Source organism: Anopheles moucheti, chromosome 3 (assembly GCF_943734755.1).
Source record: "Anopheles moucheti chromosome 3, idAnoMoucSN_F20_07, whole genome shotgun sequence".
Taxonomy (NCBI): Eukaryota; Metazoa; Arthropoda; class Insecta; order Diptera; family Culicidae; genus Anopheles; species Anopheles moucheti.
This window is the reverse complement of record NC_069141.1, coordinates 36,507,951-36,579,405: the sequence shown is the minus strand read 5'-3', so window position 1 is coordinate 36,579,405 and position 71,455 is coordinate 36,507,951. Positions and strand designations below refer to the sequence as shown.

The 71,455-nt window shown below is 48.2% G+C and overlaps 3 protein-coding genes across 3 annotated transcripts; 2 read left to right on the top strand and 1 right to left on the bottom strand.

The window, feature by feature from the left end:
- Positions 1–19,859: 19,859 nt before the first annotated feature.
- Positions 19,860–39,058, bottom strand: LOC128302669 (protein nubbin-like). Its single transcript, XM_053039535.1, has 5 exons — positions 38,860–39,058; positions 22,697–22,794; positions 22,280–22,618; positions 21,313–21,866; positions 19,860–20,508 (listed from the first exon to the last, which is right to left on the bottom strand). Exons 1-5 carry the CDS (start codon positions 39,056–39,058, stop codon positions 20,094–20,096), a joined length of 1,605 nt encoding a protein of 534 aa, XP_052895495.1. The 3' UTR covers positions 19,860–20,093.
- Positions 39,059–47,796: 8,738 nt separating this feature from the next.
- Positions 47,797–58,516, top strand: LOC128300963 (A-kinase anchor protein 12-like; the record flags this gene model as incomplete). The annotated part of the gene is made up of 4 exons (XM_053037230.1): positions 47,797–47,847; positions 47,984–48,346; positions 48,425–56,155; positions 56,405–58,516. Coding segments are annotated over exons 1-4 (10,257 nt in total), but the record flags the coding sequence as incomplete, so codon positions are not given.
- A 54-nt stretch (positions 58,517–58,570) lies between these two features.
- LOC128300964 (uncharacterized) lies at positions 58,571–69,893 on the top strand (the record flags this gene model as incomplete). Its single annotated transcript, XM_053037231.1, has 5 exons — positions 58,571–59,641; positions 59,786–60,344; positions 60,375–62,368; positions 62,504–69,502; positions 69,576–69,893. Coding segments are annotated over 5 exons (10,851 nt in total), but the record flags the coding sequence as incomplete, so codon positions are not given.
- Positions 69,894–71,455: the final 1,562 nt, after the last annotated feature.

Here is a 71,455-nt window from a genome sequence, read left to right as displayed (position 1 = left end):
CAACGCAGGAGGATGCTTTTTCCGTGTCAATCGAGACAGAAAACTCGCCAAAATTACCAGTTTTTCAAGCTCTGATACCAGGAGAGCATCCAACGCAGGAGGATGCTTTTTCCGTGTCAATCGAGACAGAAAACTCGCCAAAATTACCAGTTTTTCAAGCTCCTGATACCAGGAGAGCATCCAACGAAAGAGGATGCTTTTTCCATGTCAATCGAGACAGAAAACTCGCCAAAATTACCAATTTTTCAAGCTCTGATACCAGGAGAGCATCCAACGCAGGAGGATGCTTTTTCCATGTCGATCGAAACGGAAAACTCGCCAAAAATTACCAGTTTTTCAAGCTCTGATACCAGGAGAGCATCCAACGCAGGAGGATGCTTTTTCCGTGTCAATCGAGACAGAAAACTCGCAAAAATTACCAGTTTTTCAAGCTCCTGATACCAGGAGAGCATCCAACGAAAGAGAATGCTTTTTCCGTGTCAATCGAGACAAAATACTCGCCAAAACTACCAGTTTTTCAAGCTCCTGATACCAGGAGAGCATCCAACGAAAGAGAATGCTTTTTCCATGTCGATCGAGACAGAAAACTCGCCAAAAATTCCCAGTTTTTCAAGCTCGGATACCAGGAGAGCATCCAACGCAGGAAGATGCTTTTTCCGTGTCAATCGAGACAGAAAACTCGCCAAAATTACCACTTTTTCAAGCTCCTGATACCAGGAGAGCATCCAACGCAGGAGGATGCTTTTTCCGTGTCAATCGAGACAGAAAACTCGCCAAAATTACCAGTTTTTCAAGCTCCTGATACCAGGAGAGCATCCAACGCAGGAGGATGCTTTTTCCGTGTCAATCGAGACAGAAAACTCGCCAAAATTACCAGTTTTTCAAGCTCCTGATACCAGGAGAGCATCCAACGCAGGAGGATGCTTTTTCCGTGTCAATCGAGACAGAAAACTCGCCAAAATTCCCAGTTTTTCAAGCTCTGATACCAGGAGAGCATCCAACGCAGGAGGATGCTTTTTCCGTGTCAATCGAGACAGAAAACTCGCCAAAATTACCAGCTTTTCAAGCTCGGATACCAGGAGAGCATCCAACGCAGGAGGATGCTTTTTCCGTGTCAATCGAGACAGAAAACTCGCAAAAATTCCCAGTTTTTCAAGCTCTGATACCAGGAGAGCATCCAACGCAGGAGGATGCTTTTTCCGTGTCAATCGAGACAGAAAACTTTCCAAAATTACCAGCTTTTCAAGCTCGGATACCAGGAGAGCATCCAACGCAGGAAGATGCTTTTTCCGTGTCAATCGAGACAGAACACTCGCCAAAAATTACCAGTTTTTCAAGCTCCTGATACCAGGAGAGCATCCAACGCAGGAGGATGCTTTTTCCGTGTCAATCGAGACAGAAAACTCGCCAAAATTACCAGTTTTTCAAGCTCGGATACCAGGAGAGCATCCAACGCAGGAGGATGCTTTTTCCGTGTCAATCGAGACAGAAAACTCGCCAAAATTACCAGCTTTTCAAGCTCTGATACCAGGAGAGCATCCAACGCAGGAGGATGCTTTTTCCGTGTCAATCGAGACAGAAAACTCGCCAAAATTACCAGTTTTTCAAGCTCCTGATACCAGGAGAGCATCCAACGCAGGAGGATGCTTTTTCCGTGTCAATCGAGACAGAAAACTCGCCAAAAATTCCCAGTTTTTCAAGCTCTGATACCAGGAGAGCATCCAACGCAGGAGGACCAAATTACCAGTTTTTCAAGCTCCTGATACCAGGAGAGCATCCAACGCAGGAGGATGCTTTTTCCGTGTCAATCGAGACAGAAAACTTTCCAAAATTACCAGTTTTTCAAGCTCTGATACCAGGAGAGCATCCAACGCAGGAGGATGCTTTTTCCGTGTCAATCGAGACAGAAAACTCGCAAAAATTCCCAGTTTTGCAAGCTCTGATACCAGGAGAGCATCCAACGCAGGAGGATGCTTTTTCCGTGTCAATCGAGACAGAAAACTTTCCAAAATTACCAGCTTTTCAAGCTCGGATACCAGGAGAGCATCCAACGCAGGAAGATGCTTTTTCCGTGTCAATCGAGACAGAAAACTCGCCAAAAATTACCAGTTTTTCAAGCTCCTGATACCAGGAGAGCATCCAACGCAGGAGGATGCTTTTTCCGTGTCAATCGAGACAGAAAACTCGCCAAAATTACCAGTTTTTCAAGCTCGGATACCAGGAGAGCATCCAACGCAGGAGGATGCTTTTTCCGTGTCAATCGAGACAGAAAACTCGCCAAAATTACCAGCTTTTCAAGCTCGGATACCAGGAAGGCATCCAACGCAGGAGGATGCTTTTTCCGTGTCAATCGAGACAGAAAACTCGCCAAAATTACCAGCTTTTCAAGCTCCTGATACCAGGAGAGCATCCAACGCAGGAGGATGCTTTTTCCGTGTCAATCGAGACAGAAAACTCGCAAAAATTACAAGTTTTTCAAGCTCTGATACCAGGAAACATCCAACGAAAGAGGATGCTTTTTCCGTATCAATCGAGACAGAACACTCGCCAAAAATTACCAGTTTTTCAAGCTCCTGATACCAGGAGAGCATCCAACGCAGGAGGATGCTTTTTCCGTGTCAATCGAGACAGAAAACTCGCAAAAATTACAAGTTTTTCAAGCTCTGATACCAGGAAACATCCAACGAAAGAGGATGCTTTTTCCGTATCAATCGAGACAGAAAACTCGCCAAAAATCACCAGTTTTTCAAGCTCCTGATACCAGGAGAGCATCCAACGCAGGAGGATGCTTTTTCCATGTCAATCGAGACAGAAAACTCGCCAAAATTCCCAGTTTTTCAAGCTCCTGATACCAGGAGAGCATCCAACGCAGGAGGATGCTTTTTCCGTATCAATCGAGACAGAAAACTTTCCAAAATTACCAGTTTTTCAAGCTCTGATACCAGGAGAGCATCCAACGCAGGAGGATGCTTTTTCCGTGTCAATCGAGACAGAAAACTCGCAAAAATTCCCAGTTTTTCAAGCTCTGATACCAGGAGAGCATCCAACGCAGGAGGATGCTTTTTCCGTGTCAATCGAGACAGAAAACTCATCAAAATTTACCAGTTTTTCAAGCTCCTGATACCAGGAGAGCATCCAACGCAGGAGGATGCTTTTTCCGTGTCAATCGAGACAGAAAACTCATCAAAATTTACCAGTTTTTCAAGCTCCTGATACCAGGAGAGCATCCAACCCAGGAGGATGCTTTTTCCGTGTCAATCGAGACAGAAAACTCGCCAAAAATTACCAGTTTTTCAAGCTCTGATACCAGGAGAGCATCCAATGCAGGAGGATGCTTTTTCCGTGTCAATCGAGACAGAAAACTCGCCAAAAATTACAAGTTTTTCAAGCTCTGATACCAGGAGAGCATCCAACGCAGGAGGATGCTTTTTCCGTGTCAATCGAGACAGAAAACTCGCCAAAAATCACCAGTTTTTCAAGCTCTGATACCAGGAGAGCATCCAACGCAGGAGGATGCTTTTTCCGTGTCAATCGAGACAGAAAACTCGCCAAAAATCCCAGTTTTTCAAGCTCCTGATACCAGGAGAGCATCCAACGCAGGAGGATGCTTTTTCCGTGTCAATCGAGACAGAACACTCGCCAAAAATTACCAGTTTTTCAAGCTGTGATACCAGGAGAGCATCCAACGCAGGAGGATGCTTTTTCCGTGTCAATCGAGACAGAAAACTCGCCAAAATTACCAGCTTTTCAAGCTCTGATACCAGGAGAGCATCCAATGCAGGAGGATGCTTTTTCCGTGTCAATCGAGACAGAAAACTCGCCAAAAATTACAAGTTTTTCAAGCTCTGATACCAGGAGAGCATCCAACGCAGGAGGATGCTTTTTCCGTGTCAATCGAGACAGAAAACTCGCCAAAAATCACCAGTTTTTCAAGCTCCTGATACCAGGAGAGCATCCAACGCAGGAGGATGCTTTTTCCGTGTCAATCGAGACAGAAAACTCGCCAAAATCACCAGTTTTTCAAGCTCCTGATACCAGGAGAGCATCCAACGCAGGAGGATGCTTTTTCCGTGTCAATCGAGACAGAAAACTTTCCAAAATTACCAGCTTTTCAAGCTCCTGATACCAGGAGAGCATCCAACGCAGGAGGATGCTTTTTCCGTGTCAATCGAGACAGAAAACTCGCCAAAAATTACCAGTTTTTCAAGCTCTGATACCAGGAGAGCATCCAACGCAGGAGGATGCTTTTTCCGTGTCAATCGAGACAGAAAACTCGCCAAAATTACCAGCTTTTCAAGCTCTGATACCAGGAGAGCATCCAACGCAGGAGGATGCTTTTTCCGTGTCAATCGAGACAGAAAACTCGCCAAAATTCCCAGTTTTTCAAGCTCCTGATACCAGGAGAGCATCCAACGCAGGAGGATGCTTTTTCCGTGTCAATCGAGACAGAAAACTTTCCAAAATTACCAGCTTTTCAAGCTCCTGATACCAGGAGAGCATCCAACGCAGGAGGATGCTTTTTCCGTGTCAATCGAGACAGAAAACTCGCCAAAAATTCCCAGTTCTTCAAGCTCCTGATACCAGGAGAGCATCCAACGCAGGAGGATGCTTTTTTCGTGTCAATCGAGACAGAAAACTCGCCAAAATTACCAGCTTTTCAAGCTCTGATACCAGGAGAGCATCCAACGCAGGAGGATGCTTTTTCCGTGTCAATCGAGACAGAAAACTCGCCAAAAATCACCAGTTTTTCAAGCTCCTGATACCAGGAGAGCATCCAACGCAGGAGGATGCTTTTTCCATGTCAATCGAGACAGAAAACTCGCCAAAATTCCCAGTTTTTCAAGCTCCTGATACCAGGAGAGCATCCAACGCAGGAGGATGCTTTTTTCCGTATCAATCGAGACAGAAAACTTTCCAAAATTACCAGTTTTTCAAGCTCTGATACCAGGAGAGCATCCAACGCAGGAGGATGCTTTTTCCGTGTCAATCGAGACAGAAAACTCGCAAAAATTCCCAGTTTTTCAAGCTCTGATACCAGGAGAGCATCCAACGCAGGAGGATGCTTTTTCCGTGTCAATCGAGACAGAAAACTCGCAAAAATTACAAGTTTTTCAAGCTCTGATACCAGGAGAGCATCCAACGAAAGAGGATGCTTTTTCCGTATCAATCGAGACAGAACACTCGCCAAAAATTACCAGTTTTTCAAGCTCCTGATACCAGGAGAGCATCCAACGCAGGAGGATGCTTTTTCCGTGTCAATCGAGACAGAAAACTCGCCAAAATTCCCAGTTTTTCAAGCTCCTGATACCAGGAGAGCATCCAACGCAGGAGGATGCTTTTTCCGTGTCAATCGAGACAGAAAACTCGCCAAAATTACCAGTTTTTCAAGCTGTGATACCAGGAGAGCATCCAACGCAGGAGGATGCTTTTTCCGTGTCAATCGAGACAGAAAACTCGCCAAAATTACCAGTTTTTCAAGCTCGGATACCAGGAAGGCATCCAACGCAGGAGGATGCTTTTTCCGTGTCAATCGAGACAGAAAACTCGCCAAAATTACCAGCTTTTCAAGCTCCTGATACCAGGAGAGCATCCAACGCAGGAGGATCGAGACAGAAAACTCGCCAAAATTCCCAGTTTTTCAAGCTCCTGATACCAGGAGAGCATCCAACGCAGGAGGATGCTTTTTCCGTGTCAATCGAGACAGAAAACTCGCAAAAATTCCCAGTTTTTCAAGCTGTGATACCAGGAGAGCATCCAACGCAGGAGGATGCTTTTTCCGTGTCAATCGAGACAGAAAACTCGCAAAAATTACAAGTTTTTCAAGCTCTGATACCAGGAAACATCCAACGAAAGAGGATGCTTTTTCCGTATCAATCGAGACAGAACACTCGCCAAAAATTACCAGTTTTTCAAGCTCCTGATACCAGGAGAGCATCCAACGCAGGAGGATGCTTTTTCCGTGTCAATCGAGACAGAAAACTCGCCAAAAATCACCAGTTTTTCAAGCTCCTGATACCAGGAGAGCATCCAACGCAGGAGGATGCTTTTTCCGTGTCAATCGAGACAGAAAACTCATCAAAATTTACCAGTTTTTCCAGCTCTGATACCAGGAGAGCATCCAACGCAGGAGGATGCTTTTTCCGTGTCAATCGAGACAGAAAACTCGCCAAAATTCCCAGTTTTTCAAGCTCCTGATACCAGGAGAGCATCCAACGCAGGAGGATGCTTTTTCCGTGTCAATCGAGACAGAAAACTCGCCAAAAATCACCAGTTTTTCAAGCTCCTGATACCAGGAGAGCATCCAACGCAGGAGGATGCTTTTTCCGTGTCAATCGAGACAGAAAACTCATCAAAATTTACCAGTTTTTCCAGCTCTGATACCAGGAGAGCATCCAATGCAGGAGGATGCTTTTTCCGTGTCAATCGAGACAGAAAACTCGCCAAATTTCCCAGTTTTTCAAGCTCCTGATACCAGGAGAGCATCCAACGCAAGAGGATGCTTTTTCCGTGTCAATCGAGACAGAAAACTCATCAAAATTTACCAGTTTTTCCAGCTCTGATACCAGGAGAGCATCCAATGCAGGAGGATGCTTTTTCCGTGTCAATCGAGACAGAAAACTCGCCAAAAATCACCAGTTTTTCAAGCTCTGATACCAGGAGAGCATCCAACGCAGGAGGATGCTTTTTCCGTGTCAATCGAGACAGAAAACTCGCCAAAAATCACCAGTTTTTCAAGCTCCTGATACCAGGAGAGCATCCAACGCAGGAGGATGCTTTTTCCGTGTCAATCGAGACAGAACACTCGCCAAAAATTACCAGTTTTTCAAGCTGTGATACCAGGAGAGCATCCAACGCAGGAGGATGCTTTTTCCGTGTCAATCGAGACAGAAAACTCGCCAAAATTACCAGTTTTTCAAGCTCCTGATACCAGGAGAGCATCCAACGCAGGAGGATGCTTTTTCCGTGTCAATCGAGACAGAAAACTCGCCAAAATTCCCAGTTTTTCAAGCTCCTGATACCAGGAGAGCATTCAACGCAGGAAGATGCTTTTTCCGTGTCAATCGAGACAGAAAACTCGCCAAAATTACCAGCTTTTCAAGCTCGGATACCAGGAGAGCATCCAACGCAGGAGGATGCTTTTTCCGTGTCAATCGAGACAGAAAACTCGCAAAAATTCCCAGTTTTTCAAGCTGTGATACCAGGAGAGCATCCAACGCAGGAGGATGCTTTTTCCGTGTCAATCGAGACAGAAAACTCGCAAAAATTACAAGTTTTTCAAGCTCTGATACCAGGAAACATCCAACGAAAGAGGATGCTTTTTCCGTATCAATCGAGACAGAACACTCGCCAAAAATTACCAGTTTTTCAAGCTCCTGATACCAGGAGAGCATCCAACGCAGGAGGATGCTTTTTCCGTGTCAATCGAGACAGAAAACTTGCCAAAAATCACCAGTTTTTCAAGCTCCTGATACCAGGAGAGCATCCAACGCAGGAGGATGTTTTTTCCGTGTCAATCGAGACAGAAAACTCGCCAAAATTCCCAGTTTTTCAAGCTCCTGATACCAGGAGAGCATCCAACGCAGGAGGATGCTTTTTCCGTGTCAATCGAGACAGAAAACTCGCCAAAATTACCAGCTTTTCAAGCTCTGATACCAGGAGAGCATCCAATGCAGGAGGATGCTTTTTCCGTGTCAATCGAGACAGAAAACTCGCCAAAAATCACCAGTTTTTCAAGCTCCTGATACCAGGAGAGCATCCAACGCAGGAGGATGCTTTTTCCGTGTCAATCGAGACAGAAAACTCATCGAAATTTACCAGTTTTTCCAGCTCTGATACCAGGAGAGCATCCAACGCAGGAGGATGCTTTTTCCGTGTCAATCGAGACAGAAAACTCGCCAAAATTCCCAGTTTTTCAAGCTCCTGATACCAGGAGAGCATCCAACGCAGGAGGATGCTTTTTCCGTGTCAATCGAGACAGAAAACTCATCAAAATTTACCAGTTTTTCCAGCTCTGATACCAGGAGAGCATCCAATGCAGGAGGATGCTTTTTCCGTGTCAATCGAGACAGAAAACTCGCCAAAAATTACAAGTTTTTCAAGCTCTGATACCAGGAGAGCATCCAACGCAGGAGGATGCTTTTTCCGTGTCAATCGAGACAGAAAACTCGCCAAAAATCACCAGTTTTTCAAGCTCCTGATACCAGGAGAGCATCCAACGCAGGAGGATGTTTTTTCCGTGTCAATCGAGACAGAAAACTCGCCAAAATTCCCAGTTTTTCAAGCTCCTGATACCAGGAGAGCATCCAACGCAGGAGGATGCTTTTTCCGTGTCAATCGAGACAGAAAACTCGCCAAAATTACCAGCTTTTCAAGCTCTGATACCAGGAGAGCATCCAACGCAGGAGGATGCTTTTTCCGTGTCAATCGAGACAGAAAACTCGCCAAAAATCACCAGTTTTTCAAGCTCCTGATACCAGGAGAGCATCCAACGCAGGAGGATGCTTTTTCCGTGTCAATCGAGACAGAAAACTCGCCAAAAATCACCAGTTTTTCAAGCTCCTGATACCAGGAGAGCATCCAACGCAGGAGGATGCTTTTTCCGTGTCAATCGAGACAGAACACTCGCCAAAAATTACCAGTTTTTCAAGCTGTGATACCAGGAGAGCATCCAACGCAGGAGGATGCTTTTTCCGTGTCAATCGAGACAGAAAACTCGCCAAAATTACCAGCTTTTCAAGCTCTGATACCAGGAGAGCATCCAATGCAGGAGGATGCTTTTTCCGTGTCAATCGAGACAGAAAACTCGCCAAAAATTACAAGTTTTTCAAGCTCTGATACCAGGAGAGCATCCAACGCAGGAGTATGCTTTTTCCGTGTCAATCGAGACAGAAAACTCGCCAAAAATTCCCAGTTTTCAAGCTCCTGATACCAGGAGAGCTTCCAACGCAGGAGGATGCTTTTTCCGTGCCAATCGAGACAGAAAACTCGCAAAAATTACAAGTTTTTCAAGCTCTGATACCAGGAAACATCCAACGAAAGAGGATGCTTTTTCCGTATCAATCGAGACAGAACACTCGCCAAAAATTACCAGTTTTTCAAGCTCCTGATACCAGGAGAGCATCCAACGCAGGAGGATGCTTTTTCCGTGTCAATCGAGACAGAAAACTCGCCAAAATTACCAGCTTTTCAAGCTCGGATACCAGGAGAGCATCCAACGCAGGAGGATGCTTTTTCCGTGTCAATCGAGACAGAAAACTCATCAAAATTTACCAGTTTTTCCAGCTCTGATACCAGGAGAGCATCCAACGCAGGAGGATGCTTTTTCCGTGTCAATCGAGACAGAAAACTCGCCAAAATTCCCAGTTTTTCAAGCTCCTGATACCAGGAGAGCATCCAACGCAGGAGGATGCTTTTTCCGTGTCAATCGAGACAGAAAACTCATCAAAATTTACCAGTTTTTCCAGCTCTGATACCAGAAGAGCATCCAATGCAGGAGGATGCTTTTTCCGTGTCAATCGAGACAGAAAACTCGCCAAAATTACCAGCTTTTCAAGCTCGGATACCAGGAGAGCATCCAACGCAGGAGGATGCTTTTTCCGTGTCAATCGAGACAGAAAACTCGCAAAAATTCCCAGTTTTTCAAGCTGTGATACCAGGAGAGCATCCAACGCAGGAGGATGCTTTTTCCGTGTCAATCGAGACAGAAAACTCGCAAAAATTACAAGTTTTTCAAGCTCTGATACCAGGAAACATCCAACGAAAGAGGATGCTTTTTCCGTATCAATCGAGACAGAACACTCGCCAAAAATTACCAGTTTTTCAAGCTCCTGATACCAGGAGAGCATCCAACGCAGGAGGATGCTTTTTCCGTGTCAATCGAGACAGAAAACTTGCCAAAAATCACCAGTTTTTCAAGCTCCTGATACCAGGAGAGCATCCAACGCAGGAGGATGTTTTTTCCGTGTCAATCGAGACAGAAAACTCGCCAAAATTCCCAGTTTTTCAAGCTCCTGATACCAGGAGAGCATCCAACGCAGGAGGATGCTTTTTCCGTGTCAATCGAGACAGAAAACTCGCCAAAATTACAAGTTTTTCAAGCTCTGATACCAGGAGAGCATCCAACGCAGGAGGATGCTTTTTCCGTGTCAATCGAGACAGAAAACTCGCCAAAAATCACCAGTTTTTCAAGCTCCTGATACCAGGAGAGCATCCAACGCAGGAGGATGCTTTTTCCGTGTCAATCGAGACAGAACACTCGCCAAAAATTACCAGTTTTTCAAGCTGTGATACCAGGAGAGCATCCAACGCAGGAGGATGCTTTTTCCGTGTCAATCGAGACAGAAAACTCGCCAAAATTACCAGCTTTTCAAGCTCTGATACCAGGAGAGCATCCAACGCAGGAGGATGCTCTTTCCGTGTCAATCGAGACAGAAAACTCGCCAAAAATCACCAGTTTTTCAAGCTCTGATACCAGGAGAGCATCCAACGCAGGAGGATGCTTTTTCCGTGTCAATCGAGACAGAAAACTCGCCAAAAATCACCAGTTTTTCAAGCTCCTGATACCAGGAGAGCATCCAACGCAGGAGGATGCTTTTTCCGTGTCAATCGAGACAGAACACTCGCCAAAAATTACCAGTTTTTCAAGCTGTGATACCAGGAGAGCATCCAACGCAGGAGGATGCTTTTTCCGTGTCAATCGAGACAGAAAACTCGCCAAAATTACCAGCTTTTCAAGCTCTGATACCAGGAGAGCATCCAATGCAGGAGGATGCTTTTTCCGTGTCAATCGAGACAGAAAACTCGCCAAAAATTACAAGTTTTTCAAGCTCTGATACCAGGAGAGCATCCAACGCAGGAGGATGCTTTTTTTGTGTCAATCGAGACAGAAAACTCGCCAAAAATTCCCAGTTTTTCAAGCTCCTGATACCAGGAGAGCTTCCAACGCAGGAGGATGCTTTTTCCGTGCCAATCGAGACAGAAAACTCGTCAAAAATTACCAGTTTTTCAAGCTCTGATACCAGGAGAGCATCCAACGCAGGAGGATGCTTTTTCCGTGTCAATCGAGACAAAAAACTCGCCAAAAATTCCCAGTTTTTCAAGCTCCTGATACCAGGAGAGCATCCAACGCAGGAGGATGCTCTTTCCGTGTCAATCGAGACAGAAAACTCGCAAAAATTCCCAGTTTTTCCAGCTCGGATACCAGGAGAGCTTCCGACGAAAGAGAATGCTTTTTCCGTGTCAATCGAGACAGAAAACTCGCCAAAAATTCCCAGTTTTTCTAGCTCCTGATACCAGGAGAGCATCCAACGCAGGAGGATGGTTTTTTCGTGTCAATCGAGATAGAAAACTCGCCAAAAATTCCCAGTTTTTCAAGCTCGGATACCAGGAGAGCATCCAACGCAGGAGGATGCTTTTTCCGTGTCAATCGAGACACAAAACTCGCCAAAATTCCCAGTTTTTCAAGCTCGGATACCAGGAGAGCATCCAACGCAGGAGGATGCTTTTTCCGTGTCAATCGAGACAGAAAACTCGCCAAAAATTACCAGTTTTTCAAACTCTGATACCAGGAGAGCATCCAACGCAGGAGGATGCTTTTCCGTGTCAATCGAGACAGAAAACTCGCTAAAAATTCCAGGTTTTCAAGCTCGGATACCAGGAGAGCATCCAACGCAGGAGGATGCTTTTTTCGTGTCAATCGAGACAGAAAACTCGCCAAAAATCACCAGTTTTTAAAGCTCTGATACCAGGAGAGCATCCAACGCAGGAGGATGCTTTTTCCGTGTCAATCGAGACAGAAAACTCGCCAAAATTACCAGTATTTCAAGCTCGGATACCAGGAGAGCATCCAACGCCGGAGGATGCTTTTTCCGCGTCAATCGAGACAGAAAACTCGTCAAAAATTACCAGTTTTTCAAGCTCCTGATACCAGGAGAGCATCCAACGCAGGAGGATGCTTTTTCCGTGTCAATCGAGACAGAAAACTCGCCAAAATTACCAGTATTTCAAGCTCGGATACCAGGAGAGCATCCAACGCAGGAGGATGCTTTTTCCGTGTCAATCGAGACAGAAAACTCGTCAAAAATCACCAGTTTTTCAAGCTCTGATACCAGGAGAGCATCCAACGCAGGAGGATGCTTTTTCCGTGTCAATCGAGACAGCAAAATCGCCAAAAATTCCCAGTTTTTCAAGCTCCTGATACCAGGAGAGCATCCAACGCAGGAGGATGCTTTTTCCGTGTGAATCGAGACAGAAACCTCGTCAAAATTACCAGTTTTTCAAGCTCCTGATACCAGGAGAGCATCCAACGCAGGAGGATGCTTTTTCCGTGTCAATCGAGACAGAAAACTCGCCAAAATTACCAGCTTTTCAAGCTCTGATACCAGGAGAGCATCCAATGCAGGAGGATGCTTTTTCCGTGTCAATCGAGACAGAAAACTCGCCAAAAATCACCAGTTTTTCAAGCTCCTGATACCAGGAGAGCATCCAACGCAGGAGGATGCTTTTTCCGTGTCAATCGAGACAGAAAACTCATCAAAATTTACCAGTTTTTCCAGCTCTGATACCAGGAGAGCATCCAACGCAGGAGGATGCTTTTTCCGTGTCAATCGAGACAGAAAACTCGCCAAAATTCCCAGTTTTTCAAGCTCCTGATACCAGGAGAGCATCCAACGCAGGAGGATGCTTTTTCCGTGTCAATCGAGACAGAAAACTCATCAAAATTTACCAGTTTTTCCAGCTCTGATACCAGAAGAGCATCCAATGCAGGAGGATGCTTTTTCCGTGTCAATCGAGACAGAAAACTCGCCAAAAATTACAAGTTTTTCAAGCTCTGATACCAGGAGAGCATCCAACGCAGGAGGATGCTTTTTCCGTGTGAATCGAGACAGAAAACTCGCCAAAAATCACCAGTTTTTCAAGCTCCTGATACCAGGAGAGCATCCAACGCAGGAGGATGCTTTTTCCGTGTCAATCGAGACAGAACACTCGCCAAAAATTACCAGTTTTTCAAGCTGTGATACCAGGAGAGCATCCAACGCAGGAGGATGCTTTTTCCGTGTCAATCGAGACAGAAAACTCGCCAAAATTACAAGTTTTTCAAGCTCTGATACCAGGAGAGCATCCAACGCAGGAGGATGCTTTTTCCGTGTCAATCGAGACAGAAAACTCGCCAAAATTACCAGCTTTTCAAGTTCTGATACCAGGAGAGCATCCAACGCAGGAGGATGCTTTTTCCGTGTGAATCGAGACAGAAACCTCGTCAAAAATTACCAGTTTTTCAAGCTCCTGATACCAGGAGAGCATCCAACGCAGGAGGATGCTTTTTCCGTGTCGACCGAGACAGAAAACTCGCTAAAAATTCCAGGTTTTCAAGCTCGGATACCAGGAGAGCATCCAATGCAGGAGGATGCTTTTTCCGTATCAATCGAGACAGAAACCGCGTCAAAAATTCCCAGTTTTTCAAGCTCCTGATACCAGGAGAGCATCCAACGCAGGAGGATGCTTTTTTTGTGTCAATCGAGACAGAAAACTCGCCAAAATTACCAGTATTTCAAGCTCGGATACCAGGAGAGCATCCAACGCAGGAGGATGCTTTTTCCGTGTCAATCGAGACAGAAAACTCGCCAAAACTACCAGTATTTCAAGCTCGGATACCAGGAGAGCATCCAACGCAGGAGGATGCTTTTTCCGCGTCAATCGAGACAGAAAACTCGTCAAAAATTACCAGTTTTTCAAGCTCCTGATACCAGGAGAGCATCCAACGCAGGAGGATGCTTTTTCCGTGTCAATCGAGACAGAAAACTCGCCACAATTACCAGTTTTTTAAGCTCTGATACCAGGAGAGCATCCAACGCAGGAGGATGCTTTTTCCGTGTGAATCGAGACAGAAACCTCGTCAAAAATTACCAGTTTTTCAAGCTCCTGATACCAGGAGAGCATCCAACGCAGGAGGATGCTTTTTCCGTGTCAATCGAGACAGAAAACTCGCCAAATTTCCCAGTTTTTCAAGCTCCTGATACCAGGAGAGCATCCAACGCAGGAGGATGCTTTTTCCGTGTGAATCGAGACAAAAAACTCGCCAAAATTACCAGTTTTTCAAGCTCCTGATACCAGGAGAGCATCCAACGCAGGAGGATGCTTTTTCCGTGTGAATCGAGACAGAAACCTCGTCAAAAATTCCCAGTTTTTCAAGCTCCTGATACCAGGAGAGCATCCAACGCAGGAGGATGCTTTTTCCGTGTGAATCGAGACAGAAACCTCGTCAAAAATTCCCAGTTTTTCAAGCTCCTGATACCAGGAGAGCATCCAACGCAGGAGGATGCTTTTTCCGTGTGAATCGAGACAGAAACCTCGTCAAAAATTCCCAGGTTTTCAAGCTTTTGATACCAGGAGAGTATCCAACGCAGGAGGATGCTTTTTCCGTGTGAATCGAGACAGAAACCTCGTCAAAAATTCCCAGTTTTTCAAGCTCGGATACCAGGAGAGCATCCAACGCAGGAGGATGCTTTTTCCGTGTGAATCGAGACAGAAACCTCGTCAAAAATTACCAGTTTTTCAAGCTCCTGATACCAGGAGAGCATCCAACGCAGGAGGATGCTTTTTCCGTGTCAATTGAGAAAGAAAATTCGCCAAAAACTCCCAGTTTTCCAAGCTCCTGATACCAGGAGAGCATCCAACGCAGGAGGATGCTTTTTCCGTGTCAATCGAGACAGAAACCTCGTCAAAAACTCCCAGTTTTTCAAGCTCCTGATACCAGGAGAGCATCCAACGCAGGAGGATGCTTTTTCCGTGTGAATCGAGACAGAAACCTCGTCAAAAATTCCCAGTTTTTCAAGCTCCTGATACCAGGAGAGCATCCAACGCAGGAGGATGCTTTTTCCGTGTGAATCGAGACAGAAACCTCGTCAAAAATTACCAGTTTTTCAAGCTCCTGATACCAGGAGAGCATCCAACGCAGGAGGATGCTTTTTCCGTGTCAATTGAGAAAGAAAATTCGCCAAAAACTCCCAGTTTTTCAAGCTCCTGATACCAGGAGAGCATCCAACGCAGGAGGATGCTTTTTCCGTGTGAATCGAGACAGAAACCTCGTCAAAAATTCCCAGTTTTTCAAGCTCCTGATACCAGGAGAGCATCCAACGCAGGAGGATGCTTTTTCCGTGTGAATCGAGACAGAAACCTCGTCAAAAATTACCAGTTTTTCAAGCTCCTGATACCAGGAGAGCATCCAACGCAGGAGGATGCTTTTTCCGTGTGAATCGAGACAGAAACCTCGTCAAAAATTCCCAGGTTTTCAAGCTTTTGATACCAGGAGAGTATCCAACGCAGGAGGATGCTTTTTCCGTGTCGACCGAGACAGAAAACTCGCCAAAATTACCAGTTTTTCAAGCTCCTGATACCAGGAGAGCATCCAACGCAGGAGGATGCTTTTTCCGTGTCAATCGAGACAGAAAACTCGCCAAAATTCCCAGTTTTTCAAGCTCTGATACCAGGAGAGCATCCAACGCAGGAGGATGCTTTTTCCGTGTGAATCGAGACAGAAACCTCGTCAAAAATTACCAGTTTTTCAAGCTTCTGATACCAGGAGAGCATCCAACGCAGGAGGATGCTTTTTCCGTGTCAATCGAGACAGAAAACTCATCAAAATTTACCAGTTTTTCCAGCTCTGATACCAGGAGAGCATCCAATGCAGGAGGATGCTTTTTCCGTGTCAATCGAGACAGAAAACTCGCCAAATTTCCCAGTTTTTCAAGCTCCTGATACCAGGAGAGCATCCAACGCAGGAGGATGCTTTTTCCGTGTGAATCGAGACAAAAAACTCGCCAAAATTACCAGTTTTTCAAGCTCCTGATACCAGGAGAGCATCCAACGCAGGAGGACGCTTTTTCCGTGTGAATCGAGACAAAAAACTCGCCAAAATTACCAGTTTTTCAAGCTCCTGATACCAGGAGAGCATCCAACGCAGGAGGATGCTTTTTCCGTGTCAATCGAGACAGAAAACTCGCCACAATTACCAGTTTTTTAAGCTCTGATACCAGGAGAGCATCCAACGCAGGAGAATGCTTTTTCCGGGTCAATCGAGACAGAAAACTCGCCAAAAATTACCAGTTTTTCAAGCTCCTGATACCAGGAGAGCATCCAACGCAGGAGGATGCTTTTTCCGTGTGAATCGAGACAGAAACCTCGTCAAAAATTCCCAGTTTTTCAAGCTCGGATACCAGGAGAGCATCCAACGCAGGAGGATGCTTTTTCCGTGTGAATCGAGACAGAAACCTCGTCAAAAATTACCAGTTTTTCAAGCTCCTGATACCAGGAGAGCATCCAACGCAGGAGGATGCTTTTTCCGTGTCAATTGAGAAAGAAAATTCGCCAAAATTACCAGTTTTTCAAGCTCCTGATACCAGCAGAGAGAGGAGATACCAACGCAGGAGGATGCTTTTTCCGTGTCAATCGAGACAGAAACCTCGTCAAAAATTCCCAGTTTTTCAAGCTCCTGATACCAGGAGAGCATCCAACGCAGGAGGATGCTTTTTCCGTGTGAATCGAGACAGAAACCTCGTCAAAAATTCCCAGGTTTTCAAGCTTTTGATACCAGGAGAGTATCCAACGCAGGAGGATGCTTTTTCCGTGTCGACCGAGACAGAAAACTCGCCAAAAATTACCAGTTTTTCAAGCTCCTGATACCAGGAGAGCATCCAACGCAGGAGGATGCTTTTTCCGTGTCAATTGAGAAAGAAAATTCGCCAAAAACTCCCAGTTTTTCAAGCTCCTGATACCAGGAGAGCATCCAACGCAGGAGGATGCTTTTTCCGTGTGAATCGAGACAGAAACCTCGTCAAAAATTCCCAGTTTTTCAAGCTCCTGATACCAGGAGAGCATCCAACGCAGGAGGATGCTTTTTCCGTGTGAATCGAGACAGAAACCTCGTCAAAAATTACCAGTTTTTCAAGCTCCTGATACCAGGAGAGCATCCAACGCAGGAGGATGCTTTTTCCGTGTGAATCGAGACAGAAACCTCGTCAAAAATTCCCAGGTTTTCAAGCTTTTGATACCAGGAGAGTATCCAACGCAGGAGGATGCTTTTTCCGTGTCGACCGAGACAGAAAACTCGCCAAAAATTACCCGTTTTTCAAGCTCCTGATACCAGGAGAGCATCCAACGCAGGAGGATGCTTTTTCCGTGTCAATCGAGACAGAAAACTCGCCAAAAATTACCAGTTTTTCAAGCTCCTGATACCAGGAGAGCATCCAACGCAGGAGGATGCTTTTTCCGTGTCAATCGAGACAGAAAACTCGCCAAAAATCACCAGTTTTTCAAGTTCCTGATACCAGGAGAGCATCCAACGAAAGAGAATGCTTTTTCCATGTCGATCGAGACAGAAAACTCGCCAAAAATTCCCAGTTTTTCAAGCTCCTGATACCAGGAGAGCATCCAACGAAAGAGGATGCTTTTTCCATGTCGATCGAGACAGACAACTCGTCAAAAATTCCCAGTTTTTCAAGCTCCTGATACCAGGAGAGCATCCAACGCAGGAGGTCGTAAGTAATACCGCAACTAGGAAAAATAAAGTTCTTTATGGTATCTTTGCAAGTTGAAATTTTTTTTTCTTTCGCATTCCCAACGTTTCGTAATGGAGAACGGCTTGGCCAGTCACGTTTTTACAATTTTACTTTTATTATGGGAGTTCTTTTTATTTTTCACTTCACGTCTTTTCTAATGTGTAGTTTTTGTGTGTGTTTCTCTTTTCTTCCTTTCTGTGTTCTATATCTTTCTTTCTTTCTTAACTAGTTTTTCCCTTCTTTGCTTTACATCACGCTTTACACTCTTTGTTTTATACTTGTTTTTCTGTTTGTTGTTGTGTTTGTATTTTTCCGTTGTTGTTTTGGTTAACTATTTACAGAGTTGTTGTGTTGTTGCACAGCTTCCACTTACTTCAATTTTACATTTAATCAGCTCAAATTCGCTAAGAAATTATTCACCCTGGCGATGAATCATACGGTTACGGGCGTATGTGTGCGTTGCATAGCTTTTATAATACAAAAAGAAAAGGAAAATAAAAAAAAACCCACAGCAAGTGGGAAAGTGCAAAATGTAACGCACAAAACCAAAGAAAAAAAAACACACACACACGCGCACGCGAAAATTGGAGAAACGCAAAAGTAAACAGAAGATTTGAACAGGAAACAAAAGTAGATGAAACTATATTAAAAAAAAGGAAACCATTTAGTTCGTGTGTAACAAGATCCATTTTATCCATTATTGGGGAAAAAATGAAGAAATTTCTCTGCACCATTCCACTCTAACTAAGTAACAAAATTAAATAATCTCCTTGTGCGAATTGCGCACACACGGGGGAGCGGACATTTCGTTGCTCATGTAAAAGTACGGCTTCCTCGACCGGTCAATTACTAGGACACGGTGGAAAATGATTAACCGTATCGCGCACCCCGACACAGCAGGCGTGCGTTACGCGATACGCTTAATGGTTTTCCACCGGCAGGACGACGACGACGACGACGACGACGATGTATCTTAAATATTTTGTGGATTTTTGCTTAAACTTTTCCCTAGCTTATTTATCGCTTTCTCTCTCATTCTTTCTCTCACGCTCTCTAGCACTTGGCTGCTTAGATGAGCCCCAAAACCTTTATTGGGGACCTTCCCAATATAACTATATATCCGTGCCGCTTTCTATCTCTCTCTTAGGAACATTAATCCGTTCGTGGAGGGGTTTATCGCTTTTGCAAAGGAAGGGATGGAAGGATTTCGATTGAGGAAATTTAATTTAAAAAAGCAAGAAAAGAGTGTGGGAGTGTAAGTGTGTCCCTTTGTGTCGCCACACTCGTCTATTTGCCAGCTTCAATGGAAGACAACACGCACGCAGAGCTTTTTTTTATATATATTGCTGGAACTTGCTGGGGGGGGAATGTTTGCATCAGTGGCCCCAAGTCAGGGGGTTCACCCCGTCCACCAAACACCCTTATCTTTGTATTCAGAGCCTCTTTCTAGCGAAGACGACGACGACAAAACAGAGACAAACACACACACGCACAAACAGTGTACATCAATCCTGTCCAGGGAGGGTCAATTCAGTGGGGGGAATCGTTTACGATTCGTATTTTTCTATTATTTCATACGTAGCGCACAACAAACACATTCCCATTCTTACATTCGCGTCACCGTCAGTTCTCGTAATAATCTAAGCTTCTTTGGGATATTCTATCGCTCCTTTTTTCCTTCTGCTTTGTAATCTCCATTTTGTGTTTCGTAATGTGTGGAATGTGCATTTTTGTTGTTGTGGGGTGGTTGTGTTTTTCAATAATTTTAAGGAACAAACTAAAGCAAAGGAAGCCTAGAAAGAAGGGGGGAATGTGTGTATTCAGGAATGTTAAAGAAAATAGGACCAATCATCATCGAACAACACACACACACACACTCTCAAAACCCTGCCTATTGGAATGTTACGTTACTGCTTTTATGTACATTATCCCCATCATCGGGATCCCCATGATTTGGAACTGCAATGGTTAATACCCGGATGGGCACGAGTCACAACTTCGATCGTGCCGTTCGAACCATCCGTCGCAAGCATTGCGTTTGGCCGCATCCTTGAACCTGTCCACCCTACCCCATCCATTACTTGTTGGTATACACACTGACTTCTCCACACGTTCTAGAGTTAGAGTCTTCCCCCTTTCTGCTCTCTTATCAAACTAATCAAACTACGTATGGAGCAGTATATTACGCATGTATGTATCTCATTGTGACTATATTAGCGCCTCTTTTCTCATTATTACTACGCGTGTCCGCATGTATCCGTATGCAAAAAAAAAACACCTCGATACTTACTAGCATTGATTGTGTATGTGTGGATGTGTATATGTGTGTGTGTGTGTGTTTGTGTGTATACACAGCTGTATGAACCGTATAATCCACCCCGGCGCACGAGTTGGCTGATATGTGGGGGGTGAAGCCCATGAAACGGGTTTGAAATCCTGTGGCAGCGCTCAGTGCAGATAGCCCGCCATCGGGGGTTGTTCCGCCCGGTCCATCGCCGCCGATGTGGGGGACCAAACGCAAGCACCACGGCCGTGCGGTCATTCCTGCTTGATGCTGGAACCGGGCGTGTGGGGCTGATGGTGGTGATGGTGCGATGCGTAATGGTGCCCCCCGCTACCACCACCGGATGCGGACGAAGGTGAGGATAGACCCGGTACGAGACCGGCGGGGAACAGTTCCCCGCTGGCGGACGAGTGTGTCGGGCTGTCCATACCGTTGGGTGGGTTTATTCGCTTCTCCTTCTGCCGCCGGTTGCAGAACCATACGCGCACGACCTCCTTCTCCATGCACAGGTTGTCCGCGAGGGTGGAGATCTCTTCGCTCGTCGGTTTGCAGTTGACGAGGAACGCTTTTTCCAGCGCCACCCGGACGGAGGTTTCGATCGAGGTGCGCTTCTTGCGCCGCCGGCCCATCGTTTCCGGTGTGGCCATCGTGTTGGACAGGGCGGCCGGGCTGAAGATGCGCCTGTGAAGTAGGAGTTCGTCTCGATTAGCGTCTCTAGAGATTAGAGCAGAATAGTATATGATAGTGTTGGGTGGATCTGATTCAGAATCGAGTCAAAGTTCTTTCAAGAGTCAAGAATCTCTAAAGACTCGAACGATTCAAAGGCTAATCGGAATAAAACTCTGAAGAAGCATGAATATTTATGGCAATTCACGAATCTTTGATTATCACAAGTCTTTAGAGGAACACTGATCATTAGAGATCGTTTGAGCTTTGAAGACTCTTGAATCTTTAGAGATTCATCAAACTCTTCAAAGAATCATAAATCTTTAGAGATTCATTGGCTCTTGCGTCTTTAAAGAATCATTGATTGTTGCGGATGTTTGCGTCCCGTTCTAAGTAAAGTAATAATGTTCGATATTCTTTGAAGTATATCACAAAATTAGTGTGTATTTCAGTACGGTTCGCGGTGAAAGAGGCCGAAGGCGCATCCTTCGGCCTTATTTATGCTCTTTTCCCAGGGCGCCATCGTAACCGCTGCTATAATGATGGTGGGTACTGTTCCACCATCATCCTAACTCCGAAACCTTACAACAGCAATGCTGTTGTAAGGGCTACTCTAGTGTAAACAACGCGCGTTGTGATAACAGTCACAACATTGATCTTTGGATCCTCATGAATCTTTAGAGATTTATCTTTGGGGACTCGTGAGTATTTTGAAGTTTATCTATCTTAGGAGATCGTTTGAGGTTCATGAATCTTTTAGTGAGTTCGTATGAATGACTCCACCAACACCCATCAGGAGACACTTACCCGCCAGGATTGGAGATGCTACTGTCCGCGTCCTCGAGCCATTTCTGTAGCAGCGGCTTTAGTTTGCACATGTTCTTGAAGCTCAGGTTAAGTGCCTCGAACCGGGAGATGGTTGTTTGCGAGAAGTCATTCCCGTACAGCTTCCCCATGGCCAGCCCAACGTCGCCCTGCGTGAACCCTAGCTTTATCCGTCGCTGTTTGAAGGTTTTGGCGAACTGTTCCAACTCCTCCAGATCGGTCGTCTCTTCGGGCGACGGTTCCAGCGCACGTGGTGCAGCCGAATGTTTCTGCAACTGCGGCGTATGGGCGCCGGATCCGGGTGTTGAGGGCGTCAGTATACCACCCACATTCATCTGGCTCACGTTGGGCGGTGTCGTTTGGCTCGCGCCTAGCATGGCGCCCGTTTGCGTGGAATGGTGATGTAGTCCCGGACTTCCGGACGGGCTGTGCAGTGGAGAGCTGGTCGCTGTGGCGCCCGGTGTTGGCGTGGAGCTGGTCGGTTTCAACTGCTGCTGTTTCTGCAGTGCCTGCAGCTGTGCGACGGCCTGCTGGACCTGATAGTGGGGAGAAAAAATTGAAGGAATGTTTTAGACAACATTGTGGCGATGGTTTGGGGTCGGATTATTATTTAACAGGCAGTCATGCAACACAACGAAGCGAACTAGTGACCTGCATCGATGTTCGAGATACGGTCTGTTGTCCCTCGCTGATGATAGGGGCAGCAGCACTACCGTTGCTGATAGATTTGCTACCGGGCGATCGTGTTCCACCGGCACAATCATTGCCGGGGCCCGGGGTGACGGAACAGCTTTGGGTGGGAAAGTTGAGACTTAGCTGTATCCATCCGGCAGGGCGCAAACGTGGATCGGAAGCATTAAAGAGAACAAGGAACATTTGCCATTGGTTTTGTGCCTGTGGTTCCAGTTGAGAGCAGCTTTATACCACCACACGTAACCCGGATGCGTACCTGATTTTGCATGAGGAATTGGGCAGCGGCCTGTGCCTGTGCCGTGGCCGCCGCAGCAGCATTTCCGTTCGCACCGGCCGCGCTTCCTTGCACCTGGAGCAGCATGTACTGCTGTAGCTGTTGCTGGAGGGAGGCCTGCTGTGCTTGGAGGGCCTGCTGAAGCATACCGATGTCCTGCCCGGACAGCCCGGCCAATCCGCCCAGCCCGAGCTGGTTCTGCAGGAACAGCGAGCTGAGGGGCAGATGGTTCTGTAGGGCAGCAAGGGCAACGCCTAAACCTCCACCCGGGACGGCACTGGATGCCGGTGGTGATGGTGTCCGTCGTGAAGAATCCGTGATCTGTTGAGATTGTTGGGAAGGAAAAAGGAATTACAAATTGAACCGCTTTTAGTGGACGCTAAAGCCGTAATCACTTACCAGATTGAGTGGCGTGGTTCGTTCCGGACGCTCGTTTGGAATAGGGCTGCTGAGGTTCTCCCGATCACTGCCATCGTCACGATCGCTGTCGATGTCGTCTGTTTGATGGGGAAATGGAAAATAGCAAAACAGAACACACCATTAACACGCTTTCCTTCGTAATGACCTAGTTTTAATTGTTGTCCCAAAAGCAACAAAAAAAAAGAAAGGGGAAAACGCCGCATTGTGTTGTGACGCACTTTTAGGCCACCCGGTGTACGGGATTTATTAAATCTCTACACAATGTTCTGAGCGTGAAAGTCATAACGATAACGTAGATCCTGCTCGGTAGGAAGGGAGCACAAAATTGCATCATTAAGACGCTCTGGCTGGCTGAATGCAATAAGGTGTTGCGCTAAGACTGCGTCAAGGACACGAGCTACTGTGCAAAAAGTGAAGCTGGGGCTGCTTTTAAAGAGGGTTTTAGAAGAAATTTAGACACAATCAAAACATTTGTACTTTCTTTTTTCCCTCTCTCTCTCTCTTGGCTTGTATTAGGGATTTGATTTTTCCGCACACCCAACGGACCAATCACGGCGCTGGAAGAGGGTTAAAAAACGGCGATGATGCTGCGACAGATTGGGAAAAAAAACTCCTTTCTGGTTGCTGCGCACCATACGCGAAAGCAATTCCCCCTTTTGCGTGTGTTGCGCTGATGACGAACGTTGAATGCATTTTGCGTGCCGGTAAGGGGTTCGATCATCAACCCCTTTTTTACCGCTTTCAAAATAACCGAAAGACACCCCGGGAACACTTTCTCGCTACATAGTCTCGAATAGGTAACCACCATCTCGTTTATGTTCTGTTCCTTTACGACTCGGGTTTTCCAGTTCTTTTTTTTCTACAAACAAATCATGTAACAGCAGTATTAGCAGGCAACTCTTCCGCTTGCAGAATCATTTCGTTGCATTTTTAAGGGTACGATAAATAAAAAAAAAGGGGAAAACATTATAACAAGGGCGTAACAAGCCAACATTACAACAATCCGTGTCATCCACGGCCCGATTGCAAAGAAAAAAAACGAAGGGAATGGTAGAAACTTCCAAGTTCAAGGGTGGTTGCCTACAGCCAGGAAATGACTTTTATGACGTACGCGTACCGGTACCGGTTGTAGTAGGTCAGTGAAGTAAAAATAAAAACTGGGTATATAATTTTGGGAAGTATTCTTTCCGTTCCGAAATTGGGTCATACAAAGTAACATCGAAACAACATGTAATCGTCACGCAAAACGAAAAACTCATCCTAAGCGACGAACCTCATCCAACGACAAAACGGTGCTGCGGCGTGTGGCTTGTGCGGGCAGACATTACATTACTGACGGGGGCCATGATTTATGTAATTAAAAATACAATAAAAATCAGTTTCAAGTATTTCAAATCCAGCAAGAGAGAGGGAAAGGATTTATGGATTTATGGTCCGGCATAGTGCACCGGTTTGATGCTGCAAGAAAAACCGAGGGTTGTTAAACACATTTAACAACGATTTCCGATCCAAAGTTAAAACGTTGGTCAAGTGTGAAGGGATAAAGTTTAAACCCCGATTTCACTGCACTGTGTCTCTCTCTCTGTGTGTTTGTGTTTGAGGCCATACAGCTGACATGTATGAGGAGACAACGCAACGTATCGCTTTCGTATCGGACGAAATCAACGGTATTGTTTTGTCAATTATCCAAACCATGTTGCCCGTGAACAATTCTACACACTCAGTCAGGACAGCTTCCAAGGGCTGACGACGACACGCTTGTTGGGGGGTTGTTTTCCACCAACCCCTTTAAGTTCCCTTTGTGCCCAGGAAGGGGTTATACAGAAATTAAAAATTACAACGTGAATTATGGGTTTCAAACCGCCAGCTTACGTAGGCAGCGCCGTCCGTACGATACCGATCGACACAGAACGGCGAGGAGGTCGGGGTAATTGATTACAGCTAGAGAAATGGCGCAACTGTACACACTTCGAATGCACCCGGAGGATGTGTCACAATCGATCGGTGGAGGACTCACGAAAAACGGTTGATTGATCGGTATCGGCCTCACACACTGCCGGGCCAAATGATGGTTAATAAAAGCGAGGCACAGAACCGCCGGATGATAGCGTGCAATTAGACGCGAAGAAGGCGGACGGGCGGAGAACGAGGGTGTCATAAGGAGGGAACTAAAAATGGCCAAACAATAAATGTGAAAATTTATTGCAACCCAAAGTTTTCCACCCCCTTTGCCTGGGAGCCCGGATTTAAAAAGGGGTAACTGCAGCTGAATGCGCTTTTTTCGGCGTGGCCACCAGCATTTGGGTGCAACAAATTGCATGAAATTTGTACGAGCTCTAAACGTAAAATGGGAAATGAATGATTTTTTTTTTTGTGCTGATCGTTTGCTGCTGCTCGATGCGTCGTCGCACACATAACGGGGTACGCTGTTGGCCGGTGTAACCGGCTGATGATGACGCCGTTTCCGATAAGCGCATACAAAATGGGTTTGCAGAACGTTTGGAGAAATCTAAAGCTGTGGAGGTTCACTGAAATGGAGGTCTTACCATATCGAGCGGTACTGACCAGAACTGGCCCGGCCTTTTGCCCGGTTTGGGGCCGGCTGGGAATGTCGCTCTCATGTGTTTGTATGGGGGGATTTTTTTTTCATTGTTTGCATATCTTTTACTGTCATTCAAATCGTTTGTTTGTGTTTGGCTGCAAGACCTAGATTTCCAATTCAATCGGTTTGCTAAATAATGCAAAACTATTTACCTTTTGCGAGTGGGGGCGTTTGATAAAATGGTGCTACTGGAGATATTGGGCAGAAATTTATTTTTCCATTGGGAATTCGAGTTATAAAATTTAGATTTTTCCGATATACTTTGTGAATGAAAAACTAACTCTTAAAAAAAATAAATTATAAAAATACCTCAAATAACAATTATTTTTTAATAATTTTTTCATACGTTTAGTTTTCCCAGTTAGGCAATTAGGATCTTACTGTAAAAGTTCAAGTATAGTCAACTCTTTCATAACTTGTTTAATCCCATAACGGCCATTCAAAGTATATTTAACTCATTTAACTATTCTCAACCTCTAAAAAAGACAAGCAGCAATAAGAATACTCTCTAGACTTATTGTAGATCTTTATAATGAAATTAATTGAGTTGTTAAAAGTAGAATGGAAATTTGTTTTTGTCATTGCATTGCCAATGCATAAACATATCGAAAGTGCATAAAATAACAATATTTTTTACAATAAAAGCATTCCAAACAATTCTTTGGGCCCTCACAGGTGTAGATCAATCAACAACTCAAACATGTTTGCGATTCTTTAATCTTCTTGATTGTTTTATCTCGACAGAAACAATTTCCTGGCCAAAGTATCTCCATCAGTTCTTAATTCTTCGAACTGCTAACGTTTCAAGTACTGCGTTAGAAGAACTTCAATATTATTGCTTTAAATTCGCAATCCTTATCTATGGACCAACAGGTCACAGGTTCTTTGCTGGCATTGTGAATATCATTCCTTATCATTCGGTATCAATAAAAAAAAGGGTTCCAACTGCTCGTTATGCTAAAAACAAGTTAACAGGGGTACTCATCATAAAGAAGTTTTTTAGATACCATGAAGTATTTTATGAAATTAATTACATAACATCCTAGAATATAATTTTTATCTTTTGTTTCTTCATTTCAATATTTTATTCTCTCAAAAAACAGTTTCTCCATTTCATATTCACTCACGGTACCACTAACGAGATATTTTTATTCCCAACCTTCCATTCTACAATGTGATCGAGAAAAAGTACCGAATCATCTATTTTATTATAAAACGGTCCATTTTGCTTACTAAATAAGCACTTTTCCATCCCAGAAGAGTAGATTTCATCCCAACTGAGTTCATCCCAACATTGTTATAAAAGCAAACAGATGCAAAAACCACTCGCCCGTGTGGAGTGCATTCCCTTTTTCCCCCCCCCTCAAAGAGAAGAGAACTCGTTTAAGGTGTATGCAAAAAAGAAATGACCGCAAAAAAAAACCAGCTCCCTTCGTGTGCTCAGCTGCCATGAAGGCCCATCGTAACGTGCGCTGCTGCCAGTTTCTTTACCACCCGATGATAAAGGTGATGATGAATATTTGATATCGAAAGTATGAATTTTTATTGCAGCATTGATTTTTGCCTTTGCCGAACACCAGAACCGGCCAGCAGCAGCCTTGCAGTAGCTTCATTGATATTCATCACATCGAATGTGCTGCCGTTGCCTAAATCCTAACACCGGACACACTCGCATGACCACATCGGAAAATAAAAAATCAAAACTCTCCATCTACGGACGACGATCGGGGCGCGCGATTCCATGCCCGCTCCGACTCCCCGATTGGTGGTGATTTTTCTTTTGCATAAATTTTGAATAATAAACTCACCCGGACACGGACACCTATACCGGGCAAGGGCAAGTTCGGAAGTTCTTAAACCCCTCCACTCTAGCCACTCTAGCGGTGGTGGGCCAGCAAACGAACGATCCGTTTTCCGCTGGCTTCGCTTCTGGTGCCACATATGCAGTGAACCATAAAATTGTATTGTACGAAGTGTGAAAAGATTTAAATTTCATCCCTCGTCCACACAGGATATCACACGTTCGTATGCAAACGGTGTATGTGTGTGTGAGAGAGAGTGTGAAATAACTCCGAATATAGCACGCTGGCCGGACACTGGCCAGTAGTGAGCTTGCCAGCTGCTACCCCTTTTGGCTTGTGCTGGAGCAAAAAAAAGAGGGATGCAAAACTCACCCTTTTTGCGAATGACCCCTTTTCGGGCGAGGGTGTGTGTGTGCACGTGTGGATTGATCTTTAACAACGGTTGGTCCAGATGGTCGCAATCACGAGCCTTGATGGTATGCCGACGTTGTAAAAATTGCAACAAAATCCCATTAATTTTCCTTTAAACTTGACCACAGAACGGTCGATTCGATTGTTCAATCGTTTCTCTCCGAAGCACTTCCGAAGGATAATCCTGTTTCGTCACAGAATGGGTGATGTTCATTTGATCCTTGCGCGGATGGCGCACGTGAAAAATTTAAATTTTCCACCAACGAGAAAAATGACCAGGGAGCTTGAAAGAGGGTGCGTCCCACTTGTTGTGGAATGGGTAAGGAGCAAAATGGGAATTTTACATTTTTCACGGTCCAATGAACCATTCAACCAACCGACTTGTGGTTTTCCCTCGTGGCGCACCAACAGACAACAAGGGGCATTTTCCATCGAGGGAAAGATTTTACGCTACTACGGGAATTGAATCGTTTCCCAAATCAGAATGTTAGTCCCTGCACCGTCCGGGTTCATTTGTCTCCGTTTTTCCACTGCGGGGGGTTTGTTTTCCCGGTGTGAGATTGGAATGCCTAAAAGTGGTTGATTTGGACAAACTGCTCGTTTTTGACCACATGTTACGGGACCGGGGAGGGAGGGCGGTGGGCGTGAAGAAGCGTGACGGGCACCGCTAATTGGAACCGAGCTGCGGTCGCATAAAACGATGCTTAAATATTGCCATAATGAAGAAAAATGATCTCCACTATTGTAATTACAATTATTACAACACAACCAGACACATTTCCTTCTGGGGGTTTGTTGGTTTTTTTCTTCCCCGCTTTCATCATCACAAGTATTATGACGGACGGTTCTGCCGCGGTCGGAACCATTCAGCGAACAACGCCACAAAAAAAACCCTTTATTGCTACCGCATTTATTTGCCAGTCGGATATCCCTTCCCGCACCAAAAGGACCGCCCGGATGGTCCGCGTGGTCCCATCCGCGTGAGGGCGAAGCACCATCGAGGGAGAAAGATACTTTCCCAGAATGTTTAATGTTTTTCGGCGTGGTGGAAGATTATTCGTTCTTTTGCTTATTTTATTACCAATTTATGCAACTTCCCGAAGTAGATCGTGCCTTTCATTCAGCGGGTTTCGCGCACAGTTCGGAGAATCGCGAAATCATTACACCACTGCTAAACCATTCCTTCATTCTCCCTTCGGAACGGTAAAAGAAAGGAAAATAGCGAAAAGGGTATCATTTGCAAGAGAAATAAAACCCGCGCAGCGAAGGCAAAACTATCAAATCATCCCCAACAACACACACAAACCGTGCCAGGGGTTCTGAATGCCACCACCACCACCAACAACAGCACACAGAAGTCGTGATTTGAAATTTCAATTAAAACCCATTTTTATTGCAATTAAATTACACCCCCGGAACGCGAGCATTTTTGCCGTGCCGGTAAAATCGGAGCCCCGAAGAATCAAAATGGACGCGGACGCGGTTTTTTATTCTCTCACCCCGGTTACAACCCCGAAGCGGAATGGTAAAAACACGGCAAAATGCAAAGAAATCGGCAACCATCATCATAAGACATAAATCCCGCAAAAACGATCGGACTGGTCGGTCGGTGAGTTTGAGAGTGGCGCCGCTTTTCGAGCTTCCCGGGCAGCGGAAAACGATCGCGATTGGTTCGCGCATTAGTCGCCCCGTTTATAGGAAACGCGTGTATCCCGAACCCCGGCGCAACGGCATATTCAAATTCTGACAGTGAACAGTGGAAGGGCATCACGAATCAACCCCTTTTCTGTGGCTGCTGTCATCATTACAACATAATAAAGGCACACTTTTTATTTTAAATAAAACGAGGATCCTTAGGGTGCTTGCATAGCGAAACGATTGGTGCAACACGAGGCATTGTTTGATTAGGCTAATTACGCTTCAACAGGTTTCCAAAAAAGGGGTAGTTGTATCCCTAGTTTTGGAAAATTTCGTTTCACACCACCGTGTAACCCAACCTCCCATATCTCTAGGGGTTCAATTTAAATATTTTGATTCAATCAACAATGGTGAATCGGCGAGAACGAGCATTTGACGACGAATTGCGCAACGCAAAGCGGAGAGGAAATTAGAGGGTAGTTTGGTTTTGGTGGCGAAGTAGGCAACTCAAAAAAAAGGGATGTCTCATTTGAATTGCACCTCGAACCCTTGGTTGTGCAACCCCAACGACCAAGAAAAAAAAGGGTTCCCCGAACGCACACAGGGTACGCCGTCCCGGTGAATAAATGCATATTTAATGGAACGCTAGGACTATGACGAGGAGGAAATGCAAAAAAAAACCAACCTCAGGATACCGAAAGGTAAACAAAGTAGGCAGTGGATTGTTACATGCTGTATCCTTTTTTTTTGTTGAAGCCCTGTTTATCGTAGTAGCACAGGGTTGTTGGTTAGGATGCGTTAAATGAAGTCCTTCACCACAACAGCCAAAACCCATCCCGGATTGTGGTGTGATGGGGAGGCAGTGGGCTCATAAATTAACCCTTTCCCTTTGATAGGACGATAATACACACTTGAGGTCCTGAATTGCTGTGGGGGGGAAGGAGTTGCTCACCGATGATGATTATCATTCAATCGCATTAAAATAACGCACTTTATTACCCGTCACACGGCCAGGGGTGAGAAAACTTAGGGCACGCCAGGGCTGAGCAGGTGAATAATTGAGAGCGGATATTTAAATATTTAATTAATGATCGTGACAAAGTCCCTCTCTCTTGATCGTTATGTACGGGAAGGAATGAATTGGGGAAAATATTTATTATCATTGTTAAACAAAACGATTACAGGAGTATTTGGATGCGCTCAGCCGAAAGGATACGGTTCGATTTTAGAAAGCATCCTTTAGTTTTTTTTGTATTGTTTGACAAGGGATTACACCATCTGCTGAACAGGTGCGGCATTTTGGGGATGGAATTTTCCAACAATTTCCCCTTTTTTTTAACGCACGTTCCTGCTGTCGGATTGCTTTCTCAAGGGTGTACAAACACCCAAAATAACCCAGCTTCAAATCTTCTCCATTCTTTTGTTAGACACGTGTCCTTTCGCCAGGTAGAGCCGCCGTGGTGTTAAATGTCAACCTCAAACTAACTCCACGACGAAGAGAGAAAGAGAGAGAGAGAGAGTGAGCGAGTGACAGCCAGCAAAACACAAGCCGGGAAAAGTCAAAGATTACGCCGCTGAACCCTTTTCCTTTTTGGCGATGCCCAAAAACGGTTTACCGGTGAAGTTTATATTTATATACCCCCAGCAGCAGCAGCAACAAAAAAAGCGTGTGCAAGAAGATAACAAATGTCTACAAAAGTTCGGTTCCGTGGTTGCGTTTAGGACCTTTGTAAGGACCGGTTCGGAATAAGCAAGGGATGACAAGAGAGAGAGAGCGCGGAAAACAGATCGTAAAACTATTAACTAAGTGAGAAAATAAATCTTGATTCCGGGGGTCGAGTGTTTGTCTTTCTGCGTCGTTCCTTGAATGTCGCTTCCTTTTCTTTTTTCCTCCCAAGGACTGGCACGAGCCGCACGAGAATACATCGTGATTCATGGCTTCCCTTCCTCGTGCTCGTCTAGTGTTGGGCAATGTTTTCTAACCCTTGCAAGGACCCGAAACCTGGGATCGGCGGGGAAAGACAAAAAAAAAGGGTTTTCTGGTGGAGGTTTAGAGTTTTAATCGTTAATTCACCCATCATCTTCCGATTCTGGGGCTTGATTGGTGTGGTGGCTGTGGCCCGTATGCCCTTTGAGTAGGGTCCCGTGTTTTGTTGGGCGCGTGCGACCAGGAACTTTTACGCAAGAGGTCGTGGTGAAAAAAAAAACGGAAGAAAGAAGGGACATTAACATCACCATCACAATAAGGACGATCGATCTTTGAGAGCGATATCGCAATGCGTTCCATTCCCTATATCCTTTTCCGGGTCGTCGATCGTGTGCGGACGGGAGCGATGATTACGATGATGCTAATGAAGAGTCGATAATCTTGGTCGTGTGCCAATCGCGATGCACCCAGCCCGGGGTGTGTGTATTTTTGTTTAACCCATACCCAACAAAAAAGGGGGTGAATACTTCGAAACTTCGAAAGTCCTCCAGGAGAGAAAGGGGTTAAGGGAAGCGATTAGGCTAATGAAAGGGTGGGTTTTAGGGAGTTTCTTTTTTTTTTTGTTTGGGAAATGCGATTCGGTGAACAAATCAATTGATTCGTCTCGTACGCACCGAACATTTCAACCCCATCCTTCGGTTGCGTAGCGTAATTTTGGGCACGCGCAACCGTTTGACGGCGTAAAATGGAAAATATCGTACGCGCGTTATGATACTATTACTTACCGTGCGAACGGGGCGGAGATGGTGATTTTGGTGTTTTTATGCTTAGATCTGTAACGAGTAGAGCCGATAGGAAAGAAAGGTATTAAAATAAGGGAATAATTTATACACCGACAGTGTCGCATGTTCCATAAAAACGGAGCTTCTTTTTATGAAGAATTTCGTATTGGGGAATTGGTGAATTATTTACATGTCCGAAAGTAATCGAGAGGAGTTGCTACGGTTTCGTTATTGCAATAAATTAAAACGCAAGGGGAACACTGGACACCGCTCAGGACATCCAAACACACGGCCATGTGTACGCTCTTAGGCCAACACCCCTTAGCGCGAGTCCTGGCCTATTCAACAGTGTGCACATGTCAATATATTTTCATCTCAGCATCTCGCAACCCTCGGCGTTTTCCCTGTTCCCCCATTTTACTGGAAAGCCACCACTCCGTGGATTCCTCCGTGTTTCTTCCACCTTTTTTTTTCTATAACCAAATGAAGGGCCCAAACACCTAGTAGTGTGGGACGCCTGGTCACTGGAAGGCACACCAAAAAGGCAAGCAGAAAGGAGAGAAGAGAAAGAAAAAAAAACAACAAGAAACACCACTAAACTCGCAAAGAAGTGTTAGATTACCACCAGCAGCAGCAGACTCCGGGGACTCCGGGGATTTTGGAGGGGGAAAAGGGAGCGGAAAGAACTGTGCGAAGGTGGACAACCGGTGCTAACACACCATCTGCAAACGAAAATGGGTCCTGTCGCTGTCTGTGTGTGTGTGTGGGTGCGGGAATACTGGTGACAGTATTAGGGCGCTATTATTTATACCCCGCCACACCGGGCACACCGGTCGAACCCGGCGCACAGCCACCGGGCAGGCAGCCACCCTACCGCCAGCCAAAAAGGGATGCTTGCTCTCGGGGATGAAAGGATCTTAAACATCGGCTCGTATAATACGTCTTCGGCGACGTGTCCATCGATATTTTATAGGCATGTCGGTCAACGGCGGCCAGGGAATAGCGCTGGCCGGCACTCTGAGTGGTAGCTGCGGACATTGGACCGTTATTGTTCCCGGAGGGATTTTAGCAAAAAAAAAAAAATAAAAAAAAGGCAGTTCGACCCATGATGTGTCCGGTGTGCTCATCAGAACGCATCAGAATCCCTCTAATAAATAATTGCAAAGCAGCAAACCAAACTTTTCGCCAAACACCTTTTCCGCCATTCCCGGTGGCAGGGGTTCACCCGGTGCCCCCGGTCCGAAATGTCCGATACGTACGTCTAAATATTTTTATGCAAATGTGTGTGTGTGTGGTTTAGGAGAAGGGACGAACACGGCACGGCATGACAAATTTCGGGGCCAGCACACTTTTGACCTCTCGTTATAAGGGTGCACACCCCACTCTCATATGCACCCATTGCGAGTGTGCGCATAATCGAAGGGTGTTCGATGCATTAAAGTTTAATTAATTATCATCCACAACAGCCCCAAGGGTGGTTGAAAACCCGGCAAAATGGATGGTGAAATATTGCCGACAAGGTGTGACAGCAGGCAAACAACAAAAAAAAAGAAGATAAGCCAATCACACTAGGAAACACTTTTTTATGCGTCCCATTACAAGCGAATAATTCGAATCTCTAGAGCTTTCACAATTCACGGGCAGCCAGCAGAAATTTGCACACCGTTGTGTTGACTCTCGCTTATGCAAAGTCATGCACGGAATTGTCCGTTTGTTGACGACCCCTGCAGCACGTATTGTACTTTTATTGGGATGCCGTAAAAGTAAAAAAAGCAGTTATACGCATTTGTTTTTTTTTTTCGTTTGCTTAAAATGGTACAAAACGAGCAGAAAAAAAAGCGATCATTAAACGGTTGGCTCGTGTAATTTATTTACCAAAAGCGACTGTCCCTTTTGCTCACTCTGTTGTGTGTGTTTGTGTGTTTGTTTCCCCATTTTGCTAAACCGTTTGGACTATTTGAATATTTGCTCTGCTCGCGAATGTGAATGTGACAAGGAAAAGTAGAAGAAAAAACCCGGCCCGGTAAATGGGAAAAGAACAAACACATTTCCTTCCGTGTGGCCCGTGATCGTCTTTTTTTTTTTACAGCGATCCGGTCAGATCGACGGGCGGTCTACCGGCCGCTGGTCCGCTTTCGACGATGCTCATCGGTGTGGCCTTTTGTTTATGCAAATAGGCATGTGATTTTTCCCGTTCCCGGCCAAAGCGAAGGGAAAAGGTGTCCCGCAGGTGCATGCGTGCCTGACGGATGGATGGATGGTTAAGCGTTAAATGAGTACACACATCCACGGGGAACAGTCGGTGCAGGGTCTTGACCAGGGCAAACAACAACAGGGCAAGGTGCGGTGCGACTGGTTTTTCTTCTGTCAGTTGCTTTTCCTTCATGGCATGGAGCAGGCAAATCAGAAGGGGGGGTGAGCTTTTCAGGTTTTTCCCATTTGCCTATTTTTGCCAAATATAGTTTTCCACCGTTCACCACCACTTGGCGTGTTGTCCCGCAAAGTTACGTTAGGGTTAGCAACATCCATCTGCAGCTAATGAGCTTCACATTTACATTGGAAATGAGTTTGACGGATGGATGGATCGGAGACACTCCGGCCGATGGTCAGTGTTGTGATGCAGCACGCAAAGCATTTAATTCGTGGCTATTTTCATTCTAATCTTTACTCTCCGCCGAACCGGTCCCCCCGATAGCACTGCGGCAGGAAAATTGCGACCATCTTTGCATTTGTGGCGGGGACCAGGGCCAACGGGTGAGAGAACATCCCAGCCTAGGATAAAAAGACCATTTCCCAGCGCAGGTTTTATGAATATCTCCCAATTATACGGTATCGCCTGCCCATTGGAGGGATATATTTGCCTGATGGAACAAATCCCATGTTTGGCTCATTAGCCAAATTTAATTAATTACGAACGTCCATGCAATGGGCAGGTAGGTGGAACAGACGTTTGACGACCCGATGCCTCCTAAACCGTTTTGGGCGCTTTTGGGGGGCGCAGTTAAAAAATTAAATAAAACAAAATCTCAAGAACTCAAGGGGGGGCGGCCCCCCGTCCCATCCCGACCGTGCGCGTTAAATCATTAGAAGTCATCTCCATTCATTCTTGGTTTGTGTCCTTGAGAAACGTCTGCCCCGTGGTCCAATTAGCAGTAGTTTTAGTTCTACTGCTACCTTTGCCCCCCGCCCGGTGCCCGGTGTGGGGATGATTTGCGACGATTGCCTCCATTAATCAGCCACGATTTATGCCATTTCTTCCTAACGCCCCGGGCGAGGTTGTAGGCCCGGGGGTTCCACGAGTGGAGTAATTGTCGGAAGCGTTTGGTGGGGTGTTGGCCTCCCGTTAGACATACACACACACACACACACACAGCCCGACGACAGGCGGTGTTTCGTTCCCGTAATTTGCACCCCAATCGCCCGCAATCTTTAGGTGAGAAATCCCTGCTGGAGTTTCGTTGCAACCGAGGACGAACTGCCGATCACAGCGACCGTTGCGGTGCGAATTGCGATGGGCCGGCAGGGCCAACCGCCAACGTAACGCCCAACACTGCCTTCACACTCCCAGCGCTCGTTCTAGTAGCGATTTTGCTATGCATATGTGCACGCACTCGTAACCATTGCACCAAAGCGCATTTGCAGCCAACGCCACGAAAGGTGCAACGAAGCTTGGTAAGCAAATTTTTCAACCACCCCTTACCACCCCCTCTCCCTAACCCACCCAACCCCCCCACCGGTATTGGTTGAAGGGGCTTCGGTACATTTGTGTGTAATTCTTTTTGACTGCAATTAGGCGCTTCAATAATCCTTTTAATGCGCCTTCGCAAACCGCGCTTCACAAACTTAGCTTCCACACACCTTCCCACCTCTCCCTTCCCGCACACATGCAGGTGTACCCTGCCTCCCTTCCCAGTTGAAGGAGGTCGCCCCTCGAAGCGGTCGTAATTATTATAATTAAAATAAAGTGAATAATAATTAATTAATGGGTTTTTCGTTTTGCACGCTGCGTGCTAATGATCTGCAAATGCAGGGGCGCTCGATGGTGGTGGCGGTGGTGGCCAAACGGCTTTACAATTGCGCGCACTGTGCTGTTGTTACTGTTTGTGTTGTGCCTCCCTTTCTTCCGCAGGCCAAGCTCTGTTCGAAGGCAGTTATGGGGAGCTTAGGCTATGATATGTAGTTTTGCAGGTGCAGTTGCAGGCTAACGCTTGCGTCCATATCGTTAGAGTGTGCTGAATGTAAACAGTAATGCCGAGGAATGTCGATCTTCAAAAAGAGTTGTTGCGAATTGCGTTTCATTCGTCTTCCTTCAGTGTCAACCTGATTAATCGTAACGAAAAAGGGGGAAGAAAGGGTCTTCCAAGTGGGCAAAGCATCAGTATAGTACCTGCTGCGAGATACACCTCGGAGCGATTTCCTTTTCACTCGCCGAGAAAAAAAAAAACACGGTTCTGATCGTAAGCAATTTCGAAGCACGATAAGGATCTCGGCAAGATCTTCAGGAGTGCACGAGAGTCATCACCAAAAATAAAAGAAAAGGATTAAAAAGGAAAGGGAATCTAAAGTGGATGAAATTTCATCTTCCGAGCACTAAAGACCAAGGCACCAGCCTAGGAAAACCAGCCATGTAAAGGGCACCCATGTTCCCGAGAGGGAAATTAGATGAGTTGCAAAAGGATGCACAAAAAATCATGTTCACCCGATAGCGATCTCGTCTCCGGCCCAGTTGTCTGCTCCGTTGGTTGATGTTTTCACCTTTTTCCGTCCCTTTTTTTTTAATGCCTTTCCTCACCGAACACTACCGAACCTTGATCGATCAATATCAATTCCTGGGATGGCGAGAAATTTGCCTAGCAAAACAGCGGTTCGAGCTGTAACTCATCACAGAACAAGCCCAACAGCGATGGTTTCGGTGGAAAATATGTGGGAGAACGCCTGCAGGTGAGTCCTTCGCAAAAGAACGGTTCGCCGTTGTAAGGACGTTGGAAAGCAAAACAAGGAAGGTATTTTTTATGTGTCCGTGCGTGTGTATACGTCTGGATCTTGGAGTGATGCAGTGGGAAGTTCTTTACCTGTCCCGTGTGGCGAAGGTGAGGATAAAATGCACAAGACGGTTGCCGTGAAGCGACGAAACCGATCGAACAGGAAGCAAAACAGATCAGTTAGCATATTCAAGGCGAACGATTTTTCATGTTGCCCGTTTCCTTTTCGAATGTGGCGCAGAAACAAAAAAAAAGAGAGAGAAAGAGGAAAAAAAAGCACAGGAAAAATCGAATATAATAAAACTAAAAATCAACCTTTTCGACAAAGCGAACGGAACTATTGATTTCGGTGCCGTTTTTGTTTTTTTCGTACAGCTTTCCCGAAATTCCAAGGACAACGGAGGGATGCACACGATAATAACCATACGCGGTACGAATCTTCCTTTAGCTTGGCCGTTTACACACCGAAAAGGTAATGCAAACCAGGATGCAATAGATGAAATAGAAAACTGTATGAGAAAACAGAAAAAACAACACTTGGAAAGGTTACGCATAATATCTGCTGTCCTGGAGCGAGCGAAGAGTGCATTCGATGTCGACATTGCATGTTTTCTTTTGGCTCTGCGAGAAAAGTGCATTATTTGTGCGTTTGCATTGAAGCGCATTGATTCATCCGGAGTGTTGGGCGTCCCATTCTAGCGTACGACCGTTTCAATTGAAGCCTTGTGTCGGTACTGTCGTGTTATTGTATGTTACAGACGATAAATTACAGGCAAAAAGGTATGTAGAGCAGGAAATCGTCTTCGTTGGATAATCAATAAAATTTGGTGGAGAAAAAAATAGATACTCATGAGAAATTCATTTCTTTGCTTGGGATTAAGGTTTTAGAATCTAATGCTCAGGCATACCCAAGGTCCGGGATAGTAAAAAAAATTATAATCCATGATGCTTTTCTTGTGATCAATTAAGAATTTTATAAATTTGAAATCGATCCTTTAATATCAAGTTAATTGATTCATTAAAATTCGTTGGTTTTGTTTGAGGAAAGCGCTAAATTCTACTAACTAATTACTAAATTCTCTTTTTTAACACTAAAAGTCAGTCAATGCCATTTTGTTGTACCAATATTTATGGTGTAAAACAATTTTATCAAGGTAAAAGCATTACTTGTTCGTATGTGTTTTATAATAAGAGCTCAGAAAAAATCATTAAAACAAAAAACTCACACTTTGCAATTATTATCGAAGTAAACAACAAATGGAAAAAAATATTAGCAGCTTTTACACTAGAACGTCCTAACCATTCATTTTGACTGTTTAATACTTGAGGTTTAAAAATTCTACCACAACGAATGCATTGCTTTTTAATAAACATTCTGTAGTAAAGTACCCCAAATCAACATAGTTTAGATTTTCGAAATTATTTTTAAATCAATCACCCACAAAAACAAAGGTCGGTAGTTGCAGTGTGCCTCTAAAAGGGCAACAATGTAAGGACACAGCGAGCAAATCCATTTAAATAGCCCTTTGGTCGCCTTATTATTATTTGCATTCGATTGCTGCACCGGTGCTCGAGCTCCAAATACACCGTCCATAAAACAGCAGCACTCGATGAATTTTGCTCTTTTATTCGCGATTAAGCAACGGTTGGCCTCTTAACTAGGCCGTTTAGTACCAGCTGCCTGTAGGCTTTTCTCGACCACTCGACTCAAATTTCGTAATCTTCTGTACGTGTGCACGAACAGGGGGATTTTATCGCACCGTTTAGAGGTGGTTACCACCTCGTCACGTCACCTGTCACCTCAATCTAGGGGTCCCGCCTGGCCGCCCATCGATATCGGCGGAAGCGCGGACCTTATCGGGCCGTCTTCTGGCTGGCGCTTATCGTACGATCGGAGCACAAGTCACTAATGAGGAAATGTGTCACGATGTGGCCGATGTGCGCTAAGAACGTCTAGGGACGGATGGATGGGACGGGGGCCGGTGTACCGGGACTTACATCGTTGCGTGGGTGACGGTGTACGCAGCAGCTCCCGTTTGACCGAGTGATTATTGTTGTCCTCGCGATCACCCCGTTCCCGGTGGTCGCGCTGTTCGCGTGCCGACGCCCAGGACCGGACCTTCGACAGGACCATGCTGGCGACGCCGGTCGGTTGCGGTTCGCTGAGATGGCTCGAGTTCGATGGTAACAATAGCATATCACAGTGTGCGGCACGGCGTACCCGGCACCTACGGAACTTCGGCGTACGTTCGCCGCCGTTTGTCGCAATTTTGTCCTGCACCGTGCACCGTGTGCACCTGCACGAGTAAGCTTTACTGCTAAATTACCGCGGGGGAAGGGTTTGGATGTTTGGGAATTTGTCTAAACTACACACAAACAACACAAGCGCGCACAAACTAGTGCAAAACAACAAACACACAGCACTGTTGCTTCGTTGTGGAATTGTACTATTATTATATCGATACGCGAGCTGCGGTTAATCACATCTCGACCCGATTTCGCCTACTACGACTTCAAACACACAATTCGGGCACCGTCGCACGCGACACGTCGCACACAACATTCATTGCCGTACGCACTATTACGACGTAAATGCAAGAAAAATCCACCTCAAGATATGTTCACTTCACTACAAAACAGCGGTAAACAGTGGATAGCCTACTACTGCTGTCGGGGGGTTTATTTTTCTTCGACGTTGCACAGGTTGTTTCGCAAATTGCACACTCCGGATATACTTCGGTTAGTTGCGTGCTCACAACACAAACCGTGCGCGCGGTCCCGTGTGTGCTGCTATTTACGATGAATTATACGCAATGAATGGATAGCACGCATCCGAACTGTTGGAGAGGTAAAAGAGATCTGATTTTTTTTACTCTACTATCACTATGCTGGTGTGTTGAACAGTGAGGGGCGCGCTCTGTTGCAGCAAAGCGCTCGCACTTACGCACACACACACACTAGCGCGCCCGCTTGATACCCCCAAAAAGGGAGAGCGAGAGAACGAGCGCGAATGTGTGTGAGTGAGCGCTCGCAAAGCAGCAGGATGGAGGGGAAAGAGCATAAATTAAACGCACTGGTAGTCTCTTTCGTTCGCACGCGCTCCGTGTTCGCTCTATCGTCGTTATGTTTTGAGCGTACACACACACACACACGCTTCCTCTCTCGCGCACGAATACTGTACGCGGCAGTGGTGGTGTTGGTGGTACCGCAGCACAAATCGAAGAGTGGGGAAAAATCTTTAAAAAATAGGCGGAGACTATTTAAATTATTTAGTTTTTTAGTTTTTTATCGCACTTTTTACTCCCTTGGTTTCCGTTGTTTTGTGCTTTTTTACCTATTTATTGCGTGTTGTGTTTGGATGGCGATGGAGCCAGGATCACCTCTATATCGTTATGTTTCTTTTATAGAACATTTTGTTATTGTTTTAAAAGTTTTGCTTTTCATTCGCAACATGCAATTTGCGATTTTTTTTAATAATCTATTGAGATAAATGTATAAAACATAAAACAATATTTTAAAAATTCGCAACAAATCTAGATTTGCTACAGGATTATTCAAATTATACTGATTCGTACGATAAAACTTAGCTTTTCTTCCACATGAAGTTTCTTAAATTGGTATGATAGAATTTTCTTTTATCGCCAATACTTCTTTTCATCCCCCATCAAGATACGAACAGGTATTGGATGGAATTATACTGTCCCTTGCTCGTCGTAAGCCCTTGTCCCTCATTCAAAAGAGAAATCAAGGGTCCTAGCATTCGGACCACAGCTTTGTTTTGTTTGGAAGGGACGAACAACTTCGGGTTGAAGTTTGTACGACGCAAGACGCAAGAAAGTGCGTAACGAATAATCGTCATCAAATGCATCCCTCCACTGTCGCCGCCGCTGAATATGTGATTGTACCTTGAAGCGGTCCGAAATTGCATAAGGTAATTTGGTGCTAGATGCACGTCGAAACGCTTTTCGGTATCCTTCTCTCGTGTTCTTTTACGGACGATCCTTCGCCAAAAACCCTGCAAAGGCGATGGTGAGGACACATAGGGATGTGGAGAGAGAGGAAAAAATCCCGAAAAAAGTACCACAAAATCATGCTGCTGCTGGAGTGCTAGAGAACTATTTTTTTTCGCTGGTTCGATTTCAAAAAATCGTAAAATCAAACAAAAAATGAAAATGCAATTGGGGTTGCACCTTCGTCCGCTTGTGCGTACGAACTGATTTTTCCTTCTTCCTTTGCTGGGTGTTGGATTTTTTGTTTCTTCTTTCTTTCGTGTCGTTTTTCTTTTGCGATGCTGTGTATCGACCACCTTAATCGTGGCATTTTCTTGGATTTGCCGCCGTTTTTGTAGAAAAAAGTAATGCTACAATGATGGTATGAGTGAGCCGCAATCGTTTGCAATGGAACGCGCACCGTTGGTGTTTGTGTTTTTTTTTTTCTCTTTTTGGTGGAAAAATTGGCCAAAAAATCTATTCACCGATCGAGAAATTCTCACGGTAGCAAATGAGAGGATTTTGATGTTTTTTAACCCAAAAAGAAAAAAAAACCTACACCCCATACCTATATCGTTCGGATGAAAACGACCGTTGCGCTATGCAATCCGAGGCATTATGCTGCGCCGGTTCGAACGGTTAGACAAGGTGTAGAAAATTGCCAAATTACTTGCCAGCGAGCAACGGTGCCAAGATACCGGGCTGGCTGTTCTGGCACTTCTAACGGACAAAATCTTTTAATGCGTCTTTGTTTTGGGTCGTTTTTTGCCGTTTTGCCGGAAAATCTCCACCCTTCTTCGGGGGTTTTGTAATTTGATTTATCGTGAAGAAAAGAAGACGCTTGTCACACAAGGATTTAAGGTGCACTTTAAATATTGATTCCCTTTCGAACGTACGGTGCAGATTTAAATGACAGACAGTTAGTTTTTGGTTGGGTTTTTTTTTCTTTGCTGGATGAGGAAACCCATCAGAAGGGTGGCATTTGATGCAGTGGGAATTTGGGGTTTGAGCAGCACAGAGCAAGGATTTATGTTTACCAGCTTATATATTTCCTTGTGGATGGAACCGATACCAAAAAGACAACGAAGAGCAACTTTGTAACGAACTTTGGCGCGTTTTTTAACCAACCGCCAAACGTTTCATTGTTGAACATTCGCGAACGTCTGGAAGGCTTTCTGGCGCAAAATCAGTTGCTAACGGTTTTTTCGACTAATGGAGGTTTCGAGTATTATTTTTTCTTTATTCCGTTGTTATATTCCCGCCATTTTCATCGAGTCTGTCACGAAGGCCTGAGCATTGATGAAGAAATCATACAAAATCCTCCCAAGGAATGAGATTTAAAAGCATTTATTAAGGTTTTATTACGAAACCTAACGCATCGTAACGCACTTGTAACGTCCACCTTCAATAGTTCAAACGAATTTCATCCTTTCGAATGAATTTGAATATTTTTAGCATGTTTTGAACTTGAACTCCGTTTTAACGAACTGAACCATGATCGAATTTGATGGAATATTCAAATCTCAAATGGAAGAAAAACATTTCACTTGCCCAATTCTCAAAGATATTGGGTACCCTTTTTAAGGCGAAAAGGTTCCTTTCGGCCAGCTCCATGTTTGCGAATGGAAAACTGCTACCCGGTCCGTTACGCTACCATGTCCACTTGCCGCTTCCGGTGCGGTCCACCAGAGGGACGAGAGGGATGCAAAAGGAATCAATCGATGCCGCGATGTCGGTGCCGAAAAGGGGCCGACAATCGAAGCCTCCTTGCACGTCCCGCCGTAGGACGTACGCGTCCAAACAGTTTAGCATAAATACACAAATTTTGCATTAAATTGGACATCGCACACACAGGCAGGCGTGTGCATGCTCGAGATGGGGACCGACGACTTGAGCACCGGATGCACGGACGACCGCAACAAGGCGACCCTCGCGCACTGCCGTTCGCAAGCAAACGCAAACCAGTCAGAATCAATTTATAGCAATTGTGCATGCCGATTGCAAAGGGTAACCCTCCTCCCACCCGCCGGGTGAATCTATTTCCCCACCCCAGCCCGTCGGTACCGTTCCACAGATTGGACATTTGGGGAGGGAGTTGGCCGGCCGGGTTTGGTCATGTGTCTTCATTTACATAAAATTGGCATCGATTTTTTGCTTCCTCCTGTCTTCGGGTGCTTAGAGTGCATTGGTGAAAGTTCGGATGAACTGTTCGGTTAGATTCGCTTCGCCCAATTTTCATCCACTGAGATGAGATGAGGTTCGGATCGTAGTATGGGGTATGTTTGTGTTGAATTATTGCAATTACAATTCGTTTCTCGGTATCCGCCTCGTGGTACAAATCGGGTTTTGTTTCTGTTTCATGCGCTCTCGCCACAAATGCAAATTCTGACGACAAGGTTCTGCCTACCCAAACCGAACCGATCGGTTCGATAAATCATAACCGTAATGACAATATTCAGCCCCGCACTGGGAGCATAATAATCACAGTAAGCGAATTTGCTTTTTGGATGTCTTCGCTCGCTATTGATTGCTTCTTGCCCGGAGCCATCGGTACAATTGTGCCCATCCTGCCCTGCCCGATACCATTAAATGGCGCTCGAGCGCTTGAACATCCTCACTTCCCCAGGGAGGAGAACCGTCCCTTTCTTGCTGGGTAGGCATAAATCGCTAAATACACATCGTTAGCACAGGGGGAGGAATTAATTAAATTTTCTTGCTCGTGAATTTTCCTGTTCATCCCTGTGCGCACGGAGGTCACTGCGCAAAGGGGTTCTTTGCATACGATTACCATCCTAGCGCCCAGCGATAATGTAGGCCCAACGGGCCTCGGGATTCGTTTTGTCCTCTGTTTAGTTCCCTCTTGCTTTTGGCATCAGCACTGACTTTCTTCAACATCTGTCCCTCGGATGTTGGCAATCGATAATCAATGGCCGCCTCACGCCTCGGCACTGTGCACATGTTTAACGGTGCGGATTAGAATATTCATGGAGCTCGGTGGAAAGCAAGAAAAAAGCAAAAACGACGCACCAACATACAGCCACACGCGACACAACCGAAGGCGTCGATGGAAAATGCGTGCTGTGCTTTTGCGTTTTGGTTACGGTCGAACGGCGTCGTACTAGGCGAGAGTCTGTGTCGAATATCGAACGAGTTGCTCAAATTAGTTCGAGTGGCCCTTTTGGGGGGTGTATGTGTGTGTGTGTGTGTGTGTGCGGTTGTGAGTAAGCCCGGGATTATCGATTGATTATACATTATTTGTATGCAAACGAAAGCATCGGGTCGGGTGGGCAAAGGCACCGTAATCCTATGCTTCCGATACCATCAATTAATTTTAATGATATTCCTTTGTAGGGCTCCACCTTCCGATCCGGTGCAATCGAAGACCCTCGAGGACATTAATATTCCCTCCTCCCTCCTTCGTCTATACACACTCTCGATTGGGTGAAACTCCCAGTAAAAGATGCTCCAAACCGGGTGGATGATTATGATTATTATTATCATTGCGCGTTGCGCCTTTCTACCGTTTGGTGTAACCGTACCCTAAACGGCTGGCAGCCTGCCAAACGGTGGAGGTTGGACAAATGTAAATATTTGCTAAATTAAATATATGTCCAGTGGTTATACAAAATCATCATACAAAACACACACACACACATTGTAAAACAACTCAGGGCTGGTCGGTCAGTGGTCAATCTGTCTCTCCTCCCTATAGATTCAATGTTCCAATTCAAGTCCCTTTGGTAGTTGCGGTCCTTGTTTCTTTTTTTTTTTTGGTGCTGCTCCATTCCCATTATAATACAATTTTTAGCATCTAATAAATATTCCACCGTATACCGGCGCGGTATCTTTCGGCATGTGCGGTAAAAAAAAACCGTGCCGGCACACAAAGTGAACTTTGCGAAGGATGCCTGTTTCGGGGGGGATCCCCCCTTTTATTTCGGAGGTCAAAAGATATAAACATAAAATTGACCATCAAGCACGTGCAGCCCTTCTGCTCGGAAAGGTGAAAGGAGGCAGATGAAAAAGGGGAGAGGATGTTACTTTTTTGTGAATGAAGAACCCATCGGGACATCGAGGCACATTGCGAAGCGAACCCGGGAAAAAGAGATGTAACCAGTTTTGCATTACGGGTCGGGAAAACGGGTTTCATCCGGATGAACCGGCAAAAAAGAAGCAAACGCTGTGTGTGCGTGTCGGGTTTACTTTTGCCATCCCGATGCGAGTTGGCAAATCAATTTGAATTCGTTTTTTTTCGATTCGGCCGAAAATATAAGAGAACTCAGTTTTTAAACGTTGCTCCCCCCTCCGTTACAATCCATTTTGTACAAATATCAATCAATCGACTAGCGATAAAGGAAGCCTCCTTGGTACCAAAGTGCACCGAATGGATTAGATTTTCCATTTCTATGCAACACCAACACACATTGGGCCAGCAGGAAAACACAAACCGTGGGCACGGACACTTTGGGCGCGTTTGATTGGATTGAAACGCGCCTGTAACCACCAAAAACCCCGAAGGAAAGGCCCTTCCTTTTGGTCCTGGAAGGAATACGTTTGCGTGCGTGTGGCGCACTGTGGAGGGTGTAAAGTGTGTTGCTTTCTCTTTGATCTTTTTCAACCCATCTCGCACTCTGTTTGAGTTCCATTTTGATGGTTTTCTTACGATTTATCTTGCAGACCGAGCATTAAATGCTGTCCAAACACGGCAGTCCTGCGAGCCGTGTAATAAAGAGGTAAAATTCATTGATTTTCTTTTACCACACACACGGAGCGCGATGGGTGAGAAGCAATCAAATTTAACCATTTCCACCATTTCCCGGAAGCGATAGCTTTAGTGCAAAACTTTTGACTGTGCGCTAGAAATTAGATTTTCACCTTGAAGTTTGACACTGGTTGAAATATGAAACCTTTTCTAAGCCACGGATGCTGTCCGCACGTCCCGCCGCGGTGGTAAAATGGGAACCCTCAATTTTCGGCCATTCATATATAGTTGTCCATTTTTGAACGGCGTTATAGTTCAATATATCCACTGGGACACCACACACCATTAAGCGGCGTGGGTCAGCCACGAGCCAAACAGGGGACCCCGATCGATGATACATCAATCGTGGGTGCTAATGTGACCCCGGGATCGATCAAAATCCCGGTGATTGCCCGGTGTGTCCAGAATTGTTTCCCGAAGCGTTTAGCTGAAAAGTGGCGACATTCAGTGGCACGACAATATCCCGTGCCATACCTGGATCGGGAATTGATGCTTTTCACCATTGTCTTTCGCCATTATGTAGTGCGTGCCGATGACCGGTATTGTTGTGGGTGAGCATCCACACAATGCCCGCTGCATCCCGAGACCGGGCTGTGCATATTAAATTGCCGTGCAGATGTTGTTTCTCTCATTCAATAAATAAACAGCGCTTGACCCTTGTCCAACCGACAAAACCCCGAAGGGTGATGGCAAATGGAAAACGTTGCGTCCGGGGGGTGTATGCCTCACAGCGGCATACTCTTTTTTTCCTGCTTCTCGGTGCTTTGTTTCCCCCGTGTGCCTCGGACAATCGGATCACACTTGAACCACCCTCGCATGGTCCTACACCGAATCCGCAATCACTGGCTCGGTGCGATGCACGGTCACTGCAATCGGCAGATAGGAGTCGCGTGTGCGTGTGTGCGGTTTTGTTGGTGTATCCTCCCTCGCCATTGCACCTTTACGAGTATCCTTTTGCTGATGAGCCTCGAACGCGCCGGTTCGGACCGGAGGGGTTTCGCACAGATGTCCCGCCAGCGTCAATTTACCGTTCTTCAGCTCGACTGTACGGCGCGAAGATAGAGCGCAAGGATCTGGGATGGGTCGCATATCGAATGTACAGACAAGCGATCCCATTCTCGTCTAATGAGACGAACGGTTCTCGGACCAGCCGCACACTGTACTGCTTATGGCGTCCTGCAGATGATCCTGCTGCTCGCCATACACGGACACTAGGTGATAATATTCATGGTCCTCCCGTTAAAATATTGCTCTATTATGCTCATCTTCCATTCTTTTCCACACGGCCATGTTTCAATTTTCCCTCCACCACGGCCCCGTACCGTTGCTGCCCCCCATCGCATAGAGCAGCTCTTTTGATTATAGCTGTTCATAATATCATCACCCGGTGGAGTTTCCAGAGGAAAAATCGATACAATTTATTATGCTTAAGGAACGTGCCCAGCGTCACAGCAATGGACCTTCTGCGTGACAAGAGGCAGAAACAAATGGGCTCCTTTATGTCCATCGTCAATTAAGAAATATATCATCCACTTTGAGGTTACGAGTTGGACGGAAGAAGTGGTTTGTAATATACATCCAGAGCTATTCTCTATTAATATTTTCAACTTCATTTTTAATAGTAGTTTACCATCAGCTATGGGTTTCAAAGTAATATTTACTCATTCCCCTTTTCATATTCGTTCAATTCGATGGAAAACAAACGGTTTGTTCGTGTAGTGTACATTTAAATTTGTAGAAAGTTCTCACCATTCTCGCAGATTGTAACAACACGGAACATGAAAGAGTGTCGACTGATTTGCTGTGTTAATATTTATATCGCAAAGCGTCACTAGTTACATTCGCTAACACCATTACGCATTACAACCACATTGTGCAACAGTGGACCAGTTGTTTTACACGATTTAACGGAGATTTAACTGACACGGCACGTTGCCGAGTGCATGATGCAAATGTTGTTTGCTTCAAACAAGGCTTGCAAATGATTGACTCTTAACGTGAGCTTACAATATCAACAGAAGGCGACAACAGATCAACAGTCACAGTGACACGTTACAGCAACCCAGCTGTGTCAACTTTAGTAGCTTGGAATAATTATGGTATAAAAGGGAGTGACCGTCGTACTGCGAATTGCAAAACGTGCTCCCAGAGCGAGGTGTACTCAACAGCTAGTGGATTATAACGATGGAGAAGTTAAAAGGTAGTGTTTTGTGCAAAGTGGTGATAACATTAATGGTAAGTTGGGTACGATATGGAAAACATATGTTTCCATACAAGTTTTCTTCACGATTATGTATACACTGGAAATCGAGCGTGCTATAGCAAAGAAGTGCCTTCGTGTTAAAGTTTTACGTTCATTTTTCTTGAACAGGTGTTATCCAGTGTTAATGCAAGTATAAAAGATGAAATGCGTAATGGTGTATCGTTTAAGCTAACCGAGCTCATTAGAAAATTGTTCCCCGTGGATGAAAAAGTGATGGAAAGTGCTTCAAACAACCTGATACCTAATATAATCAAAAAGATAAAAGATTATATCTTCCCATCATCAACTACGACGTCAACCATTGAAACAACTGAATCAATAGAAACTCAACAAACAACCACGTCTGCTACAGTCGATCAAACAACTACACCCGATGATGTACACAAGCAACCACCAGCAGAAGACGAACAAACACACAGCACTGATGACACTGCGGTGTCAACAAGCGATGATGAAATGATAACGACAACAGCAATTGAACAAGAAACCGAGACTACAGCTTCCGCCGAAGAGGAAACGGAAAGCACGGCGGCTGAAGAAGAAACCGAGACTACAGCAGCTGCCGAAGAGGAAACGAAAAGCACAGCGGCTGAAGAAGAAACCGAGACTACAGCAGCCTCCGAAGAGGAAACGGAAAGCACAGCGGCCGAAGAAGAAACCGAGACTACAGCTTCCGCCGAAGAGGAAACGGAAAGCACGGCGGCTGAAGAAGAAACCGAGACTACAGCTTCCGCCGAAGAGGAAACGGAAAGCACAGCGGCTGAAGAAGAAACCGAGACTACAGCTTCCGCCGTAGAGGAAACGGAAAGCACAGCGGCTGAAGAAGAAACCGAGACTACAGCTTCCGCCGAAGAGGAAACGGAAAGCACGGCGGCTGAAGAAGAAACCGAGACTACAGCTTCCGCCGAAGAGGAAACGGAAAGCACGGCGGCTGAAGAAGAAACCGAGACTACAGCTTCCGCCGAAGAGGAAACGAAAAGCACAGCGGCTGAAGAAGAAACCGAGACTACAGCAGCCTCCGAAGAGGAAACGGAAAGCACAGCGGCCGAAGAAGAAACCGAGACTACAGCTTCCGCCGAAGAGGAAACGGAAAGCACGGCGGCTGAAGAAGAAACCGAGACTACAGCTTCCGCCGAAGAGGAAACGGAAAGCACAGCGGCTGAAGAAAAAACCGAGACTACAGCAGCCTCCGAAGAGGAAACGGAAAGCACAGCGGCCGAAGAAGAAACCGAGACTACAGCTTCCGCCGAAGAGGAAACGGAAAGCACGGCGGCTGAAGAAGAAACCGAGACTACAGCTTCCGCCGAAGAGGAAACGGAAAGCACAGCGGCTGAAGAAGAAACCGAGACTACAGCTTCCGCCGAAGAGGAAACGGAAAGCACGGCGGCTGAAGAAGAAACCGAGACTACAGCTTCCGCCGAAGAGGAAACGGAAAGCACAGCGGCTGAAGAAAAAACCGAGACTACAGCAGCCTCCGAAGAGGAAACGGAAAGCACAGCGGCTGAAAAAGAAACCGAGACTACAGCTTCCGCCGAAGAGGAAACGGAAAGCACGGCGGCTGAAGAAGAAACCGAGACTACAGCTTCCGCCGAAGAAGAAACGGAAAGCACGACGGCTGAAGAAGAAACCGAGACTACAGCTTCCGCCGAAGAGGAAACGGAAAGCACGGCGGCTGAAGAAGAAACCGAGACTACAGCTTCCGCCGAAGAGGAAACGGAAAGCACAGCGGCTGAAGAAGAAACCGAGACTACAGCAGCCGCCGAAGAGGAAACGGAAAGCACAGCGGCTGAAGAAGAAACCGAGACTACAGCTTCCGCCGAAGAGGAAACGGAAAGCACAGCGGCTGAAGAAGAAATCGAGACTACAGCAGCCTCCGAAGAGGAAACGGAAAGCACGGCGGCCGAAGAAGAAACCGAGACTACAGCTTCCGCCGAAGAGGAAACGGAAAGCACAGCGGCTGAAGAAGAAACCGAGACTACAGCTTCCGCCGAAGAGGAAACGGAAAGCACGGCGGCTGAAGAAGAAACCGAGACTACAGCTTCCGCCGAAGAGGAAACGGAAAGCACGGCGGCTGAAGAAGAAACCGAGACTACAGCTTCCGCCGAAGAGGAAACGGAAAGCACGGCGGCTGAAGAAGAAACCGAGACTACAGCTTCCGCCGAAGAGGAAACGGAAAGCACAGCGGCTGAAGAAGAAACCGAGACTACAGCAGCCGCCGAAGAGGAAACGGAAAGCACAGCGGCTGAAGAAGAAACCGAGACTACAGCTTCCGCCGAAGAGGAAACGGAAAGCACGGCGGCTGAAGAAGAAACCGAGACTACAGCTTCCGCTGATGACGAAACGGAAAGCACGGCGGCTGAAGAAGAAACCGAGACTACAGCTTCCGCCGAAGAGGAAACGGAAAGCACGGCGGCTGAAGAAGAAACCGAGACTACAGCTTCCGCCGAAGAGGAAACGGAAAGCACGGCGGCTGAAGAAGAAACCGAGACTACAGCTTCCGCCGAAGAGGAAACGGAAAGCACGGCGGCTGAAGAAGAAACCGAGACTACAGCTTCCGCCGAAGAGGAAACGGAAAGCACGGCGGCTGAAGAAGAAACCGAGACTACAGCTTCCGCCGAAGAGGAAACGGAAAGCACAGCGGCTGAAGAAAAAACCGAGACTACAGCAGCCTCCGAAGAGGAAACGGAAAGCACAGCGGCTGAAAAAGAAACCGAGACTACAGCTTCCGCCGAAGAGGAAACGGAAAGCACAGCGGCTGAAAAAGAAACCGAGACTACAGCTTCCGCCGAAGAGGAAACGGAAAGCACGGCGGCTGAAGAAGAAACCGAGACTACAGCTTCCGCCGAAGAAGAAACGGAAAGCACGACGGCTGAAGAAGAAACCGAGACTGCAGCTTCCGCCGAAGAGGAAACGGAAAGCACGGCGGCTGAAGAAGAAACCGAGACTACAGCTTCCGCCGAAGAGGAAACGGAAAGCACAGCGGCTGAAGAAGAAACCGAGACTACAGCAGCCTCCGAAGAGGAAACGGAAACCACAGCGGCCGAAGAAGAAACCGAGACTACAGCTTCCGCCGAAGAGGAAACGGAAAGCACAGCGGCTGAAGAAGAAACCGAGACTACAGCAGCCTCCGAAGAGGAAACGGAAAGCACGGCGACTGAAGAAGAAACCGAGACTACAGCTTCCGCCGAAGAGGAAACGGAAAGCACAGCGACTGAAGAAGAAATCGAGACTACAGCAGCCTCCGAAGAGGAAACGGAAAGCACGGCGGCCGAAGAAGAAACCGAGACTACAGCTTCCGCCGAAGAGGAAACGGAAAGCACGGCGGCTGAAGAAGAAACCGAGACTACAGCTTCCGCTGATGACGAAACGGAAAGCACGGCGGCTGAAGAAGAAACCGAGACTACAGCTTCCGCCGAAGAGGAAACGGAAAGCACGGCGGCTGAAGAAGAAACCGAGACTACAGCTTCCGCCGAAGAAGAAACGGAAAGCACGGCGGCTGAAGAAGAAACCGAGACTACAGCTTCCGCCGAAGAGGAAACGGAAAGCACGGCGGCTGAAGAAGAAACCGAGACTACAGCTTCCGCCGAAGAGGAAACGGAAAGCACGGCGGCTGAAGAAGAAACCGAGACTACAGCTTCCGCCGAAGAGGAAACGGAAAGCACGGCGGCTGAAGAAGAAACCGAGACTACAGCTTCCGCCGAAGAGGAAACGGAAAGCACGGCGGCTGAAGAAGACACCGAGACTACAGCTTCCGCCGAAGAGGAAACGGAAAGCACAGCGGCTGAAGAAGAAACCGAGACTACAGCAGCCTCCGAAGAGGAGACGGAAAGCACAGCGGCCGAAGAAGAAACCGAGACTACAGCTTCCGCCGAAGAGGAAACGGAAAGCACAGCGGCTGAAGAAGAAACCGAGACTACAGCTTCCGCCGAAGAGGAAACGGAAAGCACAGCGGCTGAAGAAGAAACCGAGACTACAGCTTCCGCCGAAGAGGAAACGGAAAGCACGGCGGCTGAAGAAGAAACCGAGACTACAGCTTCCGCCGAAGAGGAAACGGAAAGCACAGCGGCTGAAGAAGAAACCGAGACTACAGCTTCCGCCGAAGAGGAAACGGAAAGCACAGCGGCTGAAGAAGAAACCGAGACTACAGCAGCCTCCGAAGAGGAAACGGAAAGCACAGCGGCCGAAGAAGAAACCGAGACTACAGCTTCCGCCGAAGAGGAAACGGAAAGCACGGCGGCTGAAGAAGAAACCCAGACTACAGCTTCCGCCGAAGAGGAAACGGAAAGCACAGCGGCTGAAGAAGAAACCGAGACTACAGCAGCCTCCGAAGAGGAAACGGAAAGCACGGCGGCTGAAGAAGAAACCGAGACTACAGCTTCCGCCGAAGAGGAAACGGAAAGCACAGCGGCTGAAAAAGAAACCGAGACTACAGCAGCCGCCGAAGAGGAAACGGAAAGCACAGCGGCTGAAGAAGAAACCGAGACTACAGCTTCCGCCGAAGAGGAAACGGAAAGCACAGCGGCTGAAGAAGAAACCGAGACTACAGCTTCCGCCGAAGAGGAAACGGAAAGCACAGCGGCTGAAGAAGAAACCGAGACTACAGCTTCCGCCGAAGAGGAAACGGAAAGCACAGCGGCTGAAGAAGAAACCGAGACTACAGCAGCCTCCGAAGAGGAAACGGAAAGCACAGCGGCCGAAGAAGAAACCGAGACTACAGCTTCCGCCGAAGAGGAAACGGAAAGCACGGCGGCTGAAGAAGAAACCCAGACTACAGCTTCCGCCGAAGAGGAAACGGAAAGCACAGCGGCTGAAGAAGAAACCGAGACTACAGCAGCCTCCGAAGAGGAAACGGAAACCACAGCGGCCGAAGAAGAAACCGAGACTACAGCTTCCGCCGAAGAGGAAACGGAAAGCACGGCGGCTGAAGAAGAAACCGAGACTACAGCTTCCGCCGAAGAGGACACGGAAAGCACAGCGGCTGAAGAAGAAACCGAGACTACAGCTTCCGCCGAAGAGGAAACGGAAAGCACGGCGGCTGAAGAAGAAACCGAGACTACAGCTTCCGCCGAAGAGGAAACGGAAAGCACGGCGGCTGAAGAAGAAACCGAGACTACAGCTTCCGCCGAAGAGGAAACGGAAAGCACAGCGGCTGAAGAAGAAACCGAGACTACAGCTTCCGCCGAAGAGGAAACGGAAAGCACAGCGACTGAAGAAGAAACCGAGACTACAGCTTCCGCCGAAGAGGAAACGGAAAGCACGGCGGCTGAAAAAGAAACCGAGACTACAGCTTCCGCCGAAGAGGAAACGGAAAGCACGGCGGCTGAAGAAGAAACCGAGACTACAGCTTCCGCCGAAGAGGAAACGGAAAGCACGGCGGCTGAAGAAGAAACCGAGACTACAGCAGCCGCCGAAGAGGAAACGGAAAGCACAGCGGCTGAAGAAGAAACCGAGACTACAGCTTCCGCTGATGACGAAACGGAAAGCACGGCGGCTGAAGAAGAAACCGAGACTACAGCTTCCGCTGAAGAGGAAACGGAAAGCACAGCGGCTGAAGAAGAAACCGAGACTACAGCTTCCGCCGAAGAGGACACGGAAAGCACGGCGGCTGAAGATGAAACCGAGACTACAGCTTCCGTCGAAGAGGACACGGAAAGCACGGCGGCTGAAGAAGAAACCGAGACTACAGCAGCCTCCGAAGAGGAAACGGAAAGCACGGCGGCTGAAGAAGAAACCGAGACTACAGCTTCCGCCGAAGAGGAAACGGAAAGCACAGCGGCTGAAGAAGAAACCGAGACTACAGCTTCCGCCGAAGAGGAAACGGAAAGCACAGCGGCTGAAGAAGAAACCGAGACTACAGCTTCCGCCGAAGAAGAAACGGAAAGCACGGCGGCTGAAGAAGAAACCGAGACTACAGCAACCTCCGAAGAGGAAACGGAAAGCACAGCGGCTGAAGAAGAAACCGAGACTACAGCTTCCGCCGAAGAGGAAACGGAAAGCACGGCGGCTGACGAACAAACCGAGACTACAGCTTCCGCCGAAGAGGACACGGAAAGCACGGCGGCTGAAGAAGAAACCGAGACTACAGCTTCCGCCGAAGAGGAAACGGAAAGCACGGCGGCTGAAGAAGAAACCGAGACTACAGCTTCCGCCGAAGAGGAAACGGAAAGCACGGCGGCTGAAGAAGAAACCGAGACTACAGCTTCCGCCGAAGAGGAAACGGAAAGCACACCGGCCGAAGAAGAAACCGAGACTACAGCTTCCGCCGTAGAGGAAACGGAAAGCACAGCGGCTGAAGAAGAAACCGAGACTACAGCTTCCGCCGAAGAGGAAACGGAAAGCACGGCGGCTGACGAACAAACCGAGACTACAGCTTCCGCCGAAGAGGACACGGAAAGCACAGCGGCTGAAGAAGAAACCGAGACTACAGCTTCCGCCGAAGAGGAAACGGAAAGCACACCGGCCGAAGAAGAAACCGAGACTACAGCTTCCGCCGAAGAGGAAACGGAAAGCACGGCGGCTGAAGAAGAAACCGAGACTACAGCTTCCGCCGAAGAGGAAACGGAAAGCACGGCGGCTGAAGAAGAAACCGAGACTACAGCTTCCGCCGAAGAGGAAACGGAAAGCACGGCGGCTGAAGAAGAAACCGAGACTACAGCTTCCGCCGAAGAGGAAACGGAAAGCACGGCGGCTGAAGAAGAAACCGAGACTACAGCTTCCGCCGAAGAGGAAACGGAAAGCACGGCGGCTGAAGAAGAAACCGAGACTACAGCTTCCGCCGAACAGGAAACGGAAAGCACAGCGGCTGAAAAAGAAACCGAGACTACAGCTTCCGCTGATGAGGAAACGGAAAGCACAGCGGCTGAAGAAGAAACCGAGACTACAGCTTCCGCCGAAGAGGAAACGGAAAGCACAGCGGCTGAAGAAGAAACCGAGACTACAGCTTCCGCCGAAGAGGAAACGGAAAGCACAGCGGCTGAAGAAGAAACCGAGACTACAGCTTCCGCCGATGAGGAAACGGAAAGCACGGCGGCTGAAGAAGAAACCGAGACTACAGCTTCCGCCGAAGAGGAAACGGAAAGCACGGCGGCTGAAGAAGAAACCGAGACTACAGCTTCCGCCGAAGAGGACACGGAAAGCACAGCGGCTGAAGAAGAAACCGAGACTACAGCTTCCGCCGAACAGGAAACGGAAAGCACGGCGGCTGAAGAAGAAACCGAGACTACAGCAACCTCCGAAGAGGAAACGGAAAGCACAGCGGCTGAAGAAGAAACCGAGACTACAGGTTCCGCCGAAGAGGAAACGGAAAGCACAGCGGCTGAAGAAGAAACCGAGACTACAGTAACCTCCGAAGAGGAAACGGAAAGCACGGCGGCTGAAAAAGAAACCGAGACTACAGCTTCCGCCGAAGAGGAAACGGAAAGCACAGCGGCTGAAGAAGAAACCGAGACTACAGCTTCCGCCGAAGAGGAAACGGAAAGCACAGCGGCTGAAGAAGAAACCGAGACTACAGCTTCCGCCGAAGAGGAAACGGAAAGCACAGCGGCTGAAGAAGAAACCGAGACTACAGCTTCCGCCGAAGAGGAAACGGAAAGCACAGCGGCTGAAGAAGAAACCGAGACTACAGCTTCCGCCGAAGAGGAAACGGAAAGCACGGCGGCTGAAGAAGAAACCGAGACTACAGCTTCCGCCGAAGAGGACACGGAAAGCACAGCGGCTGAAGAAGAAACCGAGACTACAGCTTCCGCCGAACAGGAAACGGAAAGCACGGCGGCTGAAGAAGAAACCGAGACTACAGCAACCTCCGAAGAGGAAACGGAAAGCACAGCGGCTGAAGAAGAAACCGAGACTACAGGTTCCGCCGAAGAGGAAACGGAAAGCACAGCGGCTGAAGAAGAAACCGAGACTACAGTAACCTCCGAAGAGGAAACGGAAAGCACGGCGGCTGAAAAAGAAACCGAGACTACAGCTTCCGCCGAAGAGGAAACGGAAAGCACAGCGGCTGAAGAAGAAACCGAGACTACAGCTTCCGCCGAAGAGGAAACGGAAAGCACACCGGCCGAAGAAGAAACCGAGACTACAGCTTCCGCCGAAGAGGAAACGGAAAGCACGGCGGCTGAAGAAGAAACCGAGACTACAGCAGCCTCCGAACAGGAAACGGAAAGTACGGCGGCTGAAGAAGAAACCGAGACTACAGCTTCCGCTGATGAGGAAACGGAAAGCACAGCGGCTGAAGAAGAAACCGAGACTACAGCTTCCGCCGAAGAGGAAACGGAAAGCACGGCGGCTGACGAACAAACCGAGACTACAGCTTCCGCCGAAGAGGACACGGAAAGCACAGCGGCTGAAGAAGAAACCGAGACTACAGCTTCCGCCGAACAGGAAACGGAAAGCACGGCGGCTGAAAAAGAAACCGAGACTACAGCAACCTCCGAAGAGGAAACGGAAAGCACGGCGGATGAAGAAGAAACCGAGACTACAGGTTCCGCCGAAGAGGAAACGGAAAGCACAGCGGTTGAAGAAGAAACCGAGACTACAGCTTCCGCCGAAGAGGAAACGGAAAGCACAGCGGCTGAAGAAGAAACCGAGACTACAGCTTCCGCCGAAGAAGAAACGGAAAGCACGGCGGCTGAAGAAGAAACCGAGACTACAGCTTCCGCCGAAGAGGAAACGGAAAGCACGGCGGCTGAAGAAGAAACCGAGACTACAGCTTCCGCCGAAGAGGACACGGAAAGCACAGCGGCTGAAGAAGAAACCGAGACTACAGCTTCCGCCGAAGAGGAAACGGAAAGCACACCGGCCGAAGAAGAAACCGAGACTACAGCTTCCGCCGAAGAGGAAACGGAAAGCACGGCGGCTGAAGAAGAAACCGAGACTACAGCTTCCGCCGAAGAGGAAACGGAAAGCACGGCGGCTGAAGAAGAAACCGAGACTACAGCTTCCGCCGAAGAGGAAACGGAAAGCACGGCGGCTGACGAACAAACCGAGACTACAGCTTCCGCCGAAGAGGACACGGAAAGCACAGCGGCTGAAGAAGAAACCGAGACTACAGCTTCCGCCGAACAGGAAACGGAAAGCACGGCGGCTGAAAAAGAAACCGAGACTACAGCTTCCGCCGTAGAGGAAACGGAAAGCACAGCGGCTGAAGAAGAAACCGAGACTACAGCTTCCGCCGAAGAGGACACGGAAAGCACAGCGGCTGAAGAAGAAACCGAGACTACAGCTTCCGCCGAAGAAGAAACGGAAAGCACAGCGGTTGAAGAAGAAACCGAGACTACAGCTTCCGCCGAAGAGGAAACGGAAAGCACAGCGGCTGAAGAAGAAACCGAGACTACAGCTTCCGCCGAAGAAGAAACGGAAAGCACGGCGGCTGAAGAAGAAACCGAGACTACAGCTTCCGCCGAAGAGGAAACGGAAAGCACGGCGGCTGAAGAAGAAACCGAGACTACAGCTTCCGCCGAAGAGGACACGGAAAGCACAGCGGCTGAAGAAGAAACCGAGACTACAGCTTCCGCCGAAGAGGAAACGGAAAGCACACCGGCCGAAGAAGAAACCGAGACTACAGCTTCCGCCGAAGAGGAAACGGAAAGCACGGCGGCTGAAGAAGAAACCGAGACTACAGCTTCCGCCGAAGAGGAAACGGAAAGCACGGCGGCTGAAGAAGAAACCGAGACTACAGCTTCCGCCGAAGAGGAAACGGAAAGCACGGCGGCTGACGAACAAACCGAGACTACAGCTTCCGCCGAAGAGGACACGGAAAGCACAGCGGCTGAAGAAGAAACCGAGACTACAGCTTCCGCCGAAGAGGAAACGGAAAGCACGGCGGCTGAAGAAGAAACCGAGACTACAGCTTCCGCCGAACAGGAAACGGAAAGCACGGCGGCTGAAGAAGAAACCGAGACTACAGCAACCTCCGAAGAGGAAACGGAAAGCACAGCGGCTGAAGAAGAAACCGAGACTACAGCTTCCGCCGAAGAGGAAACGGAAAGCACAGCGGCTGAAGAAAAAACCGAGACTACAGCAGCCTCCGAAGAGGAAACGGAAAGCACAGCGGCCGAAGAAGAAACCGAGACTACAGCTTCCGCCGAAGAGGAAACGGAAAGCACGGCGGCTGAAGAAGAAACCGAGACTACAGCAGCCTCCGAAGAGGAAACGGAAAGCACGGCGGCTGAAGAAGAAACCGAGACTACAGCTTCCGCCGAAGAGGAAACGGAAAGCACAGCGGCTGAAGAAGAAACCGAGACTACAGCTTCCGCCGTAGAGGAAACGGAAAGCACGGCGGCTGAAGAAGAAACCGAGACTACAGCTTCCGCTGAAGAGGAAACGGAAAGCACAGCGGCTGAAGAAGAAACCGAGACTACAGCTTCCGCCGAACAGGAAACGGAAAGTACGGCGGCTGAAGAAGAAACCGAGACTACAGCTTCCGCTGATGAGGAAACGGAAAGCACGGCGGCTGAAGAAGAAACCGAGACTACAGCTTCCGCCGAAGAGGAAACGGAAAGCACGGCGGCTGAAGAAGAAACCGAGACTACAGCAACCTCCGAAGAGGAAACGGAAAGCACGGCGACTGAAGAAGAAACCGAGACTACAGCTTCCGCCGAAGAGGAAACGGAAAGCACAGCGGCTGAAGAAGAAACCGAGACTACAGCAGCCTCCGAAGAGGAAACGGAAAGCACAGCGGCCGAAGAAGAAACCGAGACTACAGCTTCCGCCGAAGAGGAAACGGAAAGCACGGCGGCTGAAGAAGAAACCGAGACTACAGCTTCCGCCGAAGAGGAAACGGAAAGCACGGCGGCTGAAGAAGAAACCGAGACTACAGCTTCCGCCGAAGAGGAAACGGAAAGCACGGCGGCTGAAGAAGAAACCGAGACTACAGCTTCCGCCGAAGAGGAAACGGAAAGCACGGCCGCCGAAGAAGAAACCGAGACTACAGCTTCCGCCGAAGAGGAAACGGAAAGCACGGCGGCTGAAGAAGAAACCGAGACTACAGCAGCCGCCGAAGAGGAAACGGAAAGCACGGCGGCTGAAGAAGAAACCGAGACTACAGCTTCCGCCGAAGAGGAAACGGAAAGCACGGCGGCTGACGAACAAACCGAGACTACAGCTTCCGCCGAAGAGGAAACGGAAAGCACGGCGGCTGAAGAAGAAACCGAGACTACAGCTTCCGCCGAAGAGGAAACGGAAAGCACAGCGGCTGAAGAAGAAACCGAGACTACAGCTTCCGCCGAAGAGGACACGGAAAGCACGGCGGCTGAAGAAGAAACCGAGACTACAGCTTCCGCCGAAGAGGAAACGGAAAGCACAGCGGCTGAAGAAGAAACCGAGACTACAGCTTCCGCCGAAGAGGAAACGGAAAGCACAGCGGCTGAAGAAGAAACCGAGACTACAGCTTCCGCCGAAGAGGAAACGGAAAGCACAGCGGCTGAAGAAGAAACTGAGACTACAGCTTCCGCTGATGAGGAAACGGAAAGCACGGCGGCTGAAGAAGAAACCGAGACTACAGCTTCCGCCGAAGAGGACACGGAAAGCACGGCGGCTGAAGAAGAAACCGAGACTACAGCTTCCGCCGAAGAGGAAACGGAAAGCACAGCGGCTGAAGAAGAAACCGAGACTACAGCTTCCGCCGAAGAGGAAACGGAAAGCACAGCGGCTGAAGAAGAAACCGAGACTACAGCTTCCGCCGAAGAGGAAACGGAAAGCACAGCGGCTGAAGAAGAAACCGAGACTACAGCTTCCGCCGAAGAGGACACGGAAAGCACGGCGGCTGAAGAAGAAACCGAGACTACAGCTTCCGCCGAAGAGGAAACGGAAAGCACAGCGGCTGACGAACAAACCGAGACTACAGCTTCCGCCGAAGAGGAAACGGAAAGCACGGCGGCTGAAGAAGAAACCGAGACTACAGCTTCCGCTGATGAGGAAACGGAAAGCACGGCGGCTGAAGAAGAAACCGAGACTACAGCTTCCGCCGAAGAGGACACGGATAGCACGGCGGCTGACGAACAAACCGAGACTACAGCTTTCGCTGATGAGGAAACGGAAAGCACGGCGGCTGAAGAAGAAACCGAGACTACAGCTTCCGCCGAAGAGGACACGGAAAGCACGGCGGCTGAAGAAGAAACCGAGACTACAGCTTCCGCCGAAGAGGAAACGGAAAGCACAGCGGCTGAAGAAGAAACCGAGACTACAGCTTCCGCCGAAGAGGAAACGGAAAGCACAGCGGCTGAAGAAGAAACCGAGACTACAGCTTCCGCCGAAGAGGAAACGGAAAGCACAGCGGCTGAAGAAGAAACCGAGACTACAGCTTCCGCCGAAGAGGAAACGGAAAGCACAGCGGCTGAAGAAGAAACCGAGACTACAGCTTCCGCCGAAGAGGAAACGGAAAGCACAGCGGCTGAAGAAGAAACCGAGACTACAGCTTCCGCCGAAGAGGAAACGGAAAGCACGGCGGCTGAAGAAGAAACCGAGACTACAGGTTCCGCCGAAGAGGAAACGGAAAGCACAGTGGCTGAAGAAGAAACCGAGACTACAGCTTCCGCCGAAGAGGAAACGGAAAGCACGGCGGCTGACGAACAAACCGAGACTACAGCTTCCGCCGAAGACGACACGGAAAGCACAGCGGCTGAAGAAGAAACCGAGACTACAGCTTCCGCCGAAGAGGAAACGGAAAGCACAGCGGCTGAAGAAGAAACCGAGACTACAGCTTCCGCCGAAGAGGAAACGGAAAGCACAGCGGCTGAAGAAGAAACCGAGACTACAGCTTCCGCCGAAGAGGAAACGGAAAGCACAGCGGCTGAAGAAGAAACCGAGACTACAGCTTCCGCCGAAGAGGAAACGGAAAGCACAGCGGCTGAAGAAGAAACCGAGACTACAGCTTCCGCCGAAGAGGACACGGAAAGCACGGCGGCTGAAGAAGAAACCGAGACTACAGCTTCCGCCGAAGAGGAAACGGAAAGCACAGTGGCTGAAGAAGAAACCGAGACTACAGCTTCCGCCGAAGAGGAAACGGAAAGCACGGCGGCTGACGAACAAACCGAGACTACAGCTTCCGCCGAAGACGACACGGAAAGCACAGCGGCTGACGAACAAACCGAGACTACAGCTTCCGCCGAAGAGGAAACGGAAAGCACGGCGGCTGAAGAAGAAACCGAGACTACAGCTTCCGCCGAAGAGGAAACGGAAAGCACAGTGGCTGAAGAAGAAACCGAGACTACAGCTTCCGCCGAAGAGGAAACGGAAAGCACGGCGGCTGACGAACAAACCGAGACTACAGCTTCCGCCGAAGAGGACACGGAAAGCACGGCGGCTGAAGAAGAAACCGAGACTACAGCTTCCGCCGAAGAGGAAACGGAAAGCACAGCGGCTGAAGAAGAAACCGAGACTACAGCTTCCGCCGAAGAGGAAACGGAAAGCACAGCGGCTGAAGAAGAAACCGAGACTACAGCTTCCGCCGAAGAGGAAACGGAAAGCACAGCGGCTGAAGAAGAAACCGAGACTACAGCTTCCGCCGAAGAGGAAACGGAAAGCACAGCGGCTGAAGAAGAAACCGAGACTACAGCTTCCGCCGAAGAGGAAACGGAAAGCACAGCGGCTGAAGAAGAAACCGAGACTACAGCTTCCGCCGAAGAGGACACGGAAAGCACGGCGGCTGAAGAAGAAACCGAGACTACAGCTTCCGCCGAAGAGGAAACGGAAAGCACAGCGGCTGAAGAAGAAACCGAGACTACAGCTTCCGCCGAAGAGGAAACGGAAAGCACAGCGGCTGAAGAAGAAACCGAGACTACAGCTTCCGCCGAAGAGGAAACGGAAAGCACAGCGGCTGAAGAAGAAACCGAGACTACAGCTTCCGCCGAAGAGGAAACGGAAAGCACAGCGGCTGAAGAAGAAACCGAGACTACAGCTTCCGCCGAAGAGGAAACGGAAAGCACGGCGGCTGAAGAAGAAACCGAGACTACAGGTTCCGCCGAAGAGGAAACGGAAAGCACAGTGGCTGAAGAAGAAACCGAGACTACAGCTTCCGCCGAAGAGGAAACGGAAAGCACGGCGGCTGACGAACAAACCGAGACTACAGCTTCCGCCGAAGACGACACGGAAAGCACAGCGGCTGAAGAAGAAACCGAGACTACAGCTTCCGCCGAAGAGGAAACGGAAAGCACAGCGGCTGAAGAAGAAACCGAGACTACAGCTTCCGCCGAAGAGGAAACGGAAAGCACAGCGGCTGAAGAAGAAACCGAGACTACAGCTTCCGCCGAAGAGGAAACGGAAAGCACAGCGGCTGAAGAAGAAACCGAGACTACAGCTTCCGCCGAAGAGGAAACGGAAAGCACAGCGGCTGAAGAAGAAACCGAGACTACAGCTTCCGCCGAAGAGGACACGGAAAGCACGGCGGCTGAAGAAGAAACCGAGACTACAGCTTCCGCCGAAGAGGAAACGGAAAGCACAGTGGCTGAAGAAGAAACCGAGACTACAGCTTCCGCCGAAGAGGAAACGGAAAGCACGGCGGCTGACGAACAAACCGAGACTACAGCTTCCGCCGAAGACGACACGGAAAGCACAGCGGCTGACGAACAAACCGAGACTACAGCTTCCGCCGAAGAGGAAACGGAAAGCACAGCGGCTGAAGAAGAAACCGAGACTACAGCTTCCGCCGAAGAGGAAACGGAAAGCACAGCGGCTGAAGAAGAAACTGAGACTACAGCTTCCGCTGATGAGGAAACGGAAAGCACGGCGGCTGAAGAAGAAACCGAGACTACAGCTTCCGCCGAAGAGGACACGGAAAGCACGGCGGCTGAAGAAGAAACCGAGACTACAGCTTCCGCCGAAGAGGAAACGGAAAGCACAGCGGCTGAAGAAGAAACCGAGACTACAGCTTCCGCCGAAGAGGAAACGGAAAGCACAGCGGCTGAAGAAGAAACCGAGACTACAGCTTCCGCCGAAGAGGAAACGGAAAGCACAGCGGCTGAAGAAGAAACCGAGACTACAGCTTCCGCCGAAGAGGAAACGGAAAGCACAGCGGCTGAAGAAGAAACCGAGACTACAGCTTCCGCCGAAGAGGAAACGGAAAGCACAGCGGCTGAAGAAGAAACCGAGACTACAGCTTCCGCCGAAGAGGACACGGAAAGCACGGCGGCTGAAGAAGAAACCGAGACTACAGCTTCCGCCGAAGAGGAAACGGAAAGCACAGTGGCTGAAGAAGAAACCGAGACTACAGCTTCCGCCGAAGAGGAAACGGAAAGCACGGCGGCTGACGAACAAACCGAGACTACAGCTTCCGCCGAAGAGGACACGGAAAGCACAGCGGCTGAAGAAGAAACCGAGACTACAGCTTCCGCCGAAGAGGAAACGGAAAGCACAGCGGCTGAAGAAGAAACCGAGACTACAGCTTCCGCCGAAGAGGACACGGAAAGCACGGCGGCTGAAGAAGAAACCGAGACTACAGCTTCCGCCGAAGAGGAAACGGAAAGCACAGCGGCTGAAGAAGAAACCGAGACTACAGCTTCCGCCGAAGAGGACACGGAAAGCACGGCGGCTGAAGAAGAAACCGAGACTACAGCTTCCGCCGAAGAGGAAACGGAAAGCACAGCGGCTGACGAACAAACCGAGACTACAGCTTCCGCCGAAGAGGAAACGGAAAGCACAGCGGCTGAAGAAGAAACCGAGACTACAGCTTTCGCTGATGAGGAAACGGAAAGCACGGCGGCTGACGAACAAACCGAGACTACAGCTTCCGCCGAAGAGGAAACGGAAAGCTCGGCGGCTGAAGAAGAAACCGAGACTACAGCTTTCGCTGATGAGGAAACGGAAAGCACAGCGGCTGAAGAAGAAACCGAGACTACAGCTTTCGCTGATGAGGAAACGGAAAGCACGGCGGCTGAAGAAGAAACCGAGACTACAGCTTCCGCCGAAGAGGACACGGAAAGCACGGCGGCTGAAGAAGAAACCGAGACTACAGCTTCCGCCGAAGAGGAAACGGAAAGCACAGCGGCTGAAGAAGAAACCGAGACTACAGCTTCCGCCGAAGAGGACACGGAAAGCACAGCGGCTGAAGAAGAAACCGAGACTACAGCTTCCGCCGAACAGGAAACGGAAAGCACGGCGGCTGAAAAAGAAACCGAGACTACAGCAACCTCCGAAGAGGAAACGGAAAGCACAGCGGCTGAAGAAGAAACCGAGACTACAGCTTCCGCCGAAGAGGAAACGGAAAGCACAGCGGCTGAAGAAGAAACCGAGACTACAGCTTCCGCCGAAGAGGAAACGGAAAGCACAGCGGCTGAAGAAGAAACCGAGACTACAGCTTTCGCTGATGAGGAAACGGAAAGCACGGCGGCTGAAGAAGAAACCGAGACTACAGCTTCCGCCGAAGAGGAAACGGAAAGCACAGCGGCTGAAGAAGAAACCGAGACTACAGCTTCCGCCGAAGAGGAAACGGAAAGCACAGCGGCTGAAGAAGAAACCGAGACTACAGCTTTCGCTGATGAGGAAACGGAAAGCACGGCGGCTGAAGAAGAAACCGAGACTACAGCTTCCGCCGAAGAGGACACGGAAAGCACGGCGGCTGAAGAAGAAACCGAGACTACAGCTTCCGCCGAAGAGGAAACGGAAAGCACAGCGGCTGAAGAAGAAACCGAGACTACAGCTTCCGCCGAAGAGGACACGGAAAGCACAGCGGCTGAAGAAGAAACCGAGACTACAGCTTCCGCCGAACAGGAAACGGAAAGCACGGCGGCTGAAAAAGAAACCGAGACTACAGCAACCTCCGAAGAGGAAACGGAAAGCACAGCGGCTGAAGAAGAAACCGAGACTACAGCTTCCGCCGAAGAGGAAACGGAAAGCACAGCGGCTGAAGAAGAAACCGAGACTACAGCTTCCGCCGAAGAGGAAACGGAAAGCACAGCGGCTGAAGAAGAAACCGAGACTACAGCTTCCGCCGAAGAGGACACGGAAAGCACGGCGACTGAAGAAGAAACCGAGACTACAGCTTCCGCCGAAGAGGAAACGGAAAGCACAGCGGCTGAAGAAGAAACCGAGACTACAGCTTCCGCCGAAGAGGAAACGGAAAGCACAGCGGCTGAAGAAGAAACCGAGACTACAGCTTCCGCCGAAGAGGACACGGAAAGCACAGCGGCTGAAGAAGAAACCGAGACTACAGCTTCCGCCGAACAGGAAACGGAAAGCACGGCGGCTGAAAAAGAAACCGAGACTACAGCAACCTCCGAAGAGGAAACGGAAAGCACAGCGGCTGAAGAAGAAACCGAGACTACAGCTTCCGCCGAAGAGGAAACGGAAAGCACAGCGGCTGAAGAAGAAACCGAGACTACAGCTTCCGCCGAAGAGGAAACGGAAAGCACAGCGGCTGAAGAAGAAACCGAGACTACAGCTTCCGCCGAAGAGGACACGGAAAGCACGGCGACTGAAGAAGAAACCGAGACTACAGCTTCCGCCGAAGAGGAAACGGAAAGCACGGCGGCTGAAGAAGAAACCGAGACTACAGCAGCCGCCGAAGAGGAAACGGAAAGCACAGCGGCTGAAGAAGAAACCGAGACTACAGCTTCCGCTGATGAGGAAACGGAAAGCACGGCGGCTGAAGAAGAAACCGAGACTACAGCTTCCGCTGATGAGGAAACGGAAAGCACGGCGGCTGAAGAAGAAACCGAGACTACAGCTTCCGCCGAAGAGGAAACGGAAAGCACGGCGGCTGAAGAAGAAACCGAGACTACAGCTTCCGCTGATGAGGAAACGGAAAGCACGGCGGCTGAAGAAGAAACCGAGACTACAGCTTCCGCCGAAGAGGAAACGGAAAGCACAGCGGCTGAAGAAGAAACCGAGACTACAGCTTCCGCCGAAGAGGAAACGGAAAGCACGGTGGCTGAAGAAGAAACCGAGACTACAGCAGACTCCGAAGAGGAAACGGAAAGCACAGCGGCTGAAGAAGAAACCGAGACTACAGCTTCCGCCGAAGAGGAAACGGAAAGCACAGCGGCTGAAGAAGAAACCGAGACTACAGCTTCCGCCGTAGAGGAAACGGAAAGCACGGCGGCTGAAGAAGAAACCGAGACTACAGCAGCCGCCGAAGAGGAAACGGAAAGCACAGCGGCTGAAGAAGAAACCGAGACTACAGCTTCCGCCGAAGAGGAAACGGAAAGCACGGCGGCTGAAGAAGAAACCGAGAATACAGCTTCCGCCGAAGAGGAAACGGAAAGCACGGCGGCTGAAGAAGAAACCGAGACTACAGCTTCCGCCGAAGAGGAAACGGAAAGCACAGCGGCTGAAGAAGAAACCGAGACTACAGCAGCCGCCGAAGAGGAAACGGAAAGCACGGCGGCTGAAGAAGAAACCGAGACTACAGCTTCCGCCGAAGAGGAAACGGAAAGCACGGCGGCTGACGAACAAACCGAGACTACAGCTTCCGCCGAAGAGGAAACGGAAAGCACAGCGGCTGAAGAAGAAACCGAGACTACAGCTTCCGCCGTAGAGGAAACGGAAAGCACGGCGGCTGAAGAAGAAACCGAGACTACAGCAACCTCCGAAGAGGAAACGGAAAGCACGGCGAATGAAGAAGAAACCGAGACTACAGCTTCCGCCGAAGAGGAAACGGAAAGCACGGCGGCTGAAGAAGAAACCGAGACTACAGCAGCCTCCGAAGAGGAAACGGAAAGCACGGCGGCTGAAGAAGAAACCGAGACTACAGCTTCCGCCGAAGAGGAAACGGAAAGCACAGCGGCTGAAGAAGAAACCGAGACTACAGCTTCCGCCGTAGAGGAAACGGAAAGCACGGCGGCTGAAGAAGAAACCGAGACTACAGCAGCCGCCGAAGAGGAAACGGAAAGCACAGCGGCTGAAGAAGAAACCGAGACTACAGCTTCCGCCGAAGAGGAAACGGAAAGCACGGCGGCTGACGAACAAACCGAGACTACAGCTTCCGCCGAAGAGGAAACGGAAAGCACGGCGGCTGAAGAAGAAACCGAGACTACAGCTTCCGCCGAAGAGGAAACGGAAAGCACAGCGGCTGAAGAAGAAACCGAGACTACAGCTTCCGCCGAAGAGGACACGGAAAGCACGGCGGCTGAAGAAGAAACCGAGACTACAGCTTCCGCCGAAGAGGAAACGGAAAGCACAGCGGCTGAAGAAGAAACCGAGACTACAGCTTCCGCCGAAGAGGAAACGGAAAGCACAGCGGCTGAAGAAGAAACCGAGACTACAGCTTCCGCCGAAGAGGAAACGGAAAGCACAGCGGCTGAAGAAGAAACCGAGACTACAGCAGCCTCCGAAGAGGAAACGGAAAGCACAGCGGCTGAAGAAGAAACCGAGACTACAGCAGCCTCCGAAGAGGAAACGGAAAGCACGGCGGCTGAAGAAGAAACCGAGACTACAGCTTCCGCCGAAGAGGACACGGAAAGCACGGCGGCTGAAGAAGAAACCGAGACTACAGCAGCCTCCGGAGAGGAAACGGAAAGCACAGCGGCTGAAGAAGAAACCGAGACTACAGCTTCCGCCGTAGAGGAAACGGAAAGCACGGCAGCTGAAGAAGAAACCGAGACTACAGCAACCTCCGAAGAGGAAACGGAAAGCACGGCGACTGAAGAAGAAACCGAGACTACAGCTTCCGCCGAAGAGGAAACGGAAAGCACGGCGGCTGAAGAAGAAACCGAGACTACAGCAGCCTCCGAAGAGGAAACGGAAAGCACGGCGGCTGAAGAAGAAACCGAGACTACAGCTTCCGCCGAAGAGGAAACGGAAAGCACAGCGGCTGAAGAAGAAACCGAGACTACAGCTTCCGCCGAAGAGGAAACGGAAAGCACAGCGGTTGAAGAAGAAACCGAGACTACAGCTTCCGCCGAAGAGGAAACGGAAAGCACAGCGGCTGAAGAAGAAACCGAGACTACAGCAGCCTCCGAAGAGGAAACGGAAAGCACGGCGGCTGAAGAAGAAACCGAGACTACAGCTTCCGCCGAAGAGGAAACGGAAAGCACGGCGGCTGAAGAAGAAACCGAGACTACAGCTTCCGCCGAAGAGGAAACGGAAAGCACGGCGGCTGACGAACAAACCGAGACTACAGCTTCCGCCGAAGAGGAAACGGAAAGCACGGCGGCTGAAGAAGAAACCGAGACTACAGCTTCCGCCGAAGAGGAAACGGAAAGCACAGCGGCTGAAGAAGAAACCGAGACTACAGCAGCCTCCGAAGAGGAAACGGAAAGCACGGCGGCTGAAGAAGAAACCGAGACTACAGCTTCCGCCGAAGAGGAAACGGAAAGCACAGCGGCTGAAGAAGAAACTGAAACTACAGCAGCCGCCGAAGAGGAAACGGAAAGCACGGCGGCTGAAGAAGAAACCGAGACTACAGCAGCCGCCGAAGAGGAAACGGAAAGCACGGCGGCTGAAGAAGAAACCGAGACTACAGCTTCCGCCGAAGAGGAAACGGAAAGCACAGCGGCTGAAGAAGAAACCGAGACTACAGCAGCCTCCGAAGAGGAAACGGAAAGCACGGCGGCTGAAGAAGAAACCGAGACTACAGCTTCCGCCGAAGAGGACACGGAAAGCACGGCGGCTGAAGAAGAAACCGAGACTACAGCAGCCTCCGGAGAGGAAACGGAAAGCACAGCGGCTGAAGAAGAAACCGAGACTACAGCTTCCGCCGAAGAGGAAACGGAAAGCACAGCGGCTGAAGAAGAAACCGAGACTACAGCAGCCTCCGAAGAGGAAACGGAAAGCACGGCGGCTGAAGAAGAAACCGAGACTACAGCTTCCGCCGAAGAGGAAACGGAAAGCACGGCGGCTGAAGAAGAAACCGAGACTACAGCTTCCGCCGAAGAGGAAACGGAAAGCACAGCCGCCGAAGAAGAAACCGAGACTACAGCTTCCGCCGAAGAGGAAACGGAAAGCACAGCGGCTGTAGAAGAAACCGAGACTACAGCTTCCGCCGAAGAGGAAACAGAAAGCACGGCGGCTGAAGAAGAAACCGAGACTACAGCAGCCTCCGAAGAGGAAACAGATAGTTCGTCAGAAATACCCACAACCACCGCAGAACCTATTGACGAGTGTATGGACTACACACCTCCTCCTCCGGCATTGAAGCACCTGTACGTCAAGTTGAAACCCCATTTAAACGTGTCGTCGAATGAACCCACTCCACCACGTAAAAGTTTTCCCAGCTATCGTAAACTAATAAAAGATGTAAACAAAATATCTCTGAACTCGGGAACATTCAGACAGAAGATTGAAGGAGTAATCAACAAGTTCCAGACGGCTATTAACGAATCCATTGCGTCTCAACTGCAATTTTTCGAATCGACCCGCATTAACATGCTGTTTCAGCTGAAAAACTTTGTGCAAAAGTCCTATAACGGCTTCACCGATTTGGTTGATCGATCGTTCAAGAATAGTGGCGTGTGCACGGGCAGAAGCAAGGAATGTTGGGACAAGCTGCAGACAGGACTGCCTCGCTTTATGGATGAGATGAATCAAGAGATCGTAACCTGTGACGACATCTTCAACGCGAACATGGAAAATCCGCGTGGTGTTTCGGTGCGTCGAGTAGCGGTGCAACGGATCAGTCAGGAGTTTGGACACATTCAGTCAAAATGTTTGAACATTCCACAGGGTAACGGACAGACCCTCAGCTGTCTGATGAAGAGTGTAAGTAGAGCATGAGATAAACTTAATTGGTGGATGAACACTATTTTCTTAACACATTGATCTCCTTTTGTAGCTTCCTCACTTCGTGCCAAGAAGTGCAGCATACTTCAGCAGCCTGCAAAATGTGATCAGCCAGGGTACCAACCTGATGGGATACGTTACATCAATGGCACAAAGCTGCTATCAAACAGCGTATAACGCACGTACCGAACAGTTCAACAACGGCATGACCAAGTTGAACCGTTGCGTACAAGGAGCAAACGCCAACGATGTGGCGCTAAACAAAGAGCTAGACAAGTAAGGAGGTAAAGGTCAACCCCCAAAAACGCAACCCGCACGCGCCCCTCAAACATCCGGAATCGTTCCACGGAAGCTGTTATCATAACGATAATCTTAGTTTAAAAGTAACTCACCGGGGCATGTAAAAGCGACTTCAAAAGCACAGCCTTGTGGAAATGTTGATAAAAGGAGTGAAAGAAAACGTGAATAGATTTTTCCGGTTAGGGTTTGGCCAGGATATAACTCTTTATTTCTTTTTTTTTCGACCGGTACCCATAAGATTAACCCCTTTTGTTGTTGTGGGTGAGTATTTGACCATTTTTTATCCGTAAAAATGGGGTTCCGTCGAAGGCTGTCGTCAGGCAGTGGGAATGTACTGGGGTTGATCTTGTGTGTCGTACAGAATCTCTGAAGGGTGGCGGATAGAGGTTTTACTTCACTCGTATCCCTGTGGGAAAGGGTTTTACAACGTGTTTATAGTTTATCAATTTACCCGTTCATTACATGCAGTAATGGAATTATAATTCATTATGGATCCAAGTCAGCAGGGCAAGCATAGAGCAGTGTACATCGAGCACTGGGGCGGAAGGACTTGTTTTCAACCCTACATGCTACATTCGTCCATATGTTTGGGATGTGATAAGAGTTTGGGTGTGGAAATCCTCAAACCGAACCCTGACTGAATGGTCAAGGGAGTTTGACAGGATGTAAGAAAGGATGTGTAGCGAGACTACATCAATATTCCGAACAGGTCCGATCAGACGTATGGTACAGCCATTAGTTAAACTCAACTGTATGCTAATCGAACGGAATAGCACAAAGGTAATCGGGGTCGGATTGACAAGGAAGTAGGTGAGTGGAATTTTGAAATCAGGAACAAAACCCTCATCCACAAACAGAAGCAGTTGGTCCTGACGGTAGACCCCATTGAAGTACGGCTGGCGATGACATTAAATTTCGGATAAAATAGAAAATGCGCTTTACGGTTGATGGTTATTTCCCTCCGACAAACAGTGGCCAACAAAGCGCACAGGGACTCCACATTGATGCTGGACATTTTCACATCCATCGTGAAAAAAAAAATCGATTTAAATTCAAATCCAGCACCCTTCCGTATAAAATGGACGGCCGCCCGGGGTAAACAACGTCCACCGACCGGCAAACGGTCAGCCTAAATCGAATTTGAAGGGTTGATTTACGTTGTGATTGATTCGAAGCCAATTCCCAACGTAAGTGGCCCAACCACCGAGGGAAAGAAGACCATTTTCTTACCGAACCCGTGTGCGTGTGTGTCGATATTTGGCCCTGTTCCGGATTGCCCCCGGAAATGGGAAGAAAGGGAAGCGAACCATTTACCATATTGGCCTGACAATGAGCGTGTCACCGGTGCTTATGGTTCTTTTTCCCCCCGATGAAAGAAAAAAAAAACTAACATAAATCAAATGCAATAAACATTGGGCTGTAAAGGTGAAACTATACTACAAGCCGAATACAAGGCGAACGGAAGAATGTCTCAATTTTAAGGAAATTATTTCCCTGTTTTCCTGAAACTCGGTCGACAGAAATGGACCATTTTAGACCAGCTTGGGGCCATTAGTTTCGTGCTCAGATTGGAGCGAGTGAAAATTTCGTCTAAAGTCCACACGGACATGGACGAGTCACCCTTTTGACGAC

Coding starts and splice junctions, on each gene's coding strand:
- LOC128302669 (XM_053039535.1), bottom strand. CDS start 39,058: ATGCTATTGTTACCATCGAACTCGAGCCATCTCAGCGAACCGCAACCG. Junction 22,619..22,696: donor GAACCACGCCACTCAATCTG/GTAAGTGATTAC, acceptor CAATCTCAACAG/ATCACGGATTCTTCACGACG. Junction 20,509..21,312: donor AGCATCTCCAATCCTGGCGG/GTAAGTGTCTCC, acceptor GCGCATCTTCAG/CCCGGCCGCCCTGTCCAACA.